The sequence below is a fragment of the Scyliorhinus torazame genome, chromosome 1, assembly GCF_047496885.1.
Source record: "Scyliorhinus torazame isolate Kashiwa2021f chromosome 1, sScyTor2.1, whole genome shotgun sequence".
Taxonomy (NCBI): Eukaryota; Metazoa; Chordata; class Chondrichthyes; order Carcharhiniformes; family Scyliorhinidae; genus Scyliorhinus; species Scyliorhinus torazame.
The window spans coordinates 181,199,334-181,271,422 of NC_092707.1; positions in this window are offsets into that span (position 1 = coordinate 181,199,334).

Consider the following 72,089-nt stretch of genomic DNA (forward strand, 5'->3'; position numbering starts at 1 on the left):
TTTGTGAATGCAGGGGCTGGTTTAGCACAGTGGGATAAATAGCTGGCTTGCAATGCAGAACAAGGCCAGCAGCGCGGGTTCAATTCCTGTTCCGGCCTCCCCGAACAGGCGCCGGAATGTGGCGACTAGGGGCTTTTCACAGTAACTTCATTGAAGCCTACTTGTGACAATAAGCGATTATTATTATTATTATTATTATTATTATTATAGAGTTGCAGTAAGCACATTGTTTATTCGGTGCAGTCAGCAGTCAGTAGGAACTGAATCAAGGTGCAGGAAGGGAAAGAGTGTGACATCAAAGCTTTCATGCCACTGAGAAAGACATAGAACACCAGTTACTTAATTAGTTCAGATAGGAAGTGCAGAAAAAATCACAGGTTATCCCAGGTGGGATTTGTACTGATTTCTTAAAAATGGGATGGTATACTAATCTATTTTGAAGTGCATCTTGTTAACTCTTAATTAATCTTGAAGAGAGGCAAAGGTAACGGTGGACACATGGTGGGGAGACAAAGGTGATGTTGTGTTGTCGCTGGACTAGTAATGCTCCGGGTTAATGCTCTGGGCATCTGGGTTCGAATTTTTAAAAAATAAATAAAACATCTGCAATTAAAACTCGATGGAACCATTGTCGATTGTCGAGGAATTCTTCAATGAATGGCATGACAATAGGAAGTTCTGAGAAACTGGGTTCTATATAAGAGACCGGCAAAAAAGTGCACACTCAGTAAGCTTTGCGCACGGTGAAGTCGAGACATCCTGCGTGAGTGAGACAGCCAGAGTGGGAATTGGAACTTGGTAATTTGGAGTAGTGTGGTAATTCGGTGCAGAGTGGGAGGAGGTGCTTTTTTCCTTTTTGTTTTGCTTTCTTCTTCAGTCTTTGTAGCTGTTAATCTGCAGGGAGAGATCCAGAGTGCATCCCGGGAAGGTAAGTGATACAAATACCCTTTCAAATTGTGGGAGGAGGGAAAACTGAAGTGAAATCACAGTAAAGCTGTGACCTGATTGGCTGGTAGGAAATCTGTTAAATTTGAAAAAAATACCATTGAAAAAAACCTAATTAAAACTTATCAATAAATGAGGTAGAGGAGTAACTAAACCTGAGGGCAGAGATTAGTATTTAGCATTTAATTTTACAGTAAAAATCTCACGTCAGGGCCAGATATTAATTGTAACTCAATCTAACAATAATTCAAGTATTTATTTTAAATTAATTAACTAGTGCTTAAATGTCACTCAGCAGGGTGCAGTGTTCTAACTGTGAGATGTGGCAGATCTGTGACCCTTCCAGCATTCCGGTCGACTACGTCTGCAGCAAGTGTAACCAATGGCAGCTCCTCACAGACCGCGTGGTTCGGATGGAGCAGCAGTTGGATGCACTTAGGAGCATGCAGGTGGCGGAAAGCGACGAGTTAGAGAAACGTGGTCGCACCCAAGGTGCAGGCAGACAGATGGGTGACCACTAGAAAGGGCAGGCAGTCAGCGCAGGAATCCACTGTGGCTGTCCCTGTCTCTAACAGGTATACTGTTTTGGATACTGTTGAGGGGGATAGCCTATCAGGGAAAAACAACAGCAACTGGAACAGTGGCACCACAAATGACTCTGTTGCTCAGCAGGGGAGGGCAAAGTGCTGGAGAGCGATAGTTATAGGGGACTCTCTAGTAAGGGGCACAGATAGGTGCTTCTGTGGACGTGAAAGGGACTTCAGGATGGTATGTTGCCTCCCTGGTGCCAGGGTCAAGGATGTCTCTGAACGAAGACAGGACATCCTTAAGGGAGAGGGTGAATAGCCAGAGGGTGTAGCACACATAGGTACTAACGACATAGGCAGGAAAAGTGATGAGGTCCTGCAGAAGGAGTTCCGGGAGTTAGGCAGTAAACGAAAAAGCAGGACCTCTCAGGTTTGTAATCTCAGGATTACACCCTGTGCCACGTGCCAGTGAGGCTAGAAATAGGAGAATATTGCAGCTAAACACATGGCTAAACTGGTGGTGTAGGAGGGAGGGTTTCAGATTTTTGGACCATTGGGATCTCCTCTGGGGCAGGTGGGACCTGTACAAGAAGGACGGGTTGCATCTAAACTGGAGGGGCACTGATATCCTGGCTGGGAGGTTTGCTAGATTCACTCGGGAGGATTTAAACCAGTATGGCAGGGGGGTTTGAGCCAGAATGTGAGCTTAGAAGGTGTAATAACTGAAGGGGAAATAGAGAACCAAAATAAAAGAACAACATCACCCTCAGGCAGAGCAAAAAAGGTGACAAGTATGAAAAGGGAGGTGGTCAATGCAGGATTCAGGGTGTTGTACCTAAATGCGCGCAGTATACCGAACAAGGTAAATGAACTTGTTGCGCACACTGAAATTGGCCGGTACGATGTTGTGGGCATCACAGAGACATGGCTGCAAGGGGATCAGGGCTGGGATCTATATATCTAAGGAGATGTATCCTATCGAAAGGACAGGCAGATGGGCAAAAGGGGAGGGGTTGCATTGTTAGTAAGGAACAAAGTTAAATCGATAGCAAGAAGCGATATAGGATCAGATGGCATAGTATCCTGGTGGGTAGAGTTGAGGAATTGCAAAGGTAAAAAGACCCTGATGGGAGTTATGTACAGGCTCCTTAGCAGTATTCAAGATGTGGGGCAGAAAATAAATTAGGAGATAGAAAAGATGTGTAAAAAAGGCAATATTACAATAATCATGGGGGACTTCAATATGCAGGTGGACTGGGAAAATCAGGTTGGTAGTGGATCCCAAGAAAAGGAATTTGTGTAATGTCTAAGAGATGGGTTTTTGGAGCAGCTTGTGACAGAGCCTACTAGGGAACAGGCAATTCTGGATTTGGTGATGTGTAATGAGGCAGACTTGATTGGGGAACTTAAGGTGAAGGAACCCTTAGGGAGCAGTGACCACAATATGATAGAATTTACCCTGCAGTTTGAGAGGGAGAAGCTGCAATCAGATGTAAAGGTATTACAATTTAATAAGGGTAACTACAAAGACATGAGGGAGGAGCTGGCCAGAGTTGATTGAAAGGGAACTTAGCAAGGAAGACAGGGGTTTTTGGGGGTTATTCGGGAGGCACAACAGAAATTCATCACAAGGAGGAGGAAACATGCTAAGGGGAGGACAAGGCATCCATGGCTGATGAGGGATGTCAAGGAGGGCATAAAAGCTAAAGTAAAAGCAGACAGAATGGCGAGGATTAGTGGGAAGCCAGAGGATTGGGAAGCCTTTAAAAGTGAGCAGAGGACAACTAAAAAAGCAATAAGGGGGGAGAAGATGAAGTATGAGCGCAAGCTAGCTAGTCATATAAAGGAAGATAGGAAGAGTTTTATTCAACATATAAAAAGTAAGAGAGAGGCAAAAATAGTCATTGGACCACTGTAAAATGTGGTTGGAGAAGTAAAAATAGGAAACAAAGAAATGGCAGACAAACTGAATAGTTACTTTGCATCAGTCTTCACGGTGGAAGACACCAGTGGGATGCCAGAGCTCCAGGAGAACCAGGGGAAGAGGTGAGTGCAGTGATCATTACTAAGGAGAAGGATCTGAGGAAATTGAAAGGTCTGAAGGTGGATAAGTCACCTGGACCGGATGGACTACACCACAGGCTCCTAAAAGAGATAGCTGAGGAAATTGTGGAGGCATTAGTGATGATCTTTCAGGAATCATTGGAGGCAGGAAAGGTCCCAGAGGACTGGAAAGTGGCTAATGTAACACCACTGTTTAAGAAGGAAGGGAGGCAGAAGACGGGAAATTATAAGCCGGTTAGCATGACTTCGGTCATTGGTAAGATTTTAGAGTCCATTATTAGAGATGAGATTGCGGAATACTTGGAAGTGCATGGTAAAATAGGACTGAGTCAGCATAGCTTCGTCAAGGAGAGGTCATGTCTGACAAATCTGTTAGAGTTCTTCGAGGAAGTAACAAGGAAGATAGACAAAGGAGAACCAGTGGACATGCTTTATTTGGATTTCCAGAAGGCCTTTGACAAGGTGTCGCATAGCAGACTGTTAAATAAGTTAAGATCCCATGGTGCCAAGGGTAAGATCCTGGCATGGATAGAGGATTAGCTGACTGGCAGAAGGCAGAGTGGGGATATAGGGGCCTTTTTCAGGTTGACAGCCAGTGACTAGTGGTGTACCTCAGGGGTCGGTGCTGGGACCACAACGTTTCACAATATGCGTTAATGATCTGGAGGAAGGAACTGCAAGCACTGTTGCTAAGTTTGCAGATACCAAGATCTGTAGAGAGGCATTGAGGAAGCAGGCAGGCTGCAGAAGGACTTGGACAGGCTAGGAGAGTGGGCAAAGTAGTGGCAGACGGAATACAATATGGGAAAGTGTGAGGTTATGCACTTTGGAAGGAGGAATTTAGACATAGACTATCTTCTAAATGGGAAGATGCTTAGGAAATCAGAAGCACAAAGGGACTAGGGAGTCCTTGTTCACGATTGTCTTAAGGTTAACGTGCAGGTTCAGTCGGCAGTTAGGAAGGCAAATGAAATGTTCGTATTCATGTCGAGGGGGCTAGAATACAAGACCAGGGATGTACTTCTGAGGCTGTATAAGGCTCTGGTCAGATCCCATTGGAGTATTGTGAGCAGTCTTGGGCCCCGTATCTAAGGAAGGATGTGCTGGCCTTGGAAAGGGTCCAGAGGAGGCTCACAAGAATGATCCCTGGAATGAAGAGCTTGTCGCATGAGGAACGGTTGAGGACTCTGGGTCTGTACTCATTGGAGTTTAGAAAAATGAGGGGGGATCTTATTGAAACTTACAGTATACTGCGGGGCCTGGATAGAGTGGACTTGGAGAGGATGTTTCGACTTGTAGGAAAAACTAGAACCAGAGGACACAATCTCAAACTAAAGGGACGATTCTTTAAAACAGAGATGAGGAGGAATTTCTTCAGCCAGAGGGTGGTGGCTCTGTGGAACTCTTTGCCACAGAAGGCTGTGGAGGCCAAATCACTGAGTGTCTTTAAGACAGAGATGGACAGGTTTTTGATCAATAAGGGGATCAGGGGTGAAAGGGAGAAGGCAGGAGAATGAGGATGAGAAAAATATCAGTTATGATTGAATGGAGGAGTAGACTCGATGGGTCTAATTCTGCTCCTATGGTCTTATGGTCTTACAAAGGGACCTTGACGGGTTTATCCATTGATTTCTGAAGGGAGAAGTGCAGTTTAATAGTATGGTGAAAAATGTATTAGCATTATCAATCGAAGCATTGATTACAAAAGCCAGGCAGTGATTTTGGGGTTGTATTGAACTTTGGTAAGGCCACAGCTTGTGTACTGGGTTCAGTTCTGGCTGCCATGTTATAGGAAGGATGTGATTTCACTGGAGGACGTGCAGAGGAGATTCACCAGGATGTTGCCTGGGATGGAACATCTAAGTTATAAAGAGGTTGGATAGGCTTCAGTTGTTTTTGTTGGAGCAGAGAAGATTGAGGAGCGACCTGATCAAGGTGTCAAGATTATGAGGGGCATGGACAGGATGGATAGGGAGCAGCTGTTTCCCGTGGTTGAAGGGTCAGTCATGGAGCACAAGTTCAAGGTGTGGGGCAGGAGGTTTAGGGGGGATTCGAGGAAACTCTTTTTTTATCCAGAGAGTGGTGATGGTCTGGAATGCACTGCCTGAGAGGGTGGTAGAGATAGTTGCCTCATATCCTTTAAAAATAGCCAGAATTAGCACTTAGCATGTCATAACATTCAAGGCTATAGGTCAACTGCTAGCAAATGGGATTAGGTAGGTCAAGTGTTTTTCATGTTTCGGTGCAGACTCGATGGGCCAAACGACCTCTTCTGCATTGTATGTTTCTGTGATTCTGTGAAAGCAACCCAATACAGATTAAAATGCACTCTTCAATACAATTAGCAATCAGTGTTACTTACTGTTCTCTGTGCAGACCTTTGGAGAAAGACACTTGGAGGAACAAACTGAAAATCTTTCTGTCATCTCAGACACCAATCCGATGGCAAAACTGCCAAAAACCACAGACAGATCTGGCTCCTCCCATTGATTACATCATCTGTAACCAACTAAGACATCCCATGACCTGCTTAGCTAAGAAAAAGCATCATGACCTGCTTAGCTAAGACAAAGGGCAGCACGATAGCACAAGTGGTTAGTGCTGTGGCTTCACTGCGCCAGGGTCCCAGATTCGATTCCGGCTTGGGTCACTGTCTGTGCGGAGTCTGCACGTTCTCCCCGTGTCTGTGTGGGTATCCTCCGGGTGCTCCGGTTTCCGCCCACAGTCCAAAGACGTGCAGGTTAGGTGGATTGGCAATGCTAAATTGTCCTTAGTGTCCAAAATTGCCCTTAGTGTTGGGTGGGGTTACTGAGTTATTGGAATAGGGTGGAGTTGTGGGCCTGGGTAGGGTGTTCTTCCCGAGAGCCGGTGCAGTACGATGGGCCGAATGGCCTCCTTCTGCACTGTAAATTCTACATGTAAATCATTCTTCCTTATTAATCTACACCCCAAGGAACCTCCGTTCTATAAACAATATTCTGTTAGCCAGCATATGTAAACAAGTAAATGGTTATAATCAATCATTTTTACAACACCTTAATTATGGCTTTAGCAGATACACTGCCTGTATGTGTTAGACCTAGGCTTTTTAATAGTATCACTACAACAAAATATAAAATATGTAACAATTTCCTTCATTTATTACACCAGACACTCTATAAATAACAGTGCATTTACAGAGTAATCCCACTGGTTGCAAAATGTTTTAGGTAATTCTGAGGAGATGATAATAAAATGCAATATAAATGCAAGTTGCAATGTGAGATCTGACTGTGTATGTGTGTGTGTGTACATATATATTAAAAAAATATATTTTTAAAAGACAAAAGTCTTTTCATTGTTATTCATTTTCATCCCTCTGCAGGTTCATCTTCATCTTCAAGTGATTCAGGTAATTTCCCTCTACCCTAAACCCTTTGCACAGATGCTCTCCGTTCTGTACTCTGTGGCCGTTGCATCCATAGAGATTGTAAACTACTGTTATTATTTGTGTTGCAAAGAGGAGCTTCTTGTTTTCTCTTTAATTATTTATATTTTTCCCTGTGCTCTGTAAGTTGGGAGATGGCAGGGCTGGGGTGGGAGGGTTGGTGAAACATTTTCCTACTTTTCGTTTGCACCAGTAGTGTTCGCTGATTTAGCAAATTGTAAGTTGGACATTTCTGGATATTTTGTGCTCAAGGGCTTCAATGAAAATGGCCCGGTGCAGATGTTTTTCTTAAAGCCAGGTCCCCAGACACTAACCTTTCCCAATTAAGCAAGCTTGTGTAAATATTGCCTGTAGCTGCATGAGAACTGGTGTCAATAGTATAGCAGTTAGTAAAATAAAATACCTTAATCAGGGCCGCATTAAGAATTCTTGGGGCTCTGTCTGCAACCCTGAACAAATCCCTCCCCACAAGCGATCAAAACCTACAGCAAAAGGAGAAACCTGGGCTCTGCTCTCCGGCACCGAGATTCAAGAATGTCCCCAATCAGTTTCTTATCCAGTGGGATTGAGGATATGGAGACTGTGGAGATCCTGAAGTTGTAACATGTGCTGCTTATTGGATATAGTTCGCAACCTCTGGAAGCACCCCCATCTTTGGCTGAGATTCTTGGCTTGGGTCCTGTAGGTTTTAACAGTAACATGCCCCTGTTATTAATAGTGCCCATGTTGAGAAGAACTATTTTTTGTGCATTGTGAATAGTTTGCAAACTAGTAAAGTGATTGATATTTAATTTGACTGATTTCCTGTATTACTGATCTCGCAATTAAGAAAGTTATCGAATGAGTAGCCTTCTCACTGTTGAATGCATGTCTAATGTTTGTGTTTGGCTCATGTAATTACAGGTTGGTCAACAGCTGCCTGGATTGCAGGAGGGGCAGGTAATGAAACAATTTGCATTGATACAGTCCCTTTACACTTTACTCGGTATGTCGGAAAGTGCTTCCTAATCAGTTGACTATATACAATCACTGCTGTATGGAGAGAAATGTGGCAATCAATTTGTACACAGAAAGGTTCCTCAATCATCAAATGAATGGATAAAGACAGAAAATGCTGGAAACACTCAGCAGGTCTGTCAGCATCTGTGGAGAGTAAAACACAATTAATGTTTCAAGTCCATATGATACTTCTACAGAACTAGATAATCTGCTTTCAGTTGCTTTTTGTTGCGTGAAGAATGTTGCTCAGGGCACCAGCAGAACTCCGCTTCTTCAAACAGAGCCATGGCACCTATTTGAAGAAGCACCCTTTGGTTCACCCACTTGTAGAAGCAGATGGGACTGAGGCATTTCTGACAACTATGTGCACTCTCAAGAGACACTAAATATTCAACCTAGATTGAGGGTGGTTGACAAGAGAGAATTTGATGCCCATAGAGACAAACCCCTGAGGTTGGAATTTGGAAATTTCCCATTCATTTCTCCCCATGCCATTATTGGATTTTCTGCAGTTGAAATCTCCATAGCCAACAGCCCAAATAGAGTGCGATTTCACTATGCTCATTTTTATTCCTCTTATCAACTGACTTTATTGTCGAATGACTTCATTGTCCTATGTTTCAGTTGTTGCCGTGGTAGCTGCTCCCGTTGTGGTCACTGCAGCTGGCTTTACTGGCGCTGGAATAGCAGCTGGATCCGTAGGAGCAAAAATGATGGCTGCAGCTGCACTGGCTAATGGAGGAGGTGCAGTAGCTGGCGGTCTCATAGCAACCCTCCAATCTATTGGTATAATTCTGCGTTGTTTTCTAAATTAATGGAGGAATAGTTATGAACATTGATCTTGTTTGGAGGTTCTAAAATTGGTCTAAAAATTAGGGCCAGACCATTCAGGAGAGATGTTAGGAAGCACTTCCTCACACAAAGGGTGTCAAGGTTTGGAACTCTGTCCCATAAACAGCAGTTGAAGCTGGAACAGTTGTTAATTTTAAATCAGAGATAGTTTTTTTAAGAAAAGATATTAAGGAATATGGACCAAAGGCAGGTATATAGAGTTAGGCCATAAACCAGTCATGGTCTCATTGCACCGGAGAGGGCTCGGGAGATACAGATATGTTCAACACGGAGTCGCAGCCGAGGCCGGGACTGGGGTTCAGTCTGTCAACTACCAGACCTTCACTTCCCTTCACTTTGGGGTTCCCCTTGCTTTAAGGGTATCTGGAGGCTGACATGAAGGCATCACTTCCTATGTCCTCCTTGCTGGGCTTCTGGCCACATCACTGATGAGGGACTGCCTGGCTTTAGGTAGGAGCTGCAAAGTGGGTTGGAGGAGGTGAAAACACAGATTCAGCACTTGGTGGGTTGGGGGGATGGACTGTAAGTCTCCTGGATGGGGTGTCATGATAGGCCTTGCTGCAAGGGCAGAGTGTGGGACTCAGAGGAATGTGTTGCTTTCCTGCCTCATGAGGAATGAATACCTTCTCACTTTGGGAAGCACGGCTGCAGTGTGATTAGAACTGCACACTCAGGCAGCAATGTGAGGACAAAGGGATTAAGCTTCATGACATTTCAAGTCCACTTGTCTGGGAAGTCTATCTGTTGGGGATTAGTGTGTAGGGCTGTGAAATAGGAGAACGAGGGTGCCCACTGGGCATGTGCTTGTCACGCTAATTGCACAGTTATTCTCATCATTTGTGCTTCGTCTGCCACAAGAGGCAGTCATTTGCCTGATATGCTACCTCTGTTCCACGGCGTCCACGAGCGTGTCCAAATCGCCATCATGGAACCTGGGGTGCTGCACATCGGGCGGCCATCTTCGCTCCATCGGCTGTGTGTGGGGAAATGCGTTTATTTAAGGCGTCGCAGCGTCGCGTCAATGACGCGGCCCGTGTATCAGACACTGATCGCAGGCCACTCCCCCGCACTCCTCGTGGCACCCGTGCTGGCCCCTTGTGGGCTGCTGAATCGGTGGACTCTGGGGCCCGTTGACGCCATCGTAAAACGCTCTGGTATTTACGATGGCATCAATACTTAGCCCCATTATCGGAGAATCCCACCCTTTAAATTTATTGTAATGTTAAATTTCCCGACTCTTCCACAGTTCCTTGGTGGATAAAGACATTCACCTGACCTGTCCCATTTTCTGGTAACCATCCGCCACATTGCTAACCTGCATTTTTAGCTCCTCCTTTAATTTGAGTTTTCTATTTTCCCCTACAGCTGACCCCCCCCCCCCCCATTTAATTTAAAGCCCTACCGACAGCCCTAGTTACGCGATTTGCTTGGGCTCTGCTCCCAGCATGATTCAGATGAAGAACATCCCTTCGGAACAGGTCCCCTCTTCCCCAGTACTGGTGCTAATGTCCCATGAATTCAAACCCATTTCTCTCACACCAATCTTTGAGCCATGCATTTACCTCCTTAATCTACTGACCCTGGGCCCCCTAGGAAACTAAACAGACATCAGAGCCACAATGTCGGAGAAGATTGTGCCTGTCTCAGCCTATGGCATCCTCATCACTAGAGAAGAGTGGCTGCTGTGGAAGGCCTGAGTGTTGATGAGGTGGAGGGGTGGTATTGGGGCAGGGGCGGAGGGGGGGGTGGGTGCGTGCTGGTCACTGCCAGCAGCAGCTCGTCTTTGCTGGGTCATCAGTGTGGGAGGTGAGAGAGACAGAGCACTGCCATTCTTATACTGCACAGGGATGAAGCGCCAAGTGTGCGTGGGGATTGGCGGAGCATGACTCCATGACATGACAGGGTGGAGGATCTGCTGGTTTATGCACCGATACACCCAGGTTCCTCTGCTCCTGTACCACCCTAAGAGTGGTGTACATTATTTAATATAGTCTGTCCGTATTCTTATTCATAAAATATATGACTTACGTTTCTCAACATTCAACTTCGTCAGCCACTTGTCTGCCCATTCTTCCAATTTTGTCTGTATCCTTTCAAGTCATTCACTGACCCCTCACAATTCACAATGCTTCTCATCTTTGTTTAATCTCCATATTTTGAAATTGTGCTCTGCACATCAATGTCTCGGTCATTAATATAAACAGACAAAATAAGTGTCTAAGTAGATCATTCAGCTCCTCGGGCCTGCCCTACCACTCAATAATATCATTGCTGATCTGTTTGTGTTGAGGTCTTATCAGGAAGAGCAAGGCTCCCAACAGTGACGGCTGTGGAACTCCACTAGAAACCTTCCTCCATCCCAAAAAACATCAATCAATCACTACTGTTTCCTATCACTCAGCCAATTCCATTAGCATGTGGCTACATTCCCTTTTATTCCATCAGCTGTAACTTTTGTCACCAATCTGTTTTCTGACACCGTGACAATTAAATTTGTCCCAAAACATACAGCTGCAGAGATTTTGGTGAGCATTGAACACATTTTTAGAACTCTTCCTCTCTCTGTCTTTGACAATACTATGGTCCCAGTCTATTATCAGATAATTAACTTCCTTGATTATATCGACTCTATAATTCTTGCACCTTCTGTAATTACCTCAAAAGTTAGTTCCTCTACGTCTTCTCCACTGGTTGGTGGCCTATGGACTACACTGAGCAATGTAATCAAACCATTTTTGATCCTGAGAATAACCAAATAGATTCTGTCCTTGATCCCTCTGGGGATATCCTCTTTCTCTCCAGCCCTGCAATGCTCTGCTCTATCAATACTGTCACTCTGCCCCTGTTCTTCCTTTCCTAACTTTCCTGAACGTTTTGTATCCAGGAATATTTCATGATCAGTCCTGTCCTTCTTTGAACTAGGCCTCAGTTATAGCCACATGATAATGGCTGGGATTGTCCGGTCCCACTGCGCTGAGTCTCCTCCACCCTGCCCCCAGCAGATGCCATGAGCTATTTAAATCTCCATTCAGTTTGGGATCATAATATCCTGCTGGATGTGAGGGGCCAATACATCCTAGCCCATACCTCCACATGGTAATCTGTGTCTATAACTCACTAGTTGTATTTACCATGCTCTATGCATTCACATGCAAGCACTGTAACCCTGATTTAGACCCTTTCTTTCCCTCTTACTCTGACCCCACCTATTAATTTATTATTACCTGCTCGAGTGCTATTTGTCTCTCCCAGTATTCTGTGAGCCTTAGTATTCATCTCTGATAATTCCACACTTGCCAAGTTAATTTAAACCCTCCCCCATCGCACGAACAAATCATTTCACAAAGGAACTTAGATGCAACCCATCCAGTCTGTATAAGTCTCCATCAGCCCCAGAGCCAATCCCAATGTCCCAAGAAAGTAAAGCCCTCCCTCCTGTACCATCTCTCCAGCCACAGTTTCATCAGCTTTTCCTCCCATTTTTATGCTCACTTGTGTGTGATACTGGGAGTAATTGAAGATGATTACTTTTGAGGTTCACAGAACAGAATAAGCTGAATAATCAGTTTGGGGAGGGAGGCCCAATTTAAGGAATATGTTATGGATATTGCTAAATATTAAACATTCTTTTTTATTCACGAAGGAGCTGCAGGACTCTCTACTGCGGGTATTGCTGTTGTTGGAAGTGTTGGTGGTGCTGCTGGCTATGTCGTGAAAACGGTTTTTCAGAATTCTGAAGACGAACCCTAAAGGTCTGCATGCTGCTTCAAAATAGATACTGTGCAGGAGCTGGGCAACTCCAGGAGGCTTTACTTTTGCAGTGAATAAAGTAGCATTTTGTGATCACCTGTTGCCTATTCCATAGATTGAAGAAATCACAAATACTTTAAATTTGGGTATAGATGATTCTGTCCCTTTGCTACTGTTTAGAAGCATTGTTATCAAATCTCTCAATTAGAATTGGGCTAAACATTCGACACCTGAGTAGCCCCAGATATTGTCGTTCTGTAACTGGTCACTGAGTGAATGGAAACATTCGGTTCTGTGACCATATTTCAAATGACAAATGTTCTGAGGATGCTGTAAAAAGTACACCATTGAATGTAATACCAATGATATTATGTTTTACCACAGCTTGTCAGCTGTAGGTAAGGCTGGTGTGTGATACATATATCCTCTTTTTAAGGTGTTCCTTAAAATATACCTCTTTAACTAAGCTGTTTCAATATCTTTGTTTAGTTTCACGTGGTGTCTGATAATGCTTTTGTGATACCATAAGCGAGGCTATGTTACATTAAAAATGTAATCTAAATGCAAGTCATTGTTGTTATATATTGCAGGCGTTGGCAGGATCCTCTGCTTTGTTGACAGTGCACTCACACCCGTGGATTTCCAGATGGCATGGGGGTGCCCACAATGGGAAACCCCATTGGCTGGCTGCCGGGATGGAGGATCCCGTTGCCAGTGGGGGCGCGCCGCACCACTGGATTCTCCGCCGTCGGGTTGCTCCGTTTTGCCGGCAGCGAGCATCCCGCCGGCGTGCTGAAACAGAAATCTGGTGCGGCGGGACGGAGAATTCCACCCCCCATCTTTCTATCTAACTTTGCTGAAAAGAATGGAGATGTAAATGGACTTTCAAGGTTCTCATGCGAAATGCAAGAGACTGTTAGGGAATGTGGGGCTACTTCATAAATAAAGCACACAGCTCAACATATACAAATCTCCTGCTGACACATCAGCCTTAACATCAACATCTACTATATTCCATCTCAGAATTAATTTGAGATGGCAAAAGAATAGATTACCTCGACATAAGAATATTGGCGGGAATCACGCGCCGCCGCCCCAACGCCGGTCCACCGATTCTCCGGAGAGCGGAGAATCAGCGCCATTATGCGCCGGTGCTGGTCGCGGCCCCGGCGATTCTCCACCCGGGATGGGTCGAGCAGCCACGCAAAAATACCCGAGTCCCGCCGGCGCCGTTCACACCTGCTCTTACCCGGTGGGACCTTGGCGTGAATGCATCCGGGCGCGGCCTGATGGGGGGGGCGAGGGGGGTCCGACCCCAGGAGGAAGGGGGGGCTCCACTGTGGCATGGCCCGCGATCGGGGCCTACCAATTGGCGCGCCGGCCTCTCAGGCTGTGGGCCTCTTTTGTTCCACGCCGGCCCCTGTAGCCCGACGCCATGTTGCATCGGGGCCGGCGCAGAGAAGGGAGCCACCGCGCATGTGCGGCAATCACGCCGATCCTACTGCGCATGCGCGCGTTGGCGCCGGTCCCACTGCGCATGCGCAGACCCGCGGCGCCCATCTGATGCCGGAATCGGCAGCTGGAGCAGCGTGGGTCGCTCCAGTGCCGTGCTGGCCCCCTGTATAGGTCAGAATCGCTGCTTCTGAGCCCATGTTGACGCCGTCAAACGCAACGGTGTTCACGACGGTGTTAACACTTAGCCTCAGGATCAGAGAATCTCCCCCACTATACTTTATGTCCAATTCTTAGTAATCTGGTGAACCGCAACCTCTATCAAATTAAACCAAAAATAGCACTTGTTTTGGAATTTTATTTTCTCTTTAAACCCAACACTTTAAAAAAAAAAAATTTAGAGTTCCCAATTGGTTTTTCCAATTAAGCGGCAATATTAGCATGGTCAATCCACCTACCCTGCGCATCTTTGGGTTGTGGGGGCGAAACCCACGCAAACACGGGGAGAATGTACAAACTCCACAAGGACAGTGACCCAGAGCCGGGCCGAACCTGGGCCCCCGGCGCCGTGAGGCAGCAGTGCTACTCACTGCGCCACCGTGCTGCCCTCTAAACCCAACACTTTGACCAAACCTTTGGTGCACATTTCTTTGGCACTGATGATGCCTCAATGAAGCCCGTTGGCATGTTTATCTAATGTATCCAAGCTACAGTGATTCCGTTTATCTTGGAGGACAACTATTCTGCTTGGCAAATACACCCATCGGCATTTTCCGCTCCCGTTTGCAACAGTTGTCATAGCGGGCAGGAGCAGAAAACATCGGGGGATAACTAGTAATATGTCGTAAAACCAGTTTGCGATCGCCCACCGTGCCCATCAATGGTGGGCCCCGTTTCCCGCCGCCGCACCTCAGGAACTGGATTTCAATATTTTACCATCTCATAAGCCTCGCTCGCCGGAATTTTTACGGCGCTCACCACTGCCCACCCCTTCCCCAAAGCTGAATCATGAGCTCACATCGGGGTGATTGCACGCTGACATGTTTCACAAATATCGGCTACTCCTTTGGGTAGAGGAGGCGGTGGCATAGTGATATTGTCACAAATTAACAAGAGATCCAGAGTAATGCTCCGAGAACCCAGGTTCAAAGCCCACCACTGCAGATGGTGAAATTTGAATTCAATAAAAATCTGGAATTAAAAGTCTAATGATGACTGTGAAGCCATTGTTGATTGTCAGAAAAAGCCAACTGGTTTACTAATGCCCTCTCGGGCGGGAAATCTGCTGTCCTTACCTGGTCTGGCCTACATGTAACTGAGACTCACAGCAATATGCCGCCGTAAGGGAAATTTGGGATGGGAAATAAATGCTGGAACATCCCACGTCCCATGAGCGAATAATTAAAAACAATTACTGCTATCGGCACCAGGGATCGCAGGTAGCACCCCATCGCTTTCAGTGGGGATCATGTTCTAGTCTTTTTCTACCAGGCCAGCGGTAAGAAGGAGTGGCTTTTCAATGGCTGCAGTTCTAGGGTTTGCTTGAGGAAGGGGAAAAGTCTCCTCATACAAGGGAACAGGGTTAAGGCTGTAGTCAGGAGGGTGGCTATCCCAGGGTTTGTGTGTCAGATGTTGATCTGTGCAAGAGGACTTAAGATGGTGAGGGTTGAGGAGGTGGTCTCCAGAGGAGATGAGGCCAGATGGAGATGTGAAGGTGTGTGAGAGAGTGCATGGTTGAGCAGGCAGTGAGTGTGAAGCCACTGAATGTGTGATGGATTTGTGAATGTGTGAGTTTAAAGAGATGCGATTGTTGCTTTACCCTGGCGGCACTGTGAGGCCATTCAAACACTCTCAGCATTACATGGCAGAACTCATCTGTGTGTTGGCACCGACCACCACTGCCACCACCTCCCAAGCCGGAGTGGTGTGATTGCTGGACCTCCTGAGGCCAGAGCTGGGGTAAAGGGCATCGTGGCAGGCCTCCAAAGGGCATTTCAATGACAGATCATTTAACTTGTCTTGGTTTTTGTGGCCATGTCTTCACTGGATCAGTGATGGGCTACAAGTATTGTGAATAATGTGTGAGGCTGCAGTTTAGATATGGCACCCGGAGTGAGGAAACAGTGAGGTAATGGCTTGGTGGGTGATTCAGAGGCTGTCCGCCATCAGCACAATATGTTTCTTATGGCTGCATTGGAAATGAAGAAACAAGCTGTAATCTTGCACTTTCACAGACTTAATTATAGACACAAAAGAATTTATTAATAAAAAGTACTGTACAACAGCCAAACTGCATCACCTAGTCCCCTACTTGTCTCCTGTTGAAGAGGATTCCCCCTCCGAGGGTGATTATCCACTCTGAGTCCCTATTGGTCACACAGGCCGTTTGATCTTAAAGGGGAAATCACCACATTGCTCCCCCTTTAACTCCTTTATACAATCTTGTAGCCATCTGACATGGCCACTTCCAACTAAGCACAGAGCAACTCGCAAAGACTGATGGATAAAATGGACAAGCCAAGAGTCAGGCAGGTTCTGAGCCTGAAATGCATATCTGCCAGCAAAGTCCAGACGGTATCGAAACCCCGTCCCATTAGCATGTTAATCAGGCCGATGAGCAGATGATGGCCCATCTCCCCCAACACAAAGGACTGGTACTCCAACAACCGGGACAGTCCCAGACATTTTGGCGCCACTCCCTGTCCAAGGGAAATGCAAACACCAGGGTCAATGACCGCTTGAGACATGCCCAGTCATCCAGGTCCCCGCCCACTTATTGGCTGAGGATTCGAATGGAGTGATCATGGATCACCCAATTAGTAAGGCCCAAATCGAAGGACCGCCCAAAAGAGCGCGAAAGCCCCCAAGTAACAAGGAAAAGTTCGACATATTCTCGCTCTCTTTTGGCCTTGGTACCCTTGCCACGGCAATCACCAATTGCAGCAACACCAGAAGCAATTTTGAGTTCAACACCCACTACCAGAAGAACGAGCACAGCCGAGCAGCAGTTACTCCTTCGAACCCAAGAGATCCAGAATGGAACAGCGGCCACTGTTTTCTGACCTAAACCGGGTGCCCGAAGTTAAGTACAGGTTGTCTTAGTAATAGGTGTAGTTGACTAGTAGTGTTTATGTTGCATGACTGATTGTATGTAAATAAAGTACCCTTGACCTTGAACGAACTAACTGGTGTTTGGCTCTTTGATCGATAGCCGGTTGAAACTTGTGGTGGTATCATTCGATACCTGGCGACTCTAAGCATTCGGTCATAGACAATATAGAAAGAAGGCAAATTCACTGATTGCCCTAATTGAAACAGAGCCAGAGTAAAGAGCATAGTAAAGAGAAACAGGCAACAATCTTCAATAACTAAGTTTCTCTGAACCGAAAATCACAGACATGAATTGGACAATTATAAATCAAGTCTTTGATGGATTTTTCTGTTTTTCTGTAATTCTATAGTCTGAAATCCTTCGACAGGATTGACATTAACAGTAACTTCAATAGCGGGTAACTCTTCTGGCACAGGCTGTTAATTACTACTTGCTTCCCCAGAGACATCAGTTATGTCGCTAACAGGTCAATCAGGTTCTTCAGTGCTTACAGGTTCAGAAACATTTTTTGACAGCATCACTGACTGCGATAGCTTCTCTCTATTCTTCAAGCGATCCACGTGTTTACGAACGATCCATCCCTCCATGTCTTAGAGACAATGGGCTGGATTCTCCGCCCCACCGCACCACATTCCTATTTCACCCCGCCGGCGGGATGCTCCGTTACACCGGCTGGTCAATGGGGTTTCCCATTGTGGGACAGCCCCACGCCGTTGGGAAACCCCCGGGCGCCGGCAAAACGGAGACTCCCGCCGACGGAGAATCCAGCCCAATATTTCGGGGGATCTAACTTGATTTACTACCGAGGTTCATTTTATGACACCATGTCATATTATCTACTGAATACGGGTTGTTTTAATGTTGCAGTGGTGATGGTTCATTAATGAGATTTTGAGGCTTTTGTGTTTAAACATAAACACTTCTATTGGTAGACTTTAACTGTGTACAGTTCCAAATATAGTCTTGCAGGGAGCTGTTCCAAGCAGTCTTGTTGCTGACCGAGTTCTGTCCTAGACTGTTCTCCGACCACATTGACCCTTAATCTGCCAAGCACCGTGCATTATAATGCATGCAGGCACATTTCATCACAATACAGCAAAGTCTTGTGCCTTGTCAGTGCTCTCACAATCTTGATTTGTCACGTGTGAAGGAATGGTCGTGGTACTCTTTTTTGCGATACTTAGGTAATGTGATAACATTTCTTCTCTTTCCAGCATTTCAATTCATCATCTTTTTCATCAACCATTTTATCACATTGTTTCTTGGGCTTTTCTATTAGCGTGACCATTTCAGCAATCTTCTTCTGCTACCTAATTTTAGTTTCTTCCTCTGTCTGAATTGCTACTTCTGCTGTCAATTTCAATGTTTTTACCTCATCAGTTTATTTCTCATTGTCAAGGTTCCTTCTTCAAGTTTTTATTCTCTGGATTCAATTCTTCACTGGACTTACTTTTATTTTCCAGTTGCCTTTTCATCGCGTTAAACTCATTTTTCTTTTAATAATATTTTATTGCGGTATTTGAACATTTTTATAACAGTAACATAAACAATGACATCAACATGGTAAAATAAAAGGGCAGCACGGTGGCACAGTGGGTTAGCCCTGCGGCCTCACGGCGCCGAGGTCCCAGGTTCGGCATGGCTCTGGGTCACTGTCTGTGTGGAGTGTGGTGTTGGGTGCTCTGACACACAGATGAGCCAACACGGTTGCATATGGTACAACGCTACTTTATTTAAACTTACTATTTACAGTTTGGTCTTTGCACTCTGCACGTGCTTGTGATGTTTTAACAGCTCTTTCTTGTTCCCTTCTCCCCAGACCTACTGACCACCAGGTGTCGTGCTCGTGCTTTTTATGTGGTTGGTGTTCTTGTCTGTGATTGGTTGTGGTGTTGTGTACTCTGATTTGCCTGTTAGTGTGTCCATCATGATGTGTGTGTTTGAATATCATGACATCCCCCCTTTTTACAAAGATATGTGCCTACGTGGTAATAAATATGATCGTGTCGTGAGTGCATCTAAGAGTGTGTGTGTGCCGTGTGCAGCATGTGCATATGACGGAACTATGTACATGGGGCGATGTCGGGTGCGTCACATGAACCAAGTTGTACCATAACATAACATAAATGCGAACGAGAGAAGAAGAAAAAAAAACTTGAACAGTTGTCCAGTCAGACGACATCTGGAACGATAAACAACAACAGGTTATCATGTAAAATTGTGCAACTTGTTAAACATATGAACGGTATTATAAGTCCAGTCTAATGGGCTTGCGACGAGTTCGGGTTGACCGCCTCAAGGGTGGATCAAGAACCACCGGCTGCTGTGCAGGCATGGCCATGGGTGGCGATGGAAAGGGCGTGATGTGCGGCAGCTCCACAAAGTCATCCTCGGAAGCCTGTTGAGGATCTGGCGTGTGCGTGCTGTGTGGCTGTGAGCGTGGAAGTCGGCGAAGGGCGCGCCGATTGCGGCGACGCACGGAACCATCCGGCATGCGAACCAGGAACGAGCGGGGAGCCACTTGTCGGAGGACTTCGGCCGGTGCTGACCAGCCACCATACGGTTGATGGACGCGTACTTTGTCTCCGGAGGACAGGGGCGGCAGGTCCGTCGCTCGTGTGTCGTACCGACTTTTCTGGCGATCACGCTGCAGTTGCATGTCCCGAAGAACCGCCTCATGGTCTGTTGTTGGTGCCAGGATGGCCGGTACCGTCGTCCTGAGGGAGCGACCCATTAGTAGCTGCGCTGGCAGGAGACCCGTGGATAGCGGGGCCGATCGATAGGCCAGCAAGGCAAGGTTAAAGTCCGATCCGGCAGCAGCCGCCTTGCACAGGAGCCGCTTGGCGATGTGGACACCCTTTTCAGCCTTCCCGTTCGATTGTGGATGCAGAGGGCTGGATGTCACATGAGTGAAACCATATGCTGCGGCAAAGGATGACCATTCACGGCTGGCGAAGCAGGGTCCATTGTCTGACATGACAGTCCTTGGAATGCCATAGCGAGCAAATGTTTCCTTGCAGGCCCCAATGACTGCGGACGACGTCAGATCATGGAGAGGCATGACTTCCGGGTAGTTTGAGAAGTAGTCTATAATAACAATGTAATCTCTGCCGAGCGCGTGAAATAGGTCAACACCCACCTTCGCCCAGGGGGACGTCACCATCTCGTGTGGTAGAAGTGTTTCCGGAGGTTGCGCCGGCTGAAACCTCTGACAGGTTGTGCAGTTGAGCACCATGTTGGCTATGTCTTCATTAATACCCGGCCAATATACCGCCTCCCGGGCCCTTCGTCTGCATTTTTCGACGCCCAAGTGGCCTTCGTGTAGTTGATGAAGAATCATCTGGCGCACGCTGTGCGGAATAACGATCCTGTGTGATTTCATAAGGACCCCGTCTATGTTGGTAAGATCATCTCGCACATTATAAAACTGGGGGCACTGCCCTTTTAGCCACCCTTCCGTCATGTGGCGCATCACTCGCTGCAGAAGGGGGTCAGTCGCCGTCTCTGCGCGTATGTGGGCCAGACTAGGATCATCAGCTGGCAGATTTGCTGCTGTCAGAGTTACGTGTGCCTCAATTTGACGCACGAACCCCTCCGCATCTGGTGGTGTGCTCACTGCTCGGGAAAGAGTGTCCGCCACGATGAGTTCCTTCCCCGGAGTGTAGATCAGTTCAAAATCGTACCTCCTGAGTTTAAGTAAGATGCGCTGGAGGCGAGGAGTCATGTCGTTCAGGTCTTTGTTAATGATGTTGACCAGGGGGCGGTGGTCAGTTTCGACCGTAAATCGTGGCAGGCCATACACATAGTCGTGGAACTTGTCCAGTCCAGTTAACAAGCCCAGGCATTCTTTTTCGATTTGCGCGTAGCGCTGTTCGGTAGGGGTCATGGCTCGTGAGGCATATGCAACCGGGGCCCATGACGACGTGCTGTCTTTTTGCAGGAGTACCGCTCCAATACCAGATTGGCTGGCGTCTGTTGAGATCTTTGTAGGGCGAGTCGTGTCAAAGAAGGCCAGCACTGGTGCCGTGACCAGTTTGTGCTTGAGCTCCTCCCATTCCCGCTGATGCGATTGGTGCCAGTTGAATTCTGTCGATTTTTTTACGAGATGGCGCATATTTGTTGTATGAGAAGCCAGGTTGGGAATGAACTTCCCAAGGAAGTTGACCATGCCCAGGAATCTTAAGACAGCCTTCTTGTCAGCCGGTAGTGGCATGGCTGTGATGGCGCTAACCTTGTCTGCATCGGGACGGACCCCTGACCTTGAGATGTGGTCCCCGAGGAATTTCAGCTCCGTCTGGCCGAAGGCACACTTCGCACGGTTGAGACGCAGGCCATTTTGTCGTATGCGGGTAAAGACACGTCGTAGACGATGCATGTGTTCCTGCGGAGTGGTGGACCAAATGATGATATCGTCCACATATACACGTACCCCTTCGATGCCTTCCATCATCTGCTCCATAATGCGGTGGAAAACTTCAGATGCCGAAATGATGCCGAATGGCATCCGGTTGTAGCAGAATCTGACAAAAGGGGTGTTGAATGTGCATAGTCTTCGGCTGGCCGGGTCCAGTTGGATCTGCCAGAATCCTTTGGACGCATCCAATTTAGTGAATATTTTGGCTCGCGCCATCTCGCTGGTGAGGTCTTCTCGTTTCGGGATGGGATAGTGTTCCCGCATGATGTTGTTATTCAGATCTTTTGGATCTATACATATACGGAGCTCGCCAGAGGGCTTCTTTACACAGACCATGGAGCTGACCCATGGCGTGGGCTCCGTGACCCTGGATAGGACCCCTTGGTCCTGAAGAATCTGCAGTTGTGCCTTGAGGCGGTCTTTGAGTGGCGCAGGAACCCTGCGAGGTGCGTGAACGACAGGGATGGCGTCCGGTCTGAGTCGAATCTTGTACGTGTATGGCAATGTCCCCATGCCTTCAAAAACCTCCTGGTTGTGAGCAAGGAGGGAATGGAGATTTGCGTGGAACTCAGCATCCGGGAAGTCGGATATCTCATCTGGAGAGAGAGACATAATGCGCTGTACCAGGTGAAGGACCTTACACGCCTGTGCGCCCAGTAACGAGTCCTTTGATGAGCCGACAACTTCGAAGGGGAGTGTGGCCGTGTACCTCTTGTGAGTCACCTGTAGCTGGCAAGATCCTATGGACGGGATGACGTTCCCGTTATAGTCAACCATCTTGAGCCGGGATGGCGTGATGGGTGGTTTGACCTTCATGGCCTGGACTGCAGAGTAAGCAATCAGGTTGGCGGATGCGCCGGTGTCCAGACGGAAGGCGACGCGCGATCGGTTGACCGTCAGGGTGGCACACCACTCATCGGCTGGATTGATGGCATTGACCTTGTTGACATCAATGACGGAAACTCGGAAGGCATCCTGGTCATCTGCATCACTTAACTGGAAGTCTTGATGCGTGGGCTGGACGGTCCTGACTCGTCTGCGAGGTTGTCGAGGATGCGCCGGATCCATGGGTTGAGCCGAACGACAGTGGGCTGCGTAGTGGCCCATCGTGCCACATCTGTGGCACTGTCGGTTTTTTGCAGGACATTGCCCTTTTAAATGTAGAGCTCCACAATTGCCGCACGTCATGACGTCACGGCGTTCGTTGCGCCACTGCGCATGCGCAGTGCGATCTTGCGGTGGGCGCTCCTGCGCAGTGCGTCCCTCATTGTGGCCGTTATTTTTGGCGCGCACCTGCGCGGGAGACCGCGAAAAGCGCGGGAAGCGGCCGCTGTCGTCCGGGCCGTGGGTCGGGAAGTAATCGACGGCCTGGATGCGTTCGACGTCGTGGGCGGCCTGGCTTGCCGATTCGACGGCTGGGGACCCCCTCCGTGCCAACTCGGACGCCTGAAATCGGGCAAAACGGCAGGTAGCATTTTCGTGGAGGACACAGGCTTCCACAGCAGACGCTAAGGTGAGGCTTTTCATTTTAAGAAGCTGCTGGCGTAGGCCACTAGAGGCAACGCCAAAAACAATCTGGTCCCTGATCATGGACTCTGTGGTGGTGCCGTAACCGCAGGACTGCGCTAGAATCCGGAGGTGCGTCAAAAAGGGTTGAAAAAGCTCCTCCTTACCTTGCAGGCGTTGCTGAAAGAGGTATCTTTCAAAACTTTCATTTACTTCAACTTGAAAGTGCTGGTCCAGTTTGAGGATGACCGTGTCATATTTGGCTTGGTTTTCGCCTTCTTCGAACACCAGTGAGTTGAAGACGTCGGTGGCGTGCGGACCTGCGTAGAAGAGGAGCATTGCAATCTTCGTGTCATCCGAGACATTCTGTTTTTCGGTGGCACGGATGTACAGGTCAAATCGCTGCCTGTAGAGCTTCCAGTTGGTACCTAGGTTCCCCGCGACTTGCATCGGCTGCGGTTTGCCGGTGTGGTCCATGTCCAGAATGGCAGGTTAGTAGGCAGGTATCGATCCACTCCTGTACCATGTGGTGTTGGGTGCTCTGACACACAGATGAGCCAACACGGTTGCATATGGTACAACGCTACTTTATTTAAACTTACTATTTACAGTTTGGTCTTTGCACTCTGCACGTGGGGGGTTCCCTGCTTGTGATGTTTTAACAGCTCTTTCTTGTTCCCTTCTCCCCAGACCTACTGACCACCAGGTGTCGTGCTCGTGCTTTTTATGTGGTTGGTGTTCTTGTCTGTGATTGGTTGTGGTGTTGTGTACTCTGATTTGCCTGTTAGTGTGTCCATCATGATGTGTGTGTTTGAATATCATGACATGGAGTTTGCACATTCTCCCCGTGTTTGCGTGGGTTTCGCCCCCATACCCAAAAATGTGCAGGCTAGGTGGATTGGCCATGCTTACTTGGAAAAAATGAATTGGGTACTCTAAATTTAACAACAAGAAAATTGTAAAATAAATATTTTCCCTCCCCCCAGCCCAATCTTCACGCACCTCAACCATACAACAACAATCCCCCCCCCCCCCTTGGAATACTGCATCTGCTGACATTTTAATTTTCCCCGAGAAAGTCGACGAATGGCTGGCACCTCCGGGAGAACCCTAACATTGACCCTCTTAAGGCAAACTTTATTTTCTCGAGACTGAGACACCCAGCCCTGTCACTAATCCAGCTCTCTACACTCAGGGGCTTTGAGACCCTCCACATTAACAAGATCTGACTCCGGGCTACCAGGGAGGCAAAGGCCAAGACGTCGGCCTCTTTCGCCCCCTGAACTCCCGGATCTTACGACACTCCAAAGATCGCTACCTCGGGAATCGGCAGTACCCGTGTAGTACCGTGGACATTGCCTTAGCAAAATCCTGCCAAATCCCTCTAAGCTTTGGGCATGCCCAAAACAGTGGGCATGATTTGCTGGGCTTCCCGCGCACCTCGCACACCTACCCTCTACCCCGAAAAACTTGCTCATCCTAGCCACAGTCATGTGTGCCCGGTGGACTACCTTAAATTGTATCAGGCTAAGCCTGGTGCATGATAAGGAGGTATTAACCCTGCTTAGGGCATCCGCGCATAGCCTCGCCTCCATCTCTCCTCCTACATCGTCCTCCCACTTGCCCTTAAGCTCCTCCACCAGAGTCTCCTCCGCCTCCGAAAGCTCAGGGTAAACATCCGATACCTGCCCTTCTCCGACCCAGGTACTGGAAACTACTCTATCCTGTATCCCCCGTGGCAGCAGCAGCGGAAAGGCCGGCACCTGTTTTCTCAGGAAGTCTCACACCTGCAAGTACCTAAAACCATTCCCTGCTGGCAATTTAAATTCATCCTCCAAAGCTTTCAAGCGTGTCTATTGCAGGCCATGGAGGATGATGACAACCCGCCCTGCGATGAGCTCCTGGCTCCACATCGTTGGACTATGTCTGACCCATGGCCACAGGACCACCATCCACCCGGGCCATCCCTGCATGCGGCTGTGACACTGCAGCGCACGGTCCCATCCTCTGCCCGGGGGGATGTTGATGGCGGCCCAGGGGGAAGGGGGCAGACTCACCTGGGGCTGAGGTAAGACCACCCCTCACACACACACTTGCGCTCAACGTACATGACACCCCCGCACGCTTTGGACAGAGCACAAAGGCAGCTTCTGTAGGTGTAACATTGACTTTAATAACCAAAGGAGTTCATGCACGTGCCCTAGCCCCTAAAACTCATCTGTGCCCTGCACCCGTGCCAACTCACTCATTGTCTAATTGTTTGGCCTTATGGGCCCTTTGACTACGTCTACGTGGTTCCCCAGACGGTACAGCAGAACTGGAGGTGGACTCCTGTGATTCCTGCCCTCTGACACAGGATCCCTTTGGCGGCCGTTTCCTGGGGCGTCCTGGCCTAGATGGGCCAGGCTGCGGCCTGGGCGACTGGGATGGCGAGCTGCCAGCCTGTCCTGCCCGTTGCCCACCCGATGCACCTGGGACGGAAGGGGGGGAGTCCGAGGTGTCGCGGTGTTCCGGGACCTCCCCTACAGGGGGACCCGGGACGGACCACAGCACCTCCACCACCCTCGGGGTACCCGATGGCTCCCAGGCCTCTACATGGGTGGGGGATGCGAACGGACTGGCCATCCAACGCCCCCCCGACATCTGCCGCTGCCAGTACTGGAGGCCCGTGCTGGTATCGACAGGGGTCTGCAGGTTTGCAGCCATGGAGCCCAGGGGGTTGGCAAACCCTGTCTGTGACTGTGCGACGCCGGCTCGCACATGGCCACTGGCGCCGATGCCCTCAGCGATGGCCTGCTGAGACTGGGCCATGGCCTGCAGAGACTGGGCCATTGCCTGCAGAGACTGGGCCATGGCCTGCTGAGACTGGGCTATGGCCTGCTGAGACTGGGCTATGGGCTGCTGAGACTGGGCCATGGCGTTGAGCGCCTCTGCCATCTGGCGCTGGCACTGGCTCATGGCCTCCTGTGAGAGGGCAGCCATGTCCTGGGCTACAGACGCCGCCTGCACGGAAAGCCCCAGGCCTCGCAAACCATTCCCCATGTCTGACACTGTCGCACCCATTGCCTCCACCGCGGACGCCACCCGTGCGGTGTCGGCCTGGGTGGCACGCATGACCGGCACCACTCCCAGCTCCTGGACGCGGGTGGACTCCTCCACCTGCAACTGCAGCCGCCGCAAGCCGCCCGTCACCCTCTTCGCTCGTCTCCGGTGGTTGCATCGGATCTATGTGTGGGTGTGGTAACTCCAGGAACCCGGGATCCATCTGGGCGGCAGATGTTCGCTTGGGCTGGGCTGCCCTCCGACCGCCCGGCCCCTCTGCTGCTCCTACCTCCACCTGCTGTACTGGGACGGCTGTGTTGTGCGCACCAGTGAGTGTACGAGACGCCTCATCACTCAAGTGCCCAACCGAGGTGAGTGTTTCCGCGATGGTGGAGGGTGTTGGTGACAGCAGTGGCGTTGTGTCGTGCTCTTCGTCCCACTCTGAGTCCATGGCACTTTGGGGTGGGGGTTCGTCTCCACCCATCCACTCTGAGTCACTGTCCGGTATTTCGTCTTCCTGGGTAGTGCTGTCCCGGGTAGTGCTGTCCCGGGTAGGGGTGTCCCGGGTAGGGGTGTCCCGGGTTGGGGTGTCCTGGGTAGGGGTGTCCTGGGTAGTGGTGTCCTGGGTAGTGGTGACCTGGGTAGTGGTGTCCTGGGTTGTGGTGTCCTGGCTCGGCTGTGACGGGGGCCTGTGGCTGCCCCTCTCGTCGCTGAGTGGCACACGCCTGCGTCATCGCACCCGCATGTGACGGGGGCGTTGTCTCCCTGTTGCTTCAGGTCTCTCCGTCTCCCGTGGTGTGCGCGGGGCATCCTGCTAGCGTTGCATGCCGGAGGGTCCAGGAAATGGCGTTTGTTGCCCCGCCAGCTGTCGGAAATGGCGTTTGTTGCCCCGCCAGCTGGCGGAAATGGCGTTTGGTGCCCCGCCAGCTGGCGCGGAAATGCGGCGAATGCGCAGGAGCATCAGCGGCGGCCGGCAGTTTCCCGCGCATGCGCAGTGGGGAGAGTCTCTTACGCCTCCGCCATGGTGGAGGCCGTGGCGGAGGCGGAAGGGAAAGAGTGCCCCTATGGCACAGGCCCGCCCGCGGATCGGTGGGCCCCGATCGCGGGCCAGGCCACCGTGGGGGCACCCCCCGGGGTCAGATCGCCCCGCGCCCCCCCCCCCCCCCCCCCCCCCCGGAGCCCGCCCACGCCGCCTGGTCCCGCCGGTAAATACCAGCTTTGATTTACGCCGGCGGGACAGGCAATTTCTGGGCGGGACTTCGGCCCATCCGGGCCGGAGAATTGAGCGGGGGGTCCCGCCAACCGGCGCGGCCCATTTCCCGCCCCCGCCCGGAGACTTCGGCGGGGGCGGGATTCACGGCGGCCAACGGCCATTCTCCTACCCGGCGGGGGGTCGGAGAATGACGCCCCAGATTTCAATCAATTTAAATATATTTAAATAATTTTAAATATCATTACAGGTCTTCCCAACCATATGATCCCCCCTTCACTGAACATTCGTACCTTGCCAATGAGGTGGCACGTCGGCGAGGTTAATAATAGGTATATAAAAACTGGAACCAGTCGAGTGGAACCCGCCGGGAGCACCAATGTATTTATAGCTCCTGGAGGGTAAGGGACAGGCCAGTGCAGTGCCCTGGCATTCCCCCGGTACCCAAGCACTGTCCCTGACACTGCACTGGCACTGCCCCTGGTACCTCCCCCTAGCAGATCTTGGTACCTACTCTGGCACTAACACATGGCACAGGCTTGCACTGTCCCCGGCACAGGTTGGCACAGTCCACTGGCACTGCTGCTGGCACAGGTGGGCACTGTCTTGCTGGCTCTATCAGGCTCCACGCTAACAGAGTGAATGCAAAAACTACGCCCCCAGATCATTTTGCGGAGTGCACTAAAATCTGAAGAGAAAACTCAGTTGTGCAGCTAGTGAGTTGGACACGGTTTTCTCGCCTCAGCCAGCACATTGCCCACCTGAGGGGAAGTTTCCGCCCATTATATGAGGCGACTGAATATTTTTTACCATAGTTTTAGGTGTCTAAAATGAGACTTTTTTCTCCAGAAAATCAGGCCACGACATATATGCCGCATCTGGCTTCTCTACTGTTTAAGTGGATTTTAAACGCCGACACTTTTTAAATAAAACGAAACAAACCTCATGCTTCACCCCAAAATCTCTCAGTCACTTCACATCAATCCTCTACAACAGCATTCAAGCTAGATGTCATGAAATATACAGAAGAACATGGAGTCATGGCTGCTCAAAAAATGTGTTGTATGTTTTTCTTTCTCCTTGATAAATGTACAAATAAAAGAGATTTCAATTGAACCTATTTTTCGGGTCTCGTCTCGTCTTATACACCGCTTTGACTTATATAGGAGTGGGGTTTGGAAAAATCAGACACCTAATCAACTCAACTTATACACCACGTCGACTTATACAGGCAAAGATACGGTAACTTGTCTTTGGACTTTGTTGTTCAGCGCTTTATGAAACATGTTAGGGCAGCACGGTAGCGCAAGTGGATAGCACTGTGGCTTCACAGCGCCAGGGTTCCAGGTACGATTCCCCACTGGGTCACTGTCTATGTGGAGTCTGCATGTTCTCCCCGTGTCTGCGTGGGTTTCCTCCGTGTGCTCCGGTTTCCTCCCACAGTCCAAAGACGTGCAGGTTAGGTGGAATTGCCATGCTAAATTGCAGTTAATGACCAAAAAGGTTAGGAGGGGTTATTGCGTTACGGGGATAGAGTGGAAGTGAGGGTCGGTGCAGACTCGATGGGCCGAATGGCCCCCTTCTGCACTGTATATTCTATGTTCTATGTTTGTACTTTGGCAGTCATTCTGGATTAACCAAACACTAGCATCAATAACAGCCAGCAAGTTAGGAGTTTCGCTAGGTAGCTTAGAATAATGCCAGGGGGCATCAGTGACCAATGTATCCAGAACAGACTGATGAGACAAAACCTTATGGAGGGAAAGCATTGTGTGTACACTGCTGATGGACAATCAGCCAACTGCCATGTCCAAGTGGAACAGCTATGGGTTCAAACCCTCACTGCAGCACTTGAGTGCACAACCTGGGTTAAAAATATTTTAACATGAGCTTCCATCTGCTTATTTCAGGTGCAAGAAAAAGACTGCTCTAATTAGGGGAAGAAAATCAGTTTGTACGCTCCTATTGGCTGACCAACACTCGCTGCTAAACCAACACCAATAGAGCGATTTAACTGGTCATTTAGCATGTCGCAGTTTGTGGGATCTTGCTGTGCATGGATTAGTCGTCGTCATTGCGAGCAAGTCTGTGTCGCTCCTTCAAAATAGTAATTAATTAGCTGAGACGCACTGAGGCCACAAAAGGTGCTTTATAAATACAAAATCCTTCTTTACTCAGAAAGTCACCCTTATTTATGATGTGATGTTCAATTGGTTGAGAAAATTGAGTTTTGTGAACGTGTACCTTGCAATTAAAATAAATCCTGCGAACAGTCCCATCACTGCTAGGTCCACACTGTACCCCTAATTACAATGAACAGAGAGACAGTGACATTGTTCAATAAAATCATCTTCTTAATTCAGATTAATGCCGGGTCAGATTAATGTAGGCTCCCTGATTATAATTTCAGGTACTAAAGTCAATGTTTGTCCAGAAAGGTGAGTCAGACATCTCAATATTCAGGATCAAACTTCCTGAATCTGCAGGCAGCAATGATGGAACAGCAACTCAGTTGAAACCTTGGAGCACAACATTTGTTTGCATCTCTGTGCTGTGGATCTGGACACAATCAGTCACACGCAGACTCCAGCAAGCCAAGGGCCTTACCTTCTTCTCAAGAGGGTCACAGATATTTTGTGCATCGACCAGGTGAGGGCTGCACAGGTACAGTTTCACGCTTTCACGTGCTGTGGGTCTAACACAAGAAGGGATATCTTTCAAAAACCCAGCTCAGGTGACCGGATGTGGTGCACTGTTGCTTGACAAGTGTCCCAGGCAGGGGACAGGGAGAGGATCCACAAGAAATCCATCTGGCCTGGGCTTGCAAAATCCTACCAACTGTCCAGGCTTGAGACACCTCTTTAACGTGATTATCCCTCTCTCCAGTCTTACCGTGTGGATCTGTAAAGACTAAATTACCTGCAAAGACTCGCATTCAAAGTATCGTCTTGCATCATTGACTTTGTCTACATATGCTGTGTTTGTGCAACCTACCTCGTCACTCACCTGATGAAGCTTGTGATTCCAAATAAACCTGTGGGTGAGGGTGGTGAATTTGTGGAGCTCGCTGCTGCATTGTGCAGCTTGTGATTCCAAATAAACCTGTTGGTTTCAAGAAAGGGATAGATATATTTCTGATTAAAAACTGGTTCATGGGATAAGGGCAGCAGGTGGGGAGGTGGATTTGAGATCAGGAAAAGATTAGCCATGACCTAATCGAATGCAGAGCTGGCTCGAAAGGCTGAATTGCCTACGTCTGCTCCTAATTCCTCTGTTCTTATTGATACCATAAGAGTTGGAGTGACTATTGCTGACAATTCCAAAGTGAGATCTTCAAAGGAAGAGAGATGGAATTTCAGTAAAATTGGATTGGTTAACTCAGTGTTACTAACATCTGGGTGAGTTGTTGAGAAATCCATGGAATCTGTTTTGGTCACTTTTGGCACTTATTGTGCAGTGTGGTGTGTTCAACCACCGCTTGCTGCAGATCCAGTCTAGCAGCTTTTCTTTAGGACTCTGCCAGCTCTGTCAGTAGAGACGCTACCAAGCCACTCTTGGTGAAGGACAATGAACTTTCCCACCCAGAGTGCGTGGTATGCCCTTGCCACCATTCGTGGTCCTTTGAATTGGTGTCCAACATGGAGTACTGATTCATCAACTGAGGGAGACAATAGGTGGTAATCAGCAGGTGGTTTCCTTGCCCATGTTTGTCCTGGTGCCATGAGATTTCATGGGGCTTGGAGTCACATTTATGGAGGACCCCAGAGCAATTTCGAACTGTATAACACTGTGTTACCTTTTCTGGTTGATCTGTCCTGCCAGTGGAAAAAGGCATACCAAAGGATGGCGATATCTGGGAAAAAGTCATAACATACAGATTGGTATTTACACCGATGTCCCCAGACCATTAGCCCGGAGCTCTGAATTAATAGTTCAGTGATCTTACCATAAGGATACCCATCTAGCCCTTGCTATCACACCAAGCTCAACTGCCCCAGGTTGATGCAAAAGCTCTAGCCACAATACAATGCCTCCCTCTATTTTACATTGTTAAGCGATAGTATCAGTTTTTGAGTAGTACTAAGTGAGGTTTCTGCCCTGTCTGGTGATGGATCAAAACCCCAAATTATGTACATTTTTAAAATTAGACATACAAGCCAAACATTGTGGAGGATGTATGTTCTGGGGATGTAAATTAAGTGACTGATAAGTTCATGTGGGGATGACATAAAGCCCTAAGGTAATGAAATATCTCCCCCTCTCTCCCAATCCCCCCCTCACCCCTATTCTAAACAGAGTGTAATAAAGGCATGGCGCAACACAGAAACTGAATGTAATCTGCTGTGGAGGTAATAGAAGCTAATTATCAGTTCAGCACGAACCACGCCATGTAAGATATGTACCAGAACTGTTGTGAATTCTCCCCTTCAAGGAGTGCCCAAGTGACTGGGTGAAAACAAAACAGTTGCAAACATGGTCAGTGTGGACTAATGCTGGGTGTGTCAGAGTGTGTGAAACAGAAACAAGGAAAGTCATCAGAGCTCCCCTCGCCTGCACTGGCACGTAAAATAAAGGGGCAGGATTCTCCAATTGTGTTTAACTGCTTAGCGATCGGCCGGAGAATCCCTGCTTACACCGGAATCGGGGGCGTCGTCGTTTTTGCAATGCTCCGCCCCCAATGGGCTGAGTCCCCAACGGCGTGGAGGACACGTATGTTCACACCGTTTGGGGACCTCACGTGGTGGCTGCGGACTGAGTCCAGCGCCGGCACAGTCGGGGCGGGGGGGGAGAGCCGTTCCGCTAGCAGGTTAGCCATTGTCGGGGCTTGGGGGACTGGTGGGGGGTAGTCCAGGGATGGCGAGGCTGGTTACACGGGGGCAGTTTTGGACAGGCCGGGTCCGTGCGTGGCCGGCGCCATGTCGCACGGCATGGTCGCCGCCATGCGCATGAGCAGCCACGGACCCGGCCATTCTCTGGCCGTATCCGCAGGCAGGCTTTACACTGCGCAGCTGCTAGCCCCCCCACCGGACGGAGGATCGGTGCGGGGGCAGCGCCGACTTTCTGGTCATAAGACCAGACGGACCCTGTGGACATAGCCGCAGGAACGGAGAATCCAGCCTTTGGTCTTGTTCTCCCACTGATTGCTGGAAGCAGTTTGAGAGGATATAAATAGACTGGTCAGATGGGCTGATCAGTGGCAAAATGGAATTCAATCAGGATAAGTGTGAGGTGATGCTCCTGGGCAGGGCAAACAAAGCAAGGGAATACATGATAAAAAGCAAGACTCTGAGAAGCACCAAGGGTCAGCGGGACCTTGGTGTGCATGTACACTGGTCCTGTAAGGTAGCAGAGCAGGTGGATACAATGGTTAAGAAGGCATATGGTACACTTGCCTTTATTAGCCGAGGCATAGAATTTAAGAGGAGGGAGGTTCTGCGGGAACAGTGTAAGACGTTAGTTAGGCCACAGCTAGAGTACTGTGTGCAGTTCTGGAATCCACATTGTCGGAGGGATGTGATAGCACTGGAAAGGGTGCAGAAGAGATTTACCAGGATGTTGCCGGGACTTAAGTGTGTTAATTATGAAGAGAGATTGCATAGACGTGGATTGTTTTCCTTGGAGCAGAGGAGACTGAGGGGGGACATGATTGAGATGAATAAAATTATGAGGGACATAGATAGAGTAGACCGGAAAAACTATTTCCTCTCGGTGAAGTGGTCAAAAAGAAAGGGTTCAATGACCAGGGGCACAGATTTAAGGTAAGGGGCAGAGGTTGAGGGGGGCTGTGAGGAAAAACATTTTTACCTGGAGGATGGTGGGAGTTTGGAATTCACTGCCTGAAAGGGGCAGGGGGAGCTAGAGACCCTCATAACATTTAAGAAGTATTTAGATGTGCACTTGCAATCATGGGGCATACAAGGCTTTGGGCCAAATGCTGGAAAATGGGATTAGAATAGTTAGGTGGTTGTTTTTGACCAGCACAGACATGATAGGCCAAAGGGGCCTTTTCTGTGCTGCATCATTCTATGACTCTTAGTCAGCAAAGCCACAATCAAAAATGAAGCAGGACAACTCCTCTCACCTAAACTGCAGAACCAGGAATCTTCAAACCAACTATTCAACTGCTGAGTTCAACACTAATCTCAAACGACCACAGCATTTCACCGTCTACTCGTCTCGGACAAGCCAAAGATTGATTTGTGTATCATTTTTGCAATACTTGGACTCAATTTTCTTCCTAATCTGCAAGAATACATGTGTGTGCATTTTAGAATTATTTTGCCCACCTTTTAGTAGCTAATAAATTCACCCTTTCTTTAATTCATGAGAGCCTGGTTAAATTAATCTCTATTAGAAATATAAATACATTTGGACTGGCGAAAGGTATCCAGGAGGGAACGGATTCTTTTGAAGTAATTGTTTGCGACCAATTGAGGGGGTTGAATAAAGAAAGGGAGCCAGCTCATCCATCCTCACCTGGGGCATAGCATTTGAGGGTGTCCCATTTGGAGTTTAACAAATTGGGGCTCATACCACGACGGTTCCCACAAAATAGATGGAGGGTAACAAATTTGGAAACTTCACCCTGGTCCGGTCATAACAGCTAATAAAATTACATATTTGTAAGAATCATTTAATGATAGAATCCTTAGAGTGCTGGAGGAGGCTATTCAACCAATCAAATCTGTACCAACCCTATGAAAGAGGACACTACCAGGTGCACTGCCCTGCCCACCCCACCCTATCACCGTAACCCCACACCCTAACCTGCACAATCCTGGACACTAAAGAGCAATTTAAGAAGGTCCATCCAGTTAATCTGTATAGGTTTGGATAGCAGGAGGAAACCGGAGCACCCGGAGTAGTCCCATGCAGACACAGGGAGAATGTACAAACTCCACACACACAGTGACCCAAGGCCAGAATTGAACCCGAGCCCCTGGCATTGTGAGTCAGCAGTGCTAACCACTATGCCACCGGGCCGCAAGAGTTCTATTTACTCTTTCATTGGATGTAGGTGTTGCTGGCTCGGCCAGCATTTATCACATTCACTAATTACCAGTGAGATTGTGGTGGTGAGCTACTTTCTTGATCTGCTGCTGTCTATGTACGCCACTTATGTATAATTTTGGAAACATTGTGGCTGGTTTAATACCCAGTCAAACTATGGTAAGATAGTGGTTAGCTCTATGGCTTCACAGCACCAGGGTCCCAGGTTCGATTCCCGACTTGGGTCACTGTCTGTGCGGAGTCTGCACGTTCTCCCCATATCTGCGCGCGTTTCCTCCGGGTGCTCCGGTTTCCTCCCACAAGTCCTGAAAGACGAGCTGTTAGGTAATTTGGACATTCTGAATTCTCCCTCTGTGTACCCGTGAACAGGCGCCGCAATGTGGTGACTAGGGTTTTTTTTACAGTAACTTCATTGCAGTGTTAATGTAAGCCTACTTGTGACAATAAAGATAATTATTATTTTCAGATAGTGGTGTTCCTATGCAGGTTTCATAGAATTTACAGTGCAGAAGGAGGCCATTCAGCCCATCGAGTCTGCACCGGCTCTTGGAAAGAGCACCTTACCCAAGGTCAACACCTCCACGCTATCCCCATAACCCGGTAACCCCACCCAACACTAAGGGCAATTTTGGACACTAAGGGCAATTTAGGACACTAAGGGCAATTTATCATGGCCAATCCACCTAACCTGCACATCTTTGGACTGTGGGAGGAAACCGGAGCACCCGGAGGAAACCCACGCACACACGGGGAGGATGTGCAGACTCCGCACAGACAGTGACCCAAGCCGGAATGGAACCTGGGACCCTGGAGCTGTGAAGCAATTGTGCTAGCCACAATGCTACCGTGCTGTCCTTGGTTTCACCAAGGTGAATTTCAATCCACAAAATGTCATTCGCCAGGGTTATCAAAATGGATTGCTTGCTTTACGGGCAGATGCTAGCACTGATTTGAAAACATCTCTGGAGTCGAAACTACAATCTCGAATGAGTGTTCTGCTGAAGTATGCAGTTACTCGGGACATGGTTGCAGTGATGCACTGCACAATATATGAAAGGCTCTGGAACAAAGTATGGAAGGGGAAATAATTTGAGGAATCTTCAGTAAAGGTTACCAGGTAGATTGCACGTAATAGGGTGCTGAATACTGGTTAGTTCCACCCTACCTATGCAGCCATAGCAAACCCTCAGAGACTTTTACAGGGTAGCACGGTGGCACAGTGGTTAGCCTTGCAGCCTCACACCTCTAGGGACCTGGGTTCAATTCCAGTCTCGGATGACTGTCTGTGTGGAGTTTGCAGTTCCTCCCCGAGTCTATGTGGGTTTCCTCTGGGTGCTCCTGTTTCTTCCGAAAGACGTGCAGGTTAGGTGGATTGGCCATACTAAATTGCCCCTTAGTGTTCAAAAGGTTAGGTAGGGCCGAGGTAGGGTACTCTTTCCAAGCTTAGGTTCAGACTCAATGGGCCGAGTGGCCTCCTTCTGCACTGTAGAGGTTCTTATGAATCTTGTTGCTTCACTTGTACCATCTTTCGACTGGGCACACGTTCAACTTGTGACTTATAATTAATAACTTCAATGCACTGACATTGAATCATTGAAACACATAATACGGTACTTTATTAAGTACCAGACCTAACTTTTTGCAGCCAGTTTAAGTTGTTTTCACAGAGTTTATAGAATTTGCAGTGCAGAAGGAGGCCATTCGGTCCATCGAGTCTGCGCACAACCTTGGAAAAAGAACCAGAGCAAACCCACGACTCCACCCCATCCCTGTAACCCAGTAACCTCAGCTAACCGATTTTGGAAACTATTGGACAATTTAGCATAGCCAACGCATATCTTTGGGCTGTGGGAGGAAACCGGAGCACTCGGACGAAACCCACGCCGACATGCGGAGAAAGTGCAAACTCCACCCAGTCACCTGAGGCCGGAATTGAACCCGGGACCCTGGAGCTGTGAGGCAGCAATGCTAACCACTGTGCCACCATGCCGCCCCAATTAGAAAACATTGACTCTCATCAGGAGTTAAAGACAAGCTGCTGTTCTTTGCAGACTAATGACAGAGAATCATAAATCAGCCTGTAATTTGAGTCAGTTTTCAGCTCCCATCATATCCCTTCCCAACTACAAATTGATGGGTTAACATACCAATATTGGCTCTGCATTAACCTCACCCTCATTTTCCCAGCATATCCTAGACCATTAGGCATAGGTGTAGGCCATTCGGCCCTTTAATCTTGTTCTGCCATCCAATAAGATCATGCCTGAGCTGGTAGAGTCTCAACTCTACTTTGACACCTGGTCCCTTCCAAAACCTTTGACTCCCTTGTTTATTCATGCCTGACTCTGCTTTGATGAAAGTCATTGATCCAGCCCCCATTGCATTCTGGGGAAGGGGAAAAAGGTATTAAGGAGGACCTTCCATCAGAAGACTGTGCATTTCTGCCCTTGTTTAAATCCTTTATTATTTAAATAATTCTTTGGACCCTTTGTTAACAGCCCAAACTGGACCCAAAGGAAATGAGGGAAATCAAAAACGAATTGGATGGGGCCTGACGAAAACAAATCATGTGGGCCACTGTGACTCTGCATCCTCCAGCCCCATTGTGATAATCCGGCCGGCTACTCTGCTGCCTGCCCAGCGATCACTGTTGCCCAACATTGTGCCAGGAGAGGGGTAGCTCAGTACTATTTAAATGAAGCTGGGTCATTTAGAATGCCTCAGGCCTCTTCACTCTTTGAAAGGTTTGGCCTCCAACACCTGGGTGGCACAGTGCACAGTGGTTAGCACTGCTGCCTCATAGCGCCGGGGTTCAATTACAGCCATGGGTGACTGTCGGTGTGGAGTTTGTACGTTCTCCCCGTGTCTGCGTGGGTTTCCTCCGAGTTCTTCAGTTTCCTCCCACAGTCCAAAAATGTGCAGTTTGCTGGATTGGCCATGATAAATTGACCCTTTGTGTTCAGGAATGTGTAGGTTAGGTGGGGTTCCAGTGATAGAGCTGGGGTAGTGAGCCGAGGTAGTGTCCTTTCGGAGGGTCGGTGCAGAATCGATGGGCCGAATGGCCTCCTTCTGCACTGGAAGGACTGTCTATGCATCTACCCCCTTTCCACTCATAAAGGAGATGATTGCCGCCTGGGTGCCACTCTAAGCTTTCCGCTACAACCCGGTGTCATTTAAACAACTTCCCTGTTTTTTGTATTTCTGTTGAAATTGTTCACCCGCAACTCGTTTCCATGTCAGTGCGCCCCCTGGTGGTTTCTATCCGCTGGTTCAGTTGTGAACAGACTTCTTGTTGTGGAATTGTGATGCATTTCAGAGGAAACGAAACTGAAACTCAGGTTTGGATTCTTGATTATCTGGCTATAAAGTCTGTGCTGCGGCTCCATTGAGCACTGGGAGCGAGCAGAGAGCTGCATATCTGCACTTCACTCAGTGTGCGGCTGAATTGAGGCCAGCTGGAGATTCAAGTTGAGTTTATCCAGTCTCAGGTCAGGTAACAACTAAGAATTTCAGGAAATTTGGGATAATGATTCAATGCAGTATAACTGTACAGTTGACAGTGTTATCCATATTGCTCTCCTAGAATAACAATTATTGCAGGTAAGTATTCATAAGATATATGCATTTTCTTCAGTGTTAATTGCTCTGTTGTGTGATCTTGAACCTGATACATTTCTTTTTAACAAACAGGAAATCTCGCTTTGTTTTTTCGGACCCTGTCCCTCTCCTGAAACTCCCTCTTCGCAATTTTTGATGAAGGGGTAATCCATCCGTTCCAATGCTCCCTGATACAGCGAAGGATATGAATTTCTATCGGATAATAAAGAATGCTGATGGAGTTTATCACAATAAACTGAAAAGTGTCTATGGATTGAGTTGATTAAAGTTAGCTAATGAGTGAGGTTTCATCTGTCTGTTGTTCAAACCTATTTCAGACTCTAAACAAATGAAGGAATTGGGATTGTCATCTTGTACAATCATTGGGGCAATTCAGCTCGAACACTTGTGAACGTTTTTGCAAGTCATGGAGATGAGGGAAAGGGTAATGGAATTGGGAGCTAGGATTTAAATTCTGGTAGAGACCATAGAATCTCGACGGTGCAGAAGGAGGTCATTCAGCCCATCGAGTCTGCACCGACACTCTGAAAGAACACCCTATCTAGGCCTACTGTCCCACCCATCGCCTTAACCCTGCAACACCAATTGACGTTTGGACACTTAAGGGGCAATTTAGCAATCCACCTTGCCTGCACATGTTTGGACTGTGGGAGGAAACCGGAGAATCTGGAGGAAACCCATGCAGGCATGGGGAGAAAGTGCCAACTGCACACAGTTGCCCAAGGTCAGAATCAAACCCGGGTCCCTGGTGCAGTGAGGCAACAGTGCTAACCACTGCACCACCGTGCCAGCCAGCAAATGTCACAGGTTACTAGAAAGTGTACAGCTGTAAGAGATAAGAAAGTCACTTTGTTGAAAGTCATAATGGTGCATTTTTAATTGGCAATGGGTTGAAGGGTTATGGAGAACAGGCAGGACAGTGGAGTTGAGGCCAGGATGGGATCAGCCATGATCAATTTGAGGGTGTTAGGCTCGGGAGGTTAAATTGCCTAGTTCTGTTCCTAGGTCATGTGTTCTAAGGAGGAGATGCTCTGGCTGATTTTGTAGCATTGTAGGTAGCAGATGAGGAATATATCAGCCAGGATAGAATGGCTGAGCAGATGTGATGGGCCGAATGGCCTACTTCTGCTCCTATATGTGTGGCTGGTTTAACACAGGGCTAAATCGCTGGCTTTGAAAGCAGACCAAAGCAGGCCAGCAGCACGGTTCAATTCCCATACCAGCCTCCCCGAACAGGCGCCGGAATGTGGCGACTAGGGGCTTTTCACAGTAACTTCATTTGAAGCCTATTTGCGACAATAAGCTATTTTCATTCATTTTCATGATATGAACTTGTAAGCTGAAGCAGATAGAAGGAGGCCACAGGTGGACAGGGTGATTATGAGGGAGCTTGTAAAACCAAGAGTTACATTTAAGCAACAGGAGCTTTCAGATACCCATTCACACAGAGATACAAGAAAATCAGGTCAGAAAGAATCTCAGTAACATAATGAGCTTTAATTTTCTGTCAAAATAACATGAGGCTAGTAGCAGTCAGTTATTACTGCACAAATGGAGTGCGGATGTTAGGCATGGGGTAGAAACCCATATTTCTTTGGAGTTTCACAACTTCACTATTAGCTTCATGAAAATGTCATCTTGCTGTTATGGGCCAGGGTTTAGAGAACCCCAAAGTGTATCATGGAGTTCACCTGACCCACAACTTTTAATAGATTGAGGTATGGGGAGCTCACAGCTCACTCTACAGGTGTGCTACAGCAGAAATGGAAAAGTATTTTTTAAAGCAAAACAATGTTTATTCTATGAACTCAAGTTAACCTTTTTAAAACATACAGTGAACATCTTAGCAACCATTAATTCAAATGCAACCCCCAAAGAATACAACACTAAGTAATCCTTTAAGCTTTCCTTTTAACATCCATAAGACTTAAAACACCTTTTATCAGAAGCACATCAGGTTGAAGTCACTACTGTTATTAGTTTTAAATCACCAGGATCAATTTACAGTCTTCAGATTACAGAGAGATTCATACACCTTCTGGCTGTGACTGCAGCTATCCAGCTCTGAAAATAAACTAAAACACACCCTGCAGCAAATAGCCTAAAACAAAAGTAAAAATCTGACAGGCAGCCTAGCTCCACCCCTGACATCACTGCAGTAATAAACACCTACTTCTTAAAGGTACTCTCACTACAGATATTTATATACATACCCATTTATAAACATCCATTTCTTAAAGGTACTCTCGTATGACATTGCAGTCTGCTTCACAGGTAAAATACACTGAGCATCAATAAGCTGCTGTGATTCCATGATACATACCAACTAAACCCATGGCCCTTTCAGGAATTCCCTGGAGCCTTTTTAATTGAAATTGCTTCTTGTCTTGATTTATGCAGAGAGTGGTATTGTATTCCAGCTGTCACTGCAACTGCATTTCTTATATTCGTCATTCTTCAACTATCGGAAAGATGCGCCACCTGGTCTACACCTTGTTGATCTTGTCTGCTTCTTTCAACACAGGTAAGAGGCGGATTTATCTGGTAATGCTGATGAATTTCCAATAATTGCAATGGTATGCTTGATCCTCCTGCAATCTTACAGAACAATCTATTTTTTTTAAAGGAATTTTTAATTGAGAAACAAATGAGCAAAAAAAGGTTCATTAAGTTGTTGAGAAATCTGGAAACTCTTGAGTAGGTAACTTTAGACTCTGAAATTCAAAGTTCAACACAGCAAAAGGAAGGAAAGACACACGTTTTGAGGATATCATCAGGGCTAGATACTTACTTGGATTCTAGGGAGTCAAGGATCTAATACACTTGAGAGAGATAAAATGTCAACGTAAGTTGAACAGGTAGAAAACTTGCTGGAAAAAAGAGACATATTATCAAAGCTTTTCATTTTGTACTCATCAGGACAGCTCACAAGTTAAAGGAACAACAATTTGTCCTGCATGAGAAGATAGTGCTGATTGATTGGCAAGGCCCCCTTGCCAGGGGACTCTGATTGGTAGAGGATGTGATAAGATGCTGTATATATACACACTGATATCCTCTGACACACGGAGCAATTAGATGTGAGATATGACTGTGTGTTTATATATATATAGAAATGAAATAAAGAATTTTAAAGGTGATAAATTAGAAGAAAGTATTCTCACTGTTATTATTTTGCATCCCTCAACAGGTTCATGTGATTCAGGTAATTCCCTCTACGCTAAATCCTTGCTCAGATGCTCTCCATTCTGTACTCTGGCTGTTGCATCGATAGGAATTGTAAACTACTGTTCTTATTTGTGTTACGAAGAGGAATTTCTTGTTTTCTCTTGAACTATTTATCTTTACCCTGTGTTCTGTAAAGTGGGAGATGGTGGTGGGAGGGGGTGGGGGGGGGGGGGGGGGGGTGGAGTTGGTGGAACATTTTCCTGCCTTGCCTTTGCAGCAGTATCATTCACTAATTTAGCAAAGTGTCAGCTGGACATTTGCAGAGATTTTTGTACCAAAGGGCTTGAACGAAAATAATCCGATGTTGATATTTGCTTTAAAGCTAGCACTAACCTTTCCCAATTAAGCAACCTTGTGTAAATATTGCCTCTAGCTGCATGAGAACTGGTGTCAATAGTATATCAGTTAGTAAAGCAAAGGGCAGCATGGTGGCACAATGGTTAGCACTGCTGCCTCACAGCGCCAGGGATATGGGTTCAATTTCAGCCTTGGGTGACAGTCTGTGTGGAGTTTGCACTTTCTCCCTGTGTCTGTGTGGCTTTCCTCTTGGTGCTCCGGTTTCCTCCCACAGTCCAAAAGATGTGCAGGTCATGTGGATTGGCCATGCTAAATTGTCCCTTAGTGTCCAAAATGTGCAGGTTAGGTGGGGTTATGGGGACAGGACGGGGGAGTGGCCTAGCTGGGGTGCTCTTTGAGAGTCAGTGCAGACTCGATGGGCCAAATGGCCTTCTTCTGCACTGTAGGGATTCTATGATGATGGAGGGAGTCTATGTAGACAGGGCCGCATTAAGAATTCTTGGGGCTCCGTCTGCAACCCTGAGCAACTCTATCCCCTTCATGTAGCAAAACCTACCACAAAAGGAGAAACCTGGGCTGTGCTCTCTAGCACCGAGACTCAAGAATGTCCATAATCAGTTTCTTATCCAGTGGGATTGAGGATAGGGACACTGTGGAGCTCCTGGGGTTGTAACAGGAGGCTGCTTATTGGATATCGTTCGCAACCTCTGGAAGCACCCCCATCTTTGGCTGAGATTCCTGACTTGGGGCCTATAGGTTTGAACAGTAACATGCCCCTGATATTAGTAGTGCCCATGTTGAGAAGAACAATTTTTTGTGCATTACAGATAGTTTGTAAACTAGTAAAGTAATTGATATTTAACTTGCCTGATTTTCTGTATAACTGATTTAAGAATTAAGAAAGCTATCGAATGAGTAGCCATCTCACTGTTGTTGAACACTTGTTTTGTGTTTGTTCATGTATTTACAGTGTGGTCTACAGTTGCCTGGATTGCAGGAGGAGCAGGTAACAAAACACTTTGCATTGATATAGTCTCTTTACACTTTACTTGGCATTGATATAGTCCCTTTACACTTAACTGATTAGGAAGACATGCCAAGTAGACTATATGTAGTCACTGCCATTATATAGGGAAATGTGGCCATCAATTTGTACCCAGGAAGGTTCCACAAACGTCAAATGACTAGATAATCAGTTTTTAGTGGTGTTTATTAAGTGAAGAATGTTTCTCGGGGTACCAGGAGAACTCTTCTTTAAACAGGGCCATAACACCCTTTAGTTCATCCACGTGTAGAAGCAGATGGCTCTGAGGCATCTCTGACAACTTCGCACACTCAGAATGACACTAAGTTGTCAGACTAAATTGAGGGTGAGCAGAGGGACTTTGGTGTCCATAAGGACAGACTCATAATGTCGGAATTTGGAAATATCTCCCTGAAAAGATGGTGGAAGCTGATTCCACAAATAGCTAGAAAAAGGAGATGACTAGGTACTTGAGGATGACAAACTTGTAACTTGGGGACAAAAAGTGGGGATGTGGGAGTAAGCATGACTGTTCTTCCAAAGAAATAACACACATACAACGGTCCAAATGCCACTTTCAGTGCTGTATGTTTTATTCTCCAATTCTATCCAAATGGAGAAATTCAACTTCTTGCTCATTTGGAACTTGAAAATGCAAACTTGTAATGCGTTCTTTTAAAAACTAGGTCACAGCAGTGGAATTCTACTGATGCAGCCTCATTCCTTTTGATGGTTGCTGGGAGCATGGGACATGGCAATTCTCTTCACTTCATTTCTCCCAATGTCACTTTTGGACTTGCTGGAGTTATGATTTCTATAGCCAACAGCCCAAACAGGACGCGATATCATACTGCAGATTTTTAGTTCTCTTATTGAATGACTTCATTGTCCTATGTTTCAGTTGTTGCAGTCGTTGGTGCCCCCATTGGGGTCGCTGCAGCTGGCTTTTCTGCCGCTGGAATAACAGCTGGATCCATAGGAGCACAAATGATGTCTGCAGCTGCGCTGGCTAATGGAGGAGGTGTAGCAGCTGGAGGTGTCGTAGCAACCCTCCAATCTATTGGTATGAGTCTCTTGTTTTCTAATGAATAGAGGAACAGTTAAGAAGATTGATCAAAGGTCTAACATCAATCTCATGCCTCTAAGTATGTGTATAATATGGTGAAGCTTTGGACATGGTTAGGGGTCTATGAAAGGTACCTCTGGTTTCTCACAGGAAATTATGTCTTGACTGGGGTTGAGATAGTTATTGCCTACCAGTTAATGTTGGATTGCTCTGATAATAAAACTCCAGTGCTGCGAGGTTTATTGAATATGAAGTGAAACTGATCAGCAAAGCAATTAGAAAATGGTCTATTATATAATTTATATTTTGAAATGACTTCTAGATGTTTTGCGATGAAAGGTTTAGCACCCGTACAATTGTTTCTGTATATCAGTGTGGCCACGCAGAGGAGAGCAAACTGCTGCTCAGTAACTTTCATATTGTCAAGATTGGCAGTGGAAAGTATGTAGCTTTTCGTTTTGAAGAATGCTTAACAGAATGACAGAATTGCTACGGCACAGCAGGGGGCCATTTGGCCCGTCATATAAGCACCGTCTCTCCGAATGAGCAATTCACTTAGTGCCATTCTCCCACCTTCTCCCTGTAACCTTGCACATTCTTCATTTCAGATCAGTCTAATTCCCTGTTGAATGCCTCATTGGTCCTACCCTCAACACATGCTCAAACAATACATTCCAGACCCTAATCGCTCGCTGTATGAATATTTTTTTCTCATACTGCTTTTTTACTTTTGCCAATTACTTTAAATCGGTGTCCTCTTGTTCTTGATCCTTTCACAAGTGGGAATAATTTCTCCCAAAATACTGTGCCGAGACACCTTATGATTTTGAATACCTCTGTCAAATCTCCTCTCAACCTTCTCTTCTCTGAGAAAAACAGTCCGAACTTCTCCAATCTATCTCCATAACCTCATCAAGGGCTAGTTTAGCACGGTGTGCTAAGACAGTTTGCTTGTAATGCAGAGCCAAGACCAGCAGTGCGGGTTCAATTCCCATACCGGCCTCCCTGAACAGGCGCCGGAATGTGGCGACTAGGGGCTTTTCACAGTAACTTCATTAAAGCCTACTTGTGACAATAAGTGATTATTATTATCCCTGGAATTCTTGTGAATTTTTTCTGGACTTTCTCCTGTGTCTTCACATCTTTCCTGAATTGTAAGGCCCAGAAATGAGCATAGTACATAGTACTCCAGTTTAACATACCCTATACTCTATCTATACCCCTGTTAATAAAGCCTAGGATACTGTATGGAACTGTATGCTCTCAAACTGTCCTGCCATCTTCAATTATTTATGCATAGACACACCCATACTCTGCTCCTGTATCCCCTTTAGAGCGGTATACTTTATTTTATATAGTCTGTACATATTCTTCTTTCGAAAATAAATCACTCACGTTTCCCCACATTGAATTTCATCAGCCATGTGTCCATTTGTCCTTTTGAAGTTCTGCACTATCGTCCTCACACTTGACAATACTTCGAAGTTTTGTATCATCTGCAAATTTTGAAATTGTGCCCTGCACATCAATGTCTCGGTCATCAAAACAAACCCAAGAAATAAGAGCAGTGGTAGACCATTCAGCCCCTCAAGCCTGCTCCACCAGTCAATGAGGTTATGGCAGATTTGTTTATGTTGGGGCCCATCAATATATATCAGGAACACTGACCAATGGGGAACTCAACTACAAACTTCCTGCCATTCCGAAAAACATCCATTGACCGACTGTTTTCTGTCAATTTTATATCCACGTTACTACATTTTCTTTTTAATCTATCAACTATAACTTTGTTTACCAGTCGGTTGTGTGACACTGTGTCAAATGCATTTCGGAAATCCATGTACATCACATCAACAGCATTGCTGCCGACAACCCTACTAGCTCTTCAAATTGTGCAAGTTGGTTAAACACGCTTTTCCCTTTAAAGAATCTGTGCTGTTACCCTTACCGTACATTAATTTGTCCACATGACTATTAATTTTGGTCCAAATTGTACTGCTGCAGAGATTTTCAGGAACACTGGACACATTCTTGAAAGTCTTCCCCTCTTTGCTCTTAACATTACTACTGTCCCAGGCATTCAGATGATTAATGCCCCGCATTATAACTACTCTGCAATTCTTGCACCTCTCCATCATTTCCTCAAAAAGTAGTTCCTCTAAATCCCCCCCACTTGTTGGTGGCCTATGGACTACACTGAGCAGTGTAATCAAATCATTTTTCTAACCAAATAGATTCTGTTCTTGATCCCTCTTGGGATATCCTTTCTCTCTCTCTCTCTCTCGAGCCCTGCAATGCTCTCCTTTGTCAATACTGCCACTCTGCTCCTTTTCTTCCTTTCCTATCTTTCTTGAACGTTTTGTATCCAGGAATATTTCATGATCAGTCCTGTCCTTCTTTGAACCAGGCCTCAGTTATAGCCACATGATAATGGCTGGGATTGTCCGGTCCCACTGCGCTGGGTCTCCTCCACCCTGCCATCAGAAGATGCCGTGAGCTATTTAAATCTCCATTCCATTTGGGATCATAATATCCTGCTGGATGTGAGGGGCCAATACATCCTAGCCCATATCTCCACATGGTAATCTGTGTCTATAACTCACTAGTTGTATTTACCATGCTCTATGCATTCACATGCAGGCACTGTAACCCTGATTTAGACCCTTTCTTTCCCTCTTACTCTGACCCCACCTATTAATTTATTATTATCATAAAATCATAGAACTTACAGTGCAGAAGGAGGCCATTCAGCCCATCGGGTCTGCACCGGCCCTTAGAAAGAGCACCCTACGTAAGCTCATGCCTTCATCCTATCCCCATAACTGAGTAACCTCACCTAACCTTGTGGATAGTAAGCGCTAATTTAGCATAGCCAATCCACCTAACCGGGACACCTTTGGACTGTGGGAGGAAACTGGAAGAAATGCATATGGGGAGAAAGTGCAAACTCCACAAAGACAGTCATCCAAAGTGGGAATTGAACCCTGGCACTGAAGCTGTGAGGCTAACCATTATGCCATCTTGCCACCCTAGTGCCTGCTCTAGTGCTCTTTGTCTCTCCCAGTATTCTGCGCGCCTTAGTATTTCTGTCTGATAATTCCTCCTGGCTCCCACACCCGTGCCAAGTTAATTTAAACCCTCCCCCATAGCACAAACAAATCATCTCACAAGGGAACTTAGGTGCAACCCGTCCAGTCTGCACAAGTCTCCATCAGCCCCAGAGCCAATCCCAATGTCCCAAGAAAGTAAAGCCCTCCCTCCTGTACCATCTCGCCAGCCACACATTCATAAATAATAGTTATTGTCACAAGTAGGCTTACATTAACACTGCAATGAAGTTACTGTGAAAAGCCCCTAGTTGCCACATTCCTGTACCTGTTCAAGTACACCAAGGGAGAATTCAGAATTCTTAGCTGGCATGGGAATTGAACCCGTGCTGTTGGACGTGTTCTGCATCACAAACCAGCTGTCTAGCCCACTGAGCTAAACTAGCCCTACTTTATCCTCCTGTTTTTATGCTCACTTGCTTGTGGTACTGGGAGTAATTGGGAGATTATTACTTGAGGTTCACTGCTCAGAAAGATCTGAATATATTCTGTGTAGGGAATTTGTTATAGATGTTGCTATATATTGAACATACTTTTCTTTCTTTTTTATTCACGAAGGAGCTGCAGGACTCTCTACTGCGGGTAGTGCTGTTGTTGGAAGTGTTGGTGGTGCTGTTGGCCGTGCAGCGAAAACGGTTTTTCAGAACTAGAAAGATGAGCACTAAAGTCTGCATGCTGCTTCAAAATAGATACTGTGCAGGAGCTGGGCAACTCCAGGAGGCTTTACTTTTGCAGTGAATAAAGTAGCATTTTGTGATCACCTGTTGCCTATTCAATAGATTGAAGAAATCACACAAATTTGTGTGACGTAAACGGACTCCAGCCTCCGAAAGGCGTTTAAGGACAGCCTCCAGATTTTCCAAATGCTCTTGCTCCGACGTCCCTGTAATCAACACGTCATCTAGGTAGACAGCCACACGTGGTAAACCTCTCAAAATGCCCTCCATAACACGTTGAAAAATTGCGCAGGCAGAGGATACTCCAAAGGGCAACCGTGTATATTCATACAGGCCCCGGTGTGTGTTAATTGTTACATATGGTCGGGAGGCAGGGTCCAGCTCCAACTGCAGGTAGGCGTGACTCATATCTAATTTTGTGAATGAGAGTCCGCATGCAAGTTTCGCATAGAGATCCTCTATGCGAGGCATTGGGTATCGGTCGAGTCGGGAAACTGTATTCACTGTAAGTTTATAGTCGCCACACAAACGAACTGTGGCATCTGGCTTCATTACTGGCACAATTGGTGCTGCCCAGTCAGCAAAACGGACGGGCCTGATAATACCCAAACTCTCCAAACGAGTGAGCTCCCCTTCTACCTTCTCGAGCAAAGCGTAAGGCACTGGGCGCGCCCGGAAATAGCGCGGTGTGGCTCCTGGTTCAACTTGGATACGGGCTACGGCCCCTTTTATTTTCCCCAGACCAGGCTGGAATACCTCTGGGTATCGTCCTAGCACCTCAGTCAACCCTCCAGAAACTGTTTGGAGGATGTGCTGCCATTGCAACCGCAAATGGCGCAACCAGTCCCGACCCAACAGGCTGGGCCCATGGCCACGCACTACGATAAGTGGGAAACGCCCCTCCTGGCGTCCATAGACAACAGGGGTCATTGTAGTTCCTGCAATGTCCAGTGGTTCCCCCGTGTAGGTGGCCAACCTGGCCTGTGAGTCAGTTAGTGTAAGGGTCTGTATACCCTGCTTGATGCGGTCGAATGTCCTCTGGGCAATCACGGAGACCGCTGCGCCAGTATCCAACTCCATCTCCAGCGGGTGGCCATTGACCCGTACTGTCACCTTAATGGGGGCCACACGGGGAGCTGCCACACAATGCAGCTGCAGGCAGTCGTCCTCCGTCTCCACGTCCTCAGGAGCGGTCGCCGCAGGTTCATCCACATGGAAGGTGCGGCCTCTGGGCTGGTCCCAGTTACGGCCCCTGGGCTGGTCCCAGTTTCGGTCGGAACGACGGCGCCTCTGGCGTCCCCAGGACCGCCGTCCGCGACGGGGTCGGCGCCTACAAGTCTGACACGGACATGGCTCCTCATCCATTGGCTCTGGAGAAGGCTCCCTTCGGGGAGGAATGTCCGATGGCCACTGGCGTCGGTCTGGTCGTTGCCTCGCCCAAGATACCGCAGGAGTGCGGGGGGACGTTTTTGGGCGGAAAGTGTTTCGCCCCAAGGCATGCACTTCCATTCCCTGTAGCTCCTGTACTCCTCGCTCTGCGCTCTCTCGGGACAAGACTATTTGTATTGCCTGTTGAAAAGTCAATGTTGGCTCCGCTAACAACTTTCTCTGGGTGGCCGCATTGTTAATACCGCAAACCAAACGGTCGCGTAACATTTCTGACAAGGTCTCACCATAGTCACAGTATTCCGCAATCCCGCGTAGCCTGGATAAAAAAATCGGCAAGGGATTCTCCAGGGGTCCTCTCAGCGGTATTAAACCGGTAACGCTGGACTATCGTGGACGGGGTTGGGTTAAAGTATTGCCCCACTATATTCACAAGTTCGTCAACCGTTTTGGTGTCCGGCGCAGCTGGGTACGTAAGGCTCCTAATCACGCCAAATGTATGCGGCCCGCAGGCGGTGAGCAATATGACCACCTGGCGCTCGTTTTCAGTGATATTGTTTGCCCGGAAATAGTAACGCATCCGTTGCGTGTACTGGTTCCAGCTTTCCAGCGCAGCATCAAAAACATCCAAACGTCCGTATAGAGGCATGGTATAATAGAAAACAACTTCCAACCTGTATCCAACAAAAATCCAGGGAGGTGGCTTCAGCAGTGTAGACAGCTATTCATTTTTACCTTCGTCGCCAGTTTTGTAAGGGCCCCGAAGAATCCAGCACGAGTTTTAAGGATACAAAATAATAAAGTTTATTTACTATAACAATATATACATAGCAGTAGCAGTAACTTCCCTTGCTACCTTCTCCTTCCTCCTGGTTCCTGGACTGGCCAGTTTATTTATAGTAGGAGTTTCTCCGCCCCCCTCATTGGAGAAGTTCATACTCCCATAGGATTGTGGGATAGTCATTAGTCCCCAGCCAATCGTCAGTAGGCAGGTTATAACAGTGGATTAGTTCCCATCTTTGCCAGCAAAACTGACGGTGCTTCAAAATAGTAATTAATTAGCTGAGACGCACTGAGGGCACAAATGGTGCTATATAAATGCAAAGTCCTGCTTGACTCAGAAAGTCACCCTTATTTTTGATGCGATGTTCAATTGGTTGAGAAAATTGAATTTCGTGAATGTGTACCTTGCAATTAAAACAAATCCTGCGAACAGTCCCATCACTGCTAGGTTCTCACTGTACCCCTAATTACAATGAACAGAGAGAGAGTGACATTGTTCAATAAAATCATCTTCTTAATTCAGATTAAATGTAGACTCCCTGATTATAATTTCAGGTACTAAAGTCAATGTTTGTCCAGAAAGGTGAGTCAGACATCTCAATATTCAGGATCAAACTTCCTGAATCTGCAGGCAGCAATGATGGAACAGCAACTCAGTTGAAACTTTGGAGCACAACATTTGTTTGCATCTCTGTGCTGTGGATCTGGACACAATCAGTCACACGCAGACTCCAGCAAGCCAAGGGCCTTACCTTCTTCTCAAGAGGGTCACAGATATTTTGTGCATCGACCAGGTGAGGGCTGCACAGGTACAGTTTCACGCTTTCACGTGCTGTGGGTCTAACACAAGAAGGGATATCTTTCAAAAACCCAGCTCAGGTGACCGGATGTGGTGCACTGTTGCTTGACAAGTGTCCCAGGCAGGGGACAGGGAGAGGATCCACAAGAAATCCATCTGGCCTGGGCTTGCAAAATCCTACCAACTGTCCAGGCTTGAGACACCTCTTTAACGTGATTATCCCTCTCTCCAGTCTTACCGTGTGGATCTGTAAAGACTAAATTACCTGCAAAGACTCGCATTCAAAGTATCGTCTTGCATCATTGACTTTGTCTACATATGCTGTGTTTGTGCAACCTACCTCGTCACTCACCTGATGAAGCTTGTGATTCCAAATAAACCTGTGGGTGAGGGTGGTGAATTTGTGGAGCTCGCTGCTGCATTGTGCAGCTTGTGATTCCAAATAAACCTGTTGGTTTCAAGAAAGGGATAGATATATTTCTGATTAAAAACTGGTTCATGGGATAAGGGCAGCAGGTGGGGAGGTGGATTTGAGATCAGGAAAAGATTAGCCATGACCTAATCGAATGCAGAGCTGGCTCGAAAGGCTGAATTGCCTACGTCTGCTCCTAATTCCTCTGTTCTTATTGATACCATAAGAGTTGGAGTGACTATTGCTGACAATTCCAAAGTGAGATCTTCAAAGGAAGAGAGATGGAATTTCAGTAAAATTGGATTGGTTAACTCAGTGTTACTAACATCTGGGTGAGTTGTTGAGAAATCCATGGAATCTGTTTTGGTCACTTTTGGCACTTATTGTGCAGTGTGGTGTGTTCAACCACCGCTTGCTGCAGATCCAGTCTAGCAGCTTTTCTTTAGGACTCTGCCAGCTCTGTCAGTAGAGACGCTACCAAGCCACTCTTGGTGAAGGACAATGAACTTTCCCACCCAGAGTGCGTGGTATGCCCTTGCCACCATTCGTGGTCCTTTGAATTGGTGTCCAACATGGAGTACTGATTCATCAACTGAGGGAGACAATAGGTGGTAATCAGCAGGTGGTTTCCTTGCCCATGTTTGTCCTGGTGCCATGAGATTTCATGGGGCTTGGAGTCACATTTATGGAGGACCCCAGAGCAATTTCGAACTGTATAACACTGTGTTACCTTTTCTGGTTGATCTGTCCTGCCAGTGGAAAAAGGCATACCAAAGGATGGCGATATCTGGGAAAAAGTCATAACATACAGATTGGTATTTACACCGATGTCCCCAGACCATTAGCCCGGAGCTCTGAATTAATAGTTCAGTGATCTTACCATAAGGATACCCATCTAGCCCTTGCTATCACACCAAGCTCAACTGCCCCAGGTTGATGCAAAAGCTCTAGCCACAATACAATGCCTCCCTCTATTTTACATTGTTAAGCGATAGTATCAGTTTTTGAGTAGTACTAAGTGAGGTTTCTGCCCTGTCTGGTGATGGATCAAAACCCCAAATTATGTACATTTTTAAAATTAGACATACAAGCCAAACATTGTGGAGGATGTATGTTCTGGGGATGTAAATTAAGTGACTGATAAGTTCATGTGGGGATGACATAAAGCCCTAAGGTAATGAAATATCTCCCCCTCTCTCCCAATCCCCCCCTCACCCCTATTCTAAACAGAGTGTAATAAAGGCATGGCGCAACACAGAAACTGAATGTAATCTGCTGTGGAGGTAATAGAAGCTAATTATCAGTTCAGCACGAACCACGCCATGTAAGATATGTACCAGAACTGTTGTGAATTCTCCCCTTCAAGGAGTGCCCAAGTGACTGGGTGAAAACAAAACAGTTGCAAACATGGTCAGTGTGGACTAATGCTGGGTGTGTCAGAGTGTGTGAAACAGAAACAAGGAAAGTCATCAGAGCTCCCCTCGCCTGCACTGGCACGTAAAATAAAGGGGCAGGATTCTCCAATTGTGTTTAACTGCTTAGCGATCGGCCGGAGAATCCCTGCTTACACCGGAATCGGGGGCGTCGTCGTTTTTGCAATGCTCCGCCCCCAATGGGCTGAGTCCCCAACGGCGTGGAGGACACGTATGTTCACACCGTTTGGGGACCTCACGTGGTGGCTGCGGACTGAGTCCAGCGCCGGCACAGTCGGGGCGGGGGGGGAGAGCCGTTCCGCTAGCAGGTTAGCCATTGTCGGGGCTTGGGGGACTGGTGGGGGGTAGTCCAGGGATGGCGAGGCTGGTTACACGGGGGCAGTTTTGGACAGGCCGGGTCCGTGCGTGGCCGGCGCCATGTCGCACGGCATGGTCGCCGCCATGCGCATGAGCAGCCACGGACCCGGCCATTCTCTGGCCGTATCCGCAGGCAGGCTTTACACTGCGCAGCTGCTAGCCCCCCCACCGGACGGAGGATCGGTGCGGGGGCAGCGCCGACTTTCTGGTCATAAGACCAGACGGACCCTGTGGACATAGCCGCAGGAACGGAGAATCCAGCCTTTGGTCTTGTTCTCCCACTGATTGCTGGAAGCAGTTTGAGAGGATATAAATAGACTGGTCAGATGGGCTGATCAGTGGCAAAATGGAATTCAATCAGGATAAGTGTGAGGTGATGCTCCTGGGCAGGGCAAACAAAGCAAGGGAATACATGATAAAAAGCAAGACTCTGAGAAGCACCAAGGGTCAGCGGGACCTTGGTGTGCATGTACACTGGTCCTGTAAGGTAGCAGAGCAGGTGGATACAATGGTTAAGAAGGCATATGGTACACTTGCCTTTATTAGCCGAGGCATAGAATTTAAGAGGAGGGAGGTTCTGCGGGAACAGTGTAAGACGTTAGTTAGGCCACAGCTAGAGTACTGTGTGCAGTTCTGGAATCCACATTGTCGGAGGGATGTGATAGCACTGGAAAGGGTGCAGAAGAGATTTACCAGGATGTTGCCGGGACTTAAGTGTGTTAATTATGAAGAGAGATTGCATAGACGTGGATTGTTTTCCTTGGAGCAGAGGAGACTGAGGGGGGACATGATTGAGATGAATAAAATTATGAGGGACATAGATAGAGTAGACCGGAAAAACTATTTCCTCTCGGTGAAGTGGTCAAAAAGAAAGGGTTCAATGACCAGGGGCACAGATTTAAGGTAAGGGGCAGAGGTTGAGGGGGGCTGTGAGGAAAAACATTTTTACCTGGAGGATGGTGGGAGTTTGGAATTCACTGCCTGAAAGGGGCAGGGGGAGCTAGAGACCCTCATAACATTTAAGAAGTATTTAGATGTGCACTTGCAATCATGGGGCATACAAGGCTTTGGGCCAAATGCTGGAAAATGGGATTAGAATAGTTAGGTGGTTGTTTTTGACCAGCACAGACATGATAGGCCAAAGGGGCCTTTTCTGTGCTGCATCATTCTATGACTCTTAGTCAGCAAAGCCACAATCAAAAATGAAGCAGGACAACTCCTCTCACCTAAACTGCAGAACCAGGAATCTTCAAACCAACTATTCAACTGCTGAGTTCAACACTAATCTCAAACGACCACAGCATTTCACCGTCTACTCGTCTCGGACAAGCCAAAGATTGATTTGTGTATCATTTTTGCAATACTTGGACTCAATTTTCTTCCTAATCTGCAAGAATACATGTGTGTGCATTTTAGAATTATTTTGCCCACCTTTTAGTAGCTAATAAATTCACCCTTTCTTTAATTCATGAGAGCCTGGTTAAATTAATCTCTATTAGAAATATAAATACATTTGGACTGGCGAAAGGTATCCAGGAGGGAACGGATTCTTTTGAAGTAATTGTTTGCGACCAATTGAGGGGGTTGAATAAAGAAAGGGAGCCAGCTCATCCATCCTCACCTGGGGCATAGCATTTGAGGGTGTCCCATTTGGAGTTTAACAAATTGGGGCTCATACCACGACGGTTCCCACAAAATAGATGGAGGGTAACAAATTTGGAAACTTCACCCTGGTCCGGTCATAACAGCTAATAAAATTACATATTTGTAAGAATCATTTAATGATAGAATCCTTAGAGTGCTGGAGGAGGCTATTCAACCAATCAAATCTGTACCAACCCTATGAAAGAGGACACTACCAGGTGCACTGCCCTGCCCACCCCACCCTATCACCGTAACCCCACACCCTAACCTGCACAATCCTGGACACTAAAGAGCAATTTAAGAAGGTCCATCCAGTTAATCTGTATAGGTTTGGATAGCAGGAGGAAACCGGAGCACCCGGAGTAGTCCCATGCAGACACAGGGAGAATGTACAAACTCCACACACACAGTGACCCAAGGCCAGAATTGAACCCGAGCCCCTGGCATTGTGAGTCAGCAGTGCTAACCACTATGCCACCGGGCCGCAAGAGTTCTATTTACTCTTTCATTGGATGTAGGTGTTGCTGGCTCGGCCAGCATTTATCACATTCACTAATTACCAGTGAGATTGTGGTGGTGAGCTACTTTCTTGATCTGCTGCTGTCTATGTACGCCACTTATGTATAATTTTGGAAACATTGTGGCTGGTTTAATACCCAGTCAAACTATGGTAAGATAGTGGTTAGCTCTATGGCTTCACAGCACCAGGGTCCCAGGTTCGATTCCCGACTTGGGTCACTGTCTGTGCGGAGTCTGCACGTTCTCCCCATATCTGCGCGCGTTTCCTCCGGGTGCTCCGGTTTCCTCCCACAAGTCCTGAAAGACGAGCTGTTAGGTAATTTGGACATTCTGAATTCTCCCTCTGTGTACCCGTGAACAGGCGCCGCAATGTGGTGACTAGGGTTTTTTTTACAGTAACTTCATTGCAGTGTTAATGTAAGCCTACTTGTGACAATAAAGATAATTATTATTTTCAGATAGTGGTGTTCCTATGCAGGTTTCATAGAATTTACAGTGCAGAAGGAGGCCATTCAGCCCATCGAGTCTGCACCGGCTCTTGGAAAGAGCACCTTACCCAAGGTCAACACCTCCACGCTATCCCCATAACCCGGTAACCCCACCCAACACTAAGGGCAATTTTGGACACTAAGGGCAATTTAGGACACTAAGGGCAATTTATCATGGCCAATCCACCTAACCTGCACATCTTTGGACTGTGGGAGGAAACCGGAGCACCCGGAGGAAACCCACGCACACACGGGGAGGATGTGCAGACTCCGCACAGACAGTGACCCAAGCCGGAATGGAACCTGGGACCCTGGAGCTGTGAAGCAATTGTGCTAGCCACAATGCTACCGTGCTGTCCTTGGTTTCACCAAGGTGAATTTCAATCCACAAAATGTCATTCGCCAGGGTTATCAAAATGGATTGCTTGCTTTACGGGCAGATGCTAGCACTGATTTGAAAACATCTCTGGAGTCGAAACTACAATCTCGAATGAGTGTTCTGCTGAAGTATGCAGTTACTCGGGACATGGTTGCAGTGATGCACTGCACAATATATGAAAGGCTCTGGAACAAAGTATGGAAGGGGAAATAATTTGAGGAATCTTCAGTAAAGGTTACCAGGTAGATTGCACGTAATAGGGTGCTGAATACTGGTTAGTTCCACCCTACCTATGCAGCCATAGCAAACCCTCAGAGACTTTTACAGGGTAGCACGGTGGCACAGTGGTTAGCCTTGCAGCCTCACACCTCTAGGGACCTGGGTTCAATTCCAGTCTCGGATGACTGTCTGTGTGGAGTTTGCAGTTCCTCCCCGAGTCTATGTGGGTTTCCTCTGGGTGCTCCTGTTTCTTCCGAAAGACGTGCAGGTTAGGTGGATTGGCCATACTAAATTGCCCCTTAGTGTTCAAAAGGTTAGGTAGGGCCGAGGTAGGGTACTCTTTCCAAGCTTAGGTTCAGACTCAATGGGCCGAGTGGCCTCCTTCTGCACTGTAGAGGTTCTTATGAATCTTGTTGCTTCACTTGTACCATCTTTCGACTGGGCACACGTTCAACTTGTGACTTATAATTAATAACTTCAATGCACTGACATTGAATCATTGAAACACATAATACGGTACTTTATTAAGTACCAGACCTAACTTTTTGCAGCCAGTTTAAGTTGTTTTCACAGAGTTTATAGAATTTGCAGTGCAGAAGGAGGCCATTCGGTCCATCGAGTCTGCGCACAACCTTGGAAAAAGAACCAGAGCAAACCCACGACTCCACCCCATCCCTGTAACCCAGTAACCTCAGCTAACCGATTTTGGAAACTATTGGACAATTTAGCATAGCCAACGCATATCTTTGGGCTGTGGGAGGAAACCGGAGCACTCGGACGAAACCCACGCCGACATGCGGAGAAAGTGCAAACTCCACCCAGTCACCTGAGGCCGGAATTGAACCCGGGACCCTGGAGCTGTGAGGCAGCAATGCTAACCACTGTGCCACCATGCCGCCCCAATTAGAAAACATTGACTCTCATCAGGAGTTAAAGACAAGCTGCTGTTCTTTGCAGACTAATGACAGAGAATCATAAATCAGCCTGTAATTTGAGTCAGTTTTCAGCTCCCATCATATCCCTTCCCAACTACAAATTGATGGGTTAACATACCAATATTGGCTCTGCATTAACCTCACCCTCATTTTCCCAGCATATCCTAGACCATTAGGCATAGGTGTAGGCCATTCGGCCCTTTAATCTTGTTCTGCCATCCAATAAGATCATGCCTGAGCTGGTAGAGTCTCAACTCTACTTTGACACCTGGTCCCTTCCAAAACCTTTGACTCCCTTGTTTATTCATGCCTGACTCTGCTTTGATGAAAGTCATTGATCCAGCCCCCATTGCATTCTGGGGAAGGGGAAAAAGGTATTAAGGAGGACCTTCCATCAGAAGACTGTGCATTTCTGCCCTTGTTTAAATCCTTTATTATTTAAATAATTCTTTGGACCCTTTGTTAACAGCCCAAACTGGACCCAAAGGAAATGAGGGAAATCAAAAACGAATTGGATGGGGCCTGACGAAAACAAATCATGTGGGCCACTGTGACTCTGCATCCTCCAGCCCCATTGTGATAATCCGGCCGGCTACTCTGCTGCCTGCCCAGCGATCACTGTTGCCCAACATTGTGCCAGGAGAGGGGTAGCTCAGTACTATTTAAATGAAGCTGGGTCATTTAGAATGCCTCAGGCCTCTTCACTCTTTGAAAGGTTTGGCCTCCAACACCTGGGTGGCACAGTGCACAGTGGTTAGCACTGCTGCCTCATAGCGCCGGGGTTCAATTACAGCCATGGGTGACTGTCGGTGTGGAGTTTGTACGTTCTCCCCGTGTCTGCGTGGGTTTCCTCCGAGTTCTTCAGTTTCCTCCCACAGTCCAAAAATGTGCAGTTTGCTGGATTGGCCATGATAAATTGACCCTTTGTGTTCAGGAATGTGTAGGTTAGGTGGGGTTCCAGTGATAGAGCTGGGGTAGTGAGCCGAGGTAGTGTCCTTTCGGAGGGTCGGTGCAGAATCGATGGGCCGAATGGCCTCCTTCTGCACTGGAAGGACTGTCTATGCATCTACCCCCTTTCCACTCATAAAGGAGATGATTGCCGCCTGGGTGCCACTCTAAGCTTTCCGCTACAACCCGGTGTCATTTAAACAACTTCCCTGTTTTTTGTATTTCTGTTGAAATTGTTCACCCGCAACTCGTTTCCATGTCAGTGCGCCCCCTGGTGGTTTCTATCCGCTGGTTCAGTTGTGAACAGACTTCTTGTTGTGGAATTGTGATGCATTTCAGAGGAAACGAAACTGAAACTCAGGTTTGGATTCTTGATTATCTGGCTATAAAGTCTGTGCTGCGGCTCCATTGAGCACTGGGAGCGAGCAGAGAGCTGCATATCTGCACTTCACTCAGTGTGCGGCTGAATTGAGGCCAGCTGGAGATTCAAGTTGAGTTTATCCAGTCTCAGGTCAGGTAACAACTAAGAATTTCAGGAAATTTGGGATAATGATTCAATGCAGTATAACTGTACAGTTGACAGTGTTATCCATATTGCTCTCCTAGAATAACAATTATTGCAGGTAAGTATTCATAAGATATATGCATTTTCTTCAGTGTTAATTGCTCTGTTGTGTGATCTTGAACCTGATACATTTCTTTTTAACAAACAGGAAATCTCGCTTTGTTTTTTCGGACCCTGTCCCTCTCCTGAAACTCCCTCTTCGCAATTTTTGATGAAGGGGTAATCCATCCGTTCCAATGCTCCCTGATACAGCGAAGGATATGAATTTCTATCGGATAATAAAGAATGCTGATGGAGTTTATCACAATAAACTGAAAAGTGTCTATGGATTGAGTTGATTAAAGTTAGCTAATGAGTGAGGTTTCATCTGTCTGTTGTTCAAACCTATTTCAGACTCTAAACAAATGAAGGAATTGGGATTGTCATCTTGTACAATCATTGGGGCAATTCAGCTCGAACACTTGTGAACGTTTTTGCAAGTCATGGAGATGAGGGAAAGGGTAATGGAATTGGGAGCTAGGATTTAAATTCTGGTAGAGACCATAGAATCTCGACGGTGCAGAAGGAGGTCATTCAGCCCATCGAGTCTGCACCGACACTCTGAAAGAACACCCTATCTAGGCCTACTGTCCCACCCATCGCCTTAACCCTGCAACACCAATTGACGTTTGGACACTTAAGGGGCAATTTAGCAATCCACCTTGCCTGCACATGTTTGGACTGTGGGAGGAAACCGGAGAATCTGGAGGAAACCCATGCAGGCATGGGGAGAAAGTGCCAACTGCACACAGTTGCCCAAGGTCAGAATCAAACCCGGGTCCCTGGTGCAGTGAGGCAACAGTGCTAACCACTGCACCACCGTGCCAGCCAGCAAATGTCACAGGTTACTAGAAAGTGTACAGCTGTAAGAGATAAGAAAGTCACTTTGTTGAAAGTCATAATGGTGCATTTTTAATTGGCAATGGGTTGAAGGGTTATGGAGAACAGGCAGGACAGTGGAGTTGAGGCCAGGATGGGATCAGCCATGATCAATTTGAGGGTGTTAGGCTCGGGAGGTTAAATTGCCTAGTTCTGTTCCTAGGTCATGTGTTCTAAGGAGGAGATGCTCTGGCTGATTTTGTAGCATTGTAGGTAGCAGATGAGGAATATATCAGCCAGGATAGAATGGCTGAGCAGATGTGATGGGCCGAATGGCCTACTTCTGCTCCTATATGTGTGGCTGGTTTAACACAGGGCTAAATCGCTGGCTTTGAAAGCAGACCAAAGCAGGCCAGCAGCACGGTTCAATTCCCATACCAGCCTCCCCGAACAGGCGCCGGAATGTGGCGACTAGGGGCTTTTCACAGTAACTTCATTTGAAGCCTATTTGCGACAATAAGCTATTTTCATTCATTTTCATGATATGAACTTGTAAGCTGAAGCAGATAGAAGGAGGCCACAGGTGGACAGGGTGATTATGAGGGAGCTTGTAAAACCAAGAGTTACATTTAAGCAACAGGAGCTTTCAGATACCCATTCACACAGAGATACAAGAAAATCAGGTCAGAAAGAATCTCAGTAACATAATGAGCTTTAATTTTCTGTCAAAATAACATGAGGCTAGTAGCAGTCAGTTATTACTGCACAAATGGAGTGCGGATGTTAGGCATGGGGTAGAAACCCATATTTCTTTGGAGTTTCACAACTTCACTATTAGCTTCATGAAAATGTCATCTTGCTGTTATGGGCCAGGGTTTAGAGAACCCCAAAGTGTATCATGGAGTTCACCTGACCCACAACTTTTAATAGATTGAGGTATGGGGAGCTCACAGCTCACTCTACAGGTGTGCTACAGCAGAAATGGAAAAGTATTTTTTAAAGCAAAACAATGTTTATTCTATGAACTCAAGTTAACCTTTTTAAAACATACAGTGAACATCTTAGCAACCATTAATTCAAATGCAACCCCCAAAGAATACAACACTAAGTAATCCTTTAAGCTTTCCTTTTAACATCCATAAGACTTAAAACACCTTTTATCAGAAGCACATCAGGTTGAAGTCACTACTGTTATTAGTTTTAAATCACCAGGATCAATTTACAGTCTTCAGATTACAGAGAGATTCATACACCTTCTGGCTGTGACTGCAGCTATCCAGCTCTGAAAATAAACTAAAACACACCCTGCAGCAAATAGCCTAAAACAAAAGTAAAAATCTGACAGGCAGCCTAGCTCCACCCCTGACATCACTGCAGTAATAAACACCTACTTCTTAAAGGTACTCTCACTACAGATATTTATATACATACCCATTTATAAACATCCATTTCTTAAAGGTACTCTCGTATGACATTGCAGTCTGCTTCACAGGTAAAATACACTGAGCATCAATAAGCTGCTGTGATTCCATGATACATACCAACTAAACCCATGGCCCTTTCAGGAATTCCCTGGAGCCTTTTTAATTGAAATTGCTTCTTGTCTTGATTTATGCAGAGAGTGGTATTGTATTCCAGCTGTCACTGCAACTGCATTTCTTATATTCGTCATTCTTCAACTATCGGAAAGATGCGCCACCTGGTCTACACCTTGTTGATCTTGTCTGCTTCTTTCAACACAGGTAAGAGGCGGATTTATCTGGTAATGCTGATGAATTTCCAATAATTGCAATGGTATGCTTGATCCTCCTGCAATCTTACAGAACAATCTATTTTTTTTAAAGGAATTTTTAATTGAGAAACAAATGAGCAAAAAAAGGTTCATTAAGTTGTTGAGAAATCTGGAAACTCTTGAGTAGGTAACTTTAGACTCTGAAATTCAAAGTTCAACACAGCAAAAGGAAGGAAAGACACACGTTTTGAGGATATCATCAGGGCTAGATACTTACTTGGATTCTAGGGAGTCAAGGATCTAATACACTTGAGAGAGATAAAATGTCAACGTAAGTTGAACAGGTAGAAAACTTGCTGGAAAAAAGAGACATATTATCAAAGCTTTTCATTTTGTACTCATCAGGACAGCTCACAAGTTAAAGGAACAACAATTTGTCCTGCATGAGAAGATAGTGCTGATTGATTGGCAAGGCCCCCTTGCCAGGGGACTCTGATTGGTAGAGGATGTGATAAGATGCTGTATATATACACACTGATATCCTCTGACACACGGAGCAATTAGATGTGAGATATGACTGTGTGTTTATATATATATAGAAATGAAATAAAGAATTTTAAAGGTGATAAATTAGAAGAAAGTATTCTCACTGTTATTATTTTGCATCCCTCAACAGGTTCATGTGATTCAGGTAATTCCCTCTACGCTAAATCCTTGCTCAGATGCTCTCCATTCTGTACTCTGGCTGTTGCATCGATAGGAATTGTAAACTACTGTTCTTATTTGTGTTACGAAGAGGAATTTCTTGTTTTCTCTTGAACTATTTATCTTTACCCTGTGTTCTGTAAAGTGGGAGATGGTGGTGGGAGGGGGTGGGGGGGGGGGGGGGGGGGGTGGAGTTGGTGGAACATTTTCCTGCCTTGCCTTTGCAGCAGTATCATTCACTAATTTAGCAAAGTGTCAGCTGGACATTTGCAGAGATTTTTGTACCAAAGGGCTTGAACGAAAATAATCCGATGTTGATGTTTGCTTTAAAGCTAGCACTAACCTTTCCCAATTAAGCAACCTTGTGTAAATATTGCCTCTAGCTGCATGAGAACTGGTGTCAATAGTATATCAGTTAGTAAAGCAAAGGGCAGCATGGTGGCACAATGGTTAGCACTGCTGCCTCACAGCGCCAGGGATATGGGTTCAATTTCAGCCTTGGGTGACAGTCTGTGTGGAGTTTGCACTTTCTCCCTGTGTCTGTGTGGCTTTCCTCTTGGTGCTCCGGTTTCCTCCCACAGTCCAAAAGATGTGCAGGTCATGTGGATTGGCCATGCTAAATTGTCCCTTAGTGTCCAAAATGTGCAGGTTAGGTGGGGTTATGGGGACAGGACGGGGGAGTGGCCTAGCTGGGGTGCTCTTTGAGAGTCAGTGCAGACTCGATGGGCCAAATGGCCTTCTTCTGCACTGTAGGGATTCTATGATGATGGAGGGAGTCTATGTAGACAGGGCCGCATTAAGAATTCTTGGGGCTCCGTCTGCAACCCTGAGCAACTCTATCCCCTTCATGTAGCAAAACCTACCACAAAAGGAGAAACCTGGGCTGTGCTCTCTAGCACCGAGACTCAAGAATGTCCATAATCAGTTTCTTATCCAGTGGGATTGAGGATAGGGACACTGTGGAGCTCCTGGGGTTGTAACAGGAGGCTGCTTATTGGATATCGTTCGCAACCTCTGGAAGCACCCCCATCTTTGGCTGAGATTCCTGACTTGGGGCCTATAGGTTTGAACAGTAACATGCCCCTGATATTAGTAGTGCCCATGTTGAGAAGAACAATTTTTTGTGCATTACAGATAGTTTGTAAACTAGTAAAGTAATTGATATTTAACTTGCCTGATTTTCTGTATAACTGATTTAAGAATTAAGAAAGCTATCGAATGAGTAGCCATCTCACTGTTGTTGAACACTTGTTTTGTGTTTGTTCATGTATTTACAGTGTGGTCTACAGTTGCCTGGATTGCAGGAGGAGCAGGTAACAAAACACTTTGCATTGATATAGTCTCTTTACACTTTACTTGGCATTGATATAGTCCCTTTACACTTAACTGATTAGGAAGACATGCCAAGTAGACTATATGTAGTCACTGCCATTATATAGGGAAATGTGGCCATCAATTTGTACCCAGGAAGGTTCCACAAACGTCAAATGACTAGATAATCAGTTTTTAGTGGTGTTTATTAAGTGAAGAATGTTTCTCGGGGTACCAGGAGAACTCTTCTTTAAACAGGGCCATAACACCCTTTAGTTCATCCACGTGTAGAAGCAGATGGCTCTGAGGCATCTCTGACAACTTCGCACACTCAGAATGACACTAAGTTGTCAGACTAAATTGAGGGTGAGCAGAGGGACTTTGGTGTCCATAAGGACAGACTCATAATGTCGGAATTTGGAAATATCTCCCTGAAAAGATGGTGGAAGCTGATTCCACAAATAGCTAGAAAAAGGAGATGACTAGGTACTTGAGGATGACAAACTTGTAACTTGGGGACAAAAAGTGGGGATGTGGGAGTAAGCATGACTGTTCTTCCAAAGAAATAACACACATACAACGGTCCAAATGCCACTTTCAGTGCTGTATGTTTTATTCTCCAATTCTATCCAAATGGAGAAATTCAACTTCTTGCTCATTTGGAACTTGAAAATGCAAACTTGTAATGCGTTCTTTTAAAAACTAGGTCACAGCAGTGGAATTCTACTGATGCAGCCTCATTCCTTTTGATGGTTGCTGGGAGCATGGGACATGGCAATTCTCTTCACTTCATTTCTCCCAATGTCACTTTTGGACTTGCTGGAGTTATGATTTCTATAGCCAACAGCCCAAACAGGACGCGATATCACACTGCAGATTTTTAGTTCTCTTATTGAATGACTTCATTGTCCTATGTTTCAGTTGTTGCAGTGGTAGGTGCCCCCATTGTGGTCTCTGCAGCTGGCTTTACTGCCGCTGGAATAACAGCTGGATCCATAGGAGCACAAATGATGTCGGCAGCTGCGCTGGCTAATGGAGGAGGTGTAGCAGCTGGAGGTGTCGTAGCAACCATCCAATCTATTGGTATGAGTCTCTTGTTTTCTAATGAATAGAGGAACAGTTAAGAAGATTGATCAAAGGTCTAACATCAATCTCATGCCTCTAAGTATGTGTATAATATGGTGAAGCTTTGGACATGGTTAGGGGTCTATGAAAGGTACCTCTGGTTTCTCACAGGAAATTATGTCTTGACTGGGGTTGAGATAGTTATTGCCTACCAGTTAATGTTGGATTGCTCTGATAATAAAACTCCAGTGCTGCGAGGTTTATTGAATATGAAGTGAAACTGATCAGCAAAGCAATTAGAAAATGGTCTATTATATAATTTATATTTTGAAATGACTTCTAGATGTTTTGCGATGAAAGGTTTAGCACCCGTACAATTGTTTCTGTATATCAGTGTGGCCACGCAGAGGAGAGCAAACTGCTGCTCAGTAACTTTCATATTGTCAAGATTGGCAGTGGAAAGTATGTAGCTTTTCGTTTTGAAGAATGCTTAACAGAATGACAGAATTGCTACGGCACAGCAGGGGGCCATTTGGCCCGTCATATAAGCACCGTCTCTCCGAATGAGCAATTCACTTAGTGCCATTCTCCCACCTTCTCCCTGTAACCTTGCACATTCTTCATTTCAGATCAGTCTAATTCCCTGTTGAATGCCTCATTGGTCCTACCCTCAACACATGCTCAAACAATACATTCCAGACCCTAATCGCTCGCTGTATGAATATTTTTTTCTCATACTGCTTTTTTACTTTTGCCAATTACTTTAAATCGGTGTCCTCTTTTTCTTGATCCTTTCACAAGTGGGAATAATTTCTCCCAAAATACTGTGCCGAGACACCTTATGATTTTGAATACCTCTGTCAAATCTCCTCTCAACCTTCTCTTCTCTGAGAAAAACAGTCCGAACTTCTCCAATCTATCTCCATAACCTCATCAAGGGCTAGTTTAGCACGGTGTGCTAAGACAGTTTGCTTGTAATGCAGAGCTAAGACCAGCAGTGCGGGTTCAATTCCCATACCGTCCTCCCTGAACAGGCGCCGGAATGTGGCGACTAGGGGCTTTTCACAGTAACTTCATTAAAGCCTACTTGTGACAATAAGTGATTATTATTATCCCTGGAATTCTTGTGAATTTTTTCTGGACTTTCTCCTGTGTCTTCACATCTTTCCTGAATTGTAAGGCCCAGAAATGAGCATAGTACATAGTACTCCAGTTTAACATACCCTATACTCTATCTATACCCCTGTTAATAAAGCCTAGGATACTGTATGGAACTGTATGCTCTCAAACTGTCCTGCCATCTTCAATTATTTATGCATAGACACACCCATACTCTGCTCCTGTATCCCCTTTAGAGTGGTATACTTTATTTTATATAGTCTGTACATATTCTTCTTTCGAAAATAAATCACTCACGTTTCCCCACATTGAATTTCATCAGCCATGTGTCCATTTGTCCTTTTGAAGTTCTGCACTATCGTCCTCACACTTTACAATACTTCGAAGTTTTGTATCATCTGCAAATTTTGAAATTGTGCCCTGCACATCAATGTCTCGGTCATCAAAACAAACCCAAGAAATAAGAGCAGTGGTAGACCATTCAGCCCCTCAAGCCTGCTCCACCAGTCAATGAGGTTATGGCAGATTTGTTTATGTTGGGGCCCATCAATATATATCAGGAACACTGACCAATGGGGAACTCAACTACAAACTTCCTGCCAGTCCGAAAAACATCCATTGACCGACTGTTTTCTGTCAATTTTATATCCACGTTACTACATTTTCTTTTTAATCTATCAACTATAACTTTGTTTACCAGTCGGTTGTGTGACACTGTGTCAAATGCATTTCGGAAATCCATGTACATCACATCAACAGCATTGCTGCCGACAACCCTACTAGCTCTTCAAATTTTGCAAGTTGGTTAAACACGATTTTCCCTTTAAAGAATCTGTGCTGTTACCCTTACCGTACATTAATTTGTCCACATGACTATTAATTTTGGTCCAAATTGTACTGCTGCAGAGATTTTCAGGAACACTGGACACATTCTTGAAACTCTTCCCCTCTTTGCTCTTAACATTACTACTGTCCCAGGCATTCAGATGATTAATGCCCCGCATTATAACTACTCTGCAATTCTTGCACCTCTCCATCATTTCCTCAAAAAGTAGTTCCTCTAAATCCCCCCCACTTGTTGGTGGTCTATGGACTACACTGAGCAGTGTAATCAAATCATTTTTCTAACCAAATAGATTCTGTTCTTGATCCCTCTTGGGATATCCTTTCTCTCTCTCTCTCTCTCTCGAGCCCTGCAATGCTCTCCTTTGTCAATACTGCCACTCTGCTCCTTTTCTTCCTTTCCTATCTTTCTTGAACGTTTTGTATCCAGGAATATTTCATGATCAGTCCTGTCCTTCTTTGAACCAGGCCTCAGTTATAGCCACATGATAATGGCTGGGATTGTCCGGTCCCACTGCGCTGGGTCTCCTCCACCCTGCCATCAGAAGATGCCGTGAGCTATTTAAATCTCCATTCCATTTGGGATCATAATATCCTGCTGGATGTGAGGGGCCAATACATCCTAGCCCATATCTCCACATGGTAATCTGTGTCTATAACTCACTAGTTGTATTTACCATGCTCTATGCATTCACATGCAGGCACTGTAACCCTGATTTAGACCCTTTCTTTCCCTCTTACTCTGACCCCACTTATTAATTTATTATTATCATAAAATCATAGAACTTACAGTGCAGAAGGAGGCCATTCAGCCCATCGGGTCTGCACCGGCCCTTAGAAAGAGCACCCTACGTAAGCTCATGCCTTCATCCTATCCCCATAACTGAGTAACCTCACCTAACCTTGTGGATAGTAAGCGCTAATTTAGCATAGCCAATCCACCTAACCGGGACACCTTTGGACTGTGGGAGGAAACTGGAAGAAATGCATATGGGGAGAAAGTGCAAACTCCACAAAGACAGTCATCCAAAGTGGGAATTGAACCCTGGCACTGAAGCTGTGAGGCTAACCATTATGCCATCTTGCCACCCTAGTGCCTGCTCTAGTGCTCTTTGTCTCTCCCAGTATTCTGCGCGCCTTAGTATTTCTGTCTGATAATTCCTCCTGGCTCCCACACCCGTGCCAAGTTAATTTAAACCCTCCCCCATAGCACAAACAAATCATCTCACAAGGGAACTTAGGTGCAACCCGTCCAGTCTGCACAAGTCTCCATCAGCCCCAGAGCCAATCCCAATGTCCCAAGAAAGTAAAGCCCTCCCTCCTGTACCATCTCGCCAGCCACACATTCATAAATAATAGTTATTGTCACAAGTAGGCTTACATTAACACTGCAATGAAGTTACTGTGAAAAGCCCCTAGTTGCCACATTCCTGTACCTGTTCAAGTACACCAAGGGAGAATTCAGAATTCTTAGCTGGCATGGGAATTGAACCCGTGCTGTTGGACGTGTTCTGCATCACAAACCAGCTGTCTAGCCCACTGAGCTAAACTAGCCCTACTTTATCCTCCTGTTTTTATGCTCACTTGCTTGTGGTACTGGGAGTAATTGGGAGATTATTACTTGAGGTTCACTGCTCAGAAAGATCTGAATATATTCTGTGTAGGGAATTTGTTATAGATGTTGCTATATATTGAACATACTTTTCTTTCTTTTTTATTCACGAAGGAGCTGCAGGACTCTCTACTGCGGGTAGTGCTGTTGTTGGAAGTGTTGGTGGTGCTGTTGGCCGTGCAGCGAAAACGGTTTTTCAGAACTAGAAAGATGAGCACTAAAGTCTGCATGCTGCTTCAAAATAGATACTGTGCAGGAGCTGGGCAACTCCAGGAGGCTTTACTTTTGCAGTGAATAAAGTAGCATTTTGTGATCACCTGTTGCCTATTCCATAGATTGAAGAAATCACAAATACTTTAAATTTGGGTATAGATGATTCTGTCCCTTTGCTACTGTTTAGAAGCATTGTTATCAAATCTCTCAATTAGAATTGGGCTAAAGATTTGACACCTGTTTTAGCCCCAGATATTGTCGTTCTGTAACTGGTCACTGAGTGAATGGAAACATTCGGTTCTGTGACCATATTTCAAATGACAAGTGTTCTGAGGACGCTGTAAAAAGTACACCATTGAATGTAATACCAATGATATTATGTTTTACCACAGCTTGTCAGCTGTAGGTAAGGCTGGTGTGTGATACATATATCCTCTTTTTAAGGTGTTCCTTAAAATATACCTCTTTAACTAAGCTGCTTCAATATCTTTGTTTAGTTTCGCGTGATGTCTGATAATGCTTTTGTGATACCATAAGCGAGGCTATGTTACATTAAAAATGTAATCTAAATGCAAGTCATTGTTGTTTATCATATACCCCATCTCTCCCTCTAACTTTGCTGAAAAGAATGGAGATAAAAGTGGACTTTCAAGGTTCTCCTGTGAGATGCATGAGACTTTTGTGGGAACGTAGGGCTACTTCAGAAATAAAGCACACAGCTCAACATATACAAATCTCCTGGTTGGCATGTCAGCCTCAAAGTCTATGTCTGATGAGACAAAACCCTATGAAGGGAAAGCACTGTGGGTACACTGGTGATGGGTAACCAGCCAACTTGGTTAATTGGTAACACTGCCGTGTCCAAGTGGAACCCTCTTGGGTTCAAACCCTCACTGCAGCACTTGAGTGCACAACCTGGGTTAAAAATATTTTAACATGAGCTTCCATCTGCTTATTTCAGGTGCAAGAAAAAGACTGCTCTAATTAGGGGGAAAAAATCAGTTTGTACGCTCCTATTGGCTGACCAACACTCGCTGCTAAACCAACACCAATAGAGCGATTTAACTGGTCATTTAGCTTGTTTCAGTTTATGGGATCTTGCTGTGCGTGGATTTTGTAAGGGCCCCGAAGAATCCAGCACGAGTTTTAAGGATACAAAATAATAAAGTTTATTTACTATAACAATATATACATAGCAGTAGCAGTAACTTCCCTTGCTACCTTCTTCCTCCTGGTTCCTGGACTGGCCAGCTTATTTATAGTAATTGTGGGATAGTCATTAGTCCCCAGCCAATCGTCAGTAGGCAGGTTATAACATCCCTCCCCCCCAAAGTCCAAGGAATCCACCGTAGGCCCTGGCGAAGGAAGGCGTCGAACTCGTTTGGCCGCAGGCCGGACGCCATTTGCACGCGGCGCTGGATCAGGTGGCGTATAACGAGACGGAGACCGGCGCTTCCGTGATGAACGGCGCGGTTGTACATCCACGGCCTGTGGACCCGAGGATTCCCCCTCTGATTCATCCTGTGTCTCCATCTCGGAGTCAGAGTCTGCTGCCTCCGTCATGTCAGCGTCTCTGTCCCCATTCGGTCCCGTCATGACCTGCGCAGGCTTTGAGTGAGGCACCAGTGGAAGATTTGGAGGACTACCTTCCCTTGTTTCTGGTCTTTGCCGCTGTTGAACTGAGCTCCGGGGGCGGGGAATCTTTTGCGGGGATGATCTTCTGGACCGGACGTGGTCTACATGTTTTCGCTGGAGACGACCCTGGGCTTGCACTTGGTACGATATAGGGCCCGTTTGGCGAAAGATTACACCAGGAACCCATTGGGCACCACCAGCAAAATTCCGCACGAATACTGGGTCACCGGGCGCAAACTGCCGAATCGGACGATGCCGAGACAATCCCGGTCCCTGCCGTTCTTGTGTGCGGCGTATTTTCGCGCCAATGTCCGGGAAAACCATACTAAGGTGGGTGCGAAGTCTCCGGCCCATTAGGAGCTCTGCGGGAGCTACCCCAGTCACTGTATGGGGGGTGGTCCTGTACGTAAACAAAAACCGAGCCAGTCTCGTGTCCATTGATCTGGAAGACTGCTTCTTTAGGCCTCTTTTGAATGTTTGCACTGCACGCTCTGCCAACCCATTTGAAGCCGGGTGGTAAGGGGCAGTGCGGATATGGCGGATGCCGTTCATCTTTGTAAACCTAGCAAACTCCTCACTCCTGAATGGAGTGCCATTATCCGTGACCAGCACCTCGGGGAGGCCATGCGTGCTAAATGATAAACGCATTTTTTCAATTGTTGCGCAGGACGTTGTCCCCTGCATCTTATGCACCTCCAGCCATTTGGACTGGGCGTCAATTAGTAGAAGGAACATGGATCCCTGAAAAGGGCCTGCGAAATCTGCATGCAAGCGTGCCCAAGGCCGCCCTGGCCATTCCCAGTGATGTAGGGGCGCGGCCGGCGGAAACTTCTGATGCTCCTGGCAAATGGAGCAGTTTTGGGCCACCTTCTCAATGTCGGTGTCGAGGCCTGGCCACCAGACATAACTCCGGGCCAACATTTTCATCTTGGTCACGCCCGGATGCCCATTGTGCAAGTCTGATAATATCAGCTCCTGGCCTTTTTCCGGGACAACCACACGAGTCCCCCACAAGAGGATGCCGTCTTCCACGCTGAACTCTGACAGCTTGGAGGAAAATGCCCGTAACTCGCCTGGGAGCTGTCTATGCTGCCCACCATACAGGACTATGTGCCGAACCTTTGACAGGACTGGCTCCGTCTGGGTCCACTCACGGATCTGTGATGCCGTGACAGGCAAGGTGTCCATAAAATTTAGGGTTGCGACCACCTCACCGGTCGTGGGGGTCGACATGGGGCCGGTCGATAAAGGCAATCGGCTCAGTGCGTCGGCATTTGCTATCTGCGTACCTGGTTTGTGCTCCAGAGAATACTCATATGCAGCAAGCAACAAAGCCCAGCGCTGGATCCGTGCAGAAGCAATGGGCGGTATCGGCTTATCCTCTCTGAAGAGTCCCAGCAGGGGCTTATGATCAGTCACGATAGTGAAATGGCGGCCGTACACATACTGGTGGAAGCGTTTCACCGCGAAAACCACTGCCAGGCCCTCCTTCTCGATCTGCGCGTACTTCTTCTCCGCTGCAGTCAATGTGCGGGAGGCGAAAGCTATCGGTCGCTCGGCCCCGTTCTCCATCTTGTGGGACAGGACAGCCCCAATACCATACGGGGATGCATCACATGTGACGAGCAAAGGCTTTCCCGGATCATAGTGGGTTAGTAACCCAGACGACGACAATTGTTGCTTTACCCGCCGGAAAGCGGTTTCTTGCGGCTGACCCCAAACCCAGGTGTGATTTTTCTTTAGCAGCAGGTGTAAGGGGGCCAGCGTAGTTGCCAGATTGGGGAGGAACTTCCCGTAATAGTTTACGAGACCGAGAAAAGAACGAAGATGCGAAGTGTCAGTCGGGGTGGGGGCATGTTGAATTGCACGCACCTTCTCTGCAACGGGGTGCAGACCCTCGCGGTCCACCCGATAACCTAGGTAGACTACTTCTTTTGCCTGAAATACGCACTTTGTGTGACGTAAACGGACTCCAGCCTCCGAAAGGCGTTTAAGGACAGCCTCCAGATTTTCCAAATGCTCTTGCTCCGACGTCCCTGTAATCAACACGTCATCTAGGTAGACAGCCACACGTGGTAAACCACTCAAAATGCCCTACATAACACGTTGAAAAATTGCGCAGGCAGAGGATACTCCAAAGGGCAACCGTGTATATTCATACAGGCCCCGGTGTGTTTTAATTGTTACATATGGTCGGGAGGCAGGGTCCAGCTCCAACTGCAGGTAGGCGTGACTCATATCTAATTTTGTGAATGAGAGTCCGCCTGCATGTTTCACGTAGAGATCCTCTATGCGAGGCATTGGGTATCGGTCGAGTCGGGAAACTGTATTCATTGTAAGTTTATAGTCGCCACACAAGCGAACTGTGGCATCTGGCTTCATTACTGGCACAATTGGTGCTGCCCAGTCAGCAAAACGGACGGGCCTGATAATACCCAAACTCTCCAAACGAGTGAGCTCCCCTTCTACCTTCTCGAGCAAAGCGTAAGGCACTGGGCGCGCCCGGAAATAGCGCGGTGTGGCTCCTGGTTCAACTTGGATACGGGCTACGGCCCCTTTTATTTTCCCCAGACCAGGCTGGAATACCTCTGGGTATCGTCCTAGCACCTCAGTCAACCCTCCAGAAACTGTTTGGAGGATGTGCTGCCATTGCAACCGCAAATGGCGCAACCAGTCCCGACCCAACAGGCTGGGCCCATGGCCACGCACTACGATAAGTGGGAAACGCCCCTCCTGGCGTCCATAGACAACAGGGGTCATTGTAGTTCCTGCAATGTCCAGTGGTTCTCCCGTGTAGGTGG